The 72,089-nt window shown below is 29.0% G+C and overlaps 7 protein-coding genes, 1 long non-coding RNA gene and 1 other non-coding gene across 10 annotated transcripts in view; 4 read left to right on the plus strand and 5 right to left on the minus strand.

Moving 5' to 3' along the window:
- The first annotated feature begins 3,599 nt into the window (after positions 1-3,599).
- Positions 3,600-7,473, plus strand: LOC123299323 (metallophosphoesterase 1). The gene is made up of 5 exons (XM_044881687.1): positions 3,600-3,702; positions 3,777-3,980; positions 5,344-5,506; positions 5,807-6,293; positions 7,169-7,473. Exons 1-5 carry the CDS (start codon positions 3,647-3,649, stop codon positions 7,381-7,383), a joined length of 1,125 nt encoding a protein of 374 aa, XP_044737622.1. The 5' UTR covers positions 3,600-3,646; the 3' UTR covers positions 7,384-7,473.
- Positions 7,474-10,058: 2,585 nt separating this feature from the next.
- Trnaa-agc lies at positions 10,059-10,131 on the plus strand. Its single transcript has one exon. It is a non-coding gene; the product is annotated as a tRNA-Ala (tRNA).
- Positions 10,132-13,298: 3,167 nt separating this feature from the next.
- On the minus strand, positions 13,299-16,777 carry LOC123299304 (putative phospholipase B-like lamina ancestor). The gene is made up of 6 exons (XM_044881661.1): positions 16,500-16,777; positions 16,089-16,241; positions 15,390-15,902; positions 14,751-15,264; positions 14,032-14,275; positions 13,299-13,645 (listed from the first exon to the last, which is right to left on the minus strand). Exons 1-6 carry the CDS (start codon positions 16,709-16,711, stop codon positions 13,371-13,373), a joined length of 1,911 nt encoding a protein of 636 aa, XP_044737596.1. The 5' UTR covers positions 16,712-16,777; the 3' UTR covers positions 13,299-13,370.
- A 103-nt stretch (positions 16,778-16,880) lies between these two features.
- Positions 16,881-33,568, minus strand: LOC123299354. Its single transcript, XR_006535312.1, has 3 exons — positions 33,359-33,568; positions 23,075-23,190; positions 16,881-17,178 (listed from the first exon to the last, which is right to left on the minus strand). It is a non-coding gene; the product is annotated as an uncharacterized LOC123299354 (long non-coding RNA).
- A 4,809-nt stretch (positions 33,569-38,377) lies between these two features.
- LOC123299337 (phosphoserine phosphatase) lies at positions 38,378-43,251 on the minus strand. Of its 2 annotated transcripts, none has more exons than XM_044881711.1 (6): positions 43,076-43,251; positions 40,046-40,212; positions 39,482-39,616; positions 39,267-39,412; positions 38,819-38,980; positions 38,378-38,489 (listed from the first exon to the last, which is right to left on the minus strand). In XM_044881711.1, exons 1-6 carry the CDS (start codon positions 43,220-43,222, stop codon positions 38,392-38,394), a joined length of 855 nt encoding a protein of 284 aa, XP_044737646.1. In that variant the 5' UTR covers positions 43,223-43,251; the 3' UTR covers positions 38,378-38,391. The 2 variants fall into 2 exon arrangements, with proteins under 2 accessions (XP_044737646.1, XP_044737647.1); XM_044881712.1 differs by lacking the exon at positions 43,076-43,251 and adding an exon at positions 42,003-42,028.
- A 512-nt stretch (positions 43,252-43,763) lies between these two features.
- On the minus strand, positions 43,764-47,615 carry LOC123298901 (zinc finger protein 665-like). Its single transcript, XM_044880999.1, has 4 exons — positions 47,588-47,615; positions 47,063-47,527; positions 44,650-46,361; positions 43,764-43,805 (listed from the first exon to the last, which is right to left on the minus strand). The coding sequence occupies exons 1-4, from the start codon at positions 47,613-47,615 to the stop codon at positions 43,764-43,766; spliced, it is 2,247 nt and encodes a 748-aa protein (XP_044736934.1).
- A 1,866-nt stretch (positions 47,616-49,481) lies between these two features.
- Positions 49,482-54,130, plus strand: LOC123299294 (DNA ligase 1). The gene is made up of 13 exons (XM_044881649.1): positions 49,482-49,590; positions 49,674-49,733; positions 49,928-50,005; positions 50,070-50,242; positions 50,876-51,163; positions 51,223-51,409; positions 51,468-51,640; positions 51,706-51,929; positions 52,251-52,519; positions 52,582-52,783; positions 52,915-53,574; positions 53,685-53,882; positions 53,953-54,130. Exons 1-13 carry the CDS (start codon positions 49,571-49,573, stop codon positions 54,127-54,129), a joined length of 2,709 nt encoding a protein of 902 aa, XP_044737584.1. The 5' UTR covers positions 49,482-49,570; the 3' UTR covers position 54,130.
- A 1,198-nt stretch (positions 54,131-55,328) lies between these two features.
- Positions 55,329-58,310, minus strand: LOC123299330 (AH receptor-interacting protein). The gene is made up of 6 exons (XM_044881696.1): positions 58,162-58,310; positions 57,284-57,466; positions 56,781-56,946; positions 56,131-56,317; positions 55,929-56,071; positions 55,329-55,631 (listed from the first exon to the last, which is right to left on the minus strand). The coding sequence occupies exons 1-6, from the start codon at positions 58,246-58,248 to the stop codon at positions 55,432-55,434; spliced, it is 966 nt and encodes a 321-aa protein (XP_044737631.1). The 5' UTR covers positions 58,249-58,310; the 3' UTR covers positions 55,329-55,431.
- Positions 58,311-66,001: 7,691 nt separating this feature from the next.
- Positions 66,002-72,089, plus strand: part of LOC123299307 (43 kDa receptor-associated protein of the synapse homolog) — a 9,740-nt gene continuing 3,652 nt past the window's right edge. The window contains exons 1-4 of the mRNA XM_044881667.1: positions 66,002-66,134; positions 70,485-70,770; positions 71,493-71,644; positions 71,706-71,828. Coding sequence (XP_044737602.1) covers positions 66,097-66,134; positions 70,485-70,770; positions 71,493-71,644; positions 71,706-71,828 — 599 coding nt within the window. The 5' untranslated portion in view covers positions 66,002-66,096. The remainder of the gene's footprint in view (positions 66,135-70,484; positions 70,771-71,492; positions 71,645-71,705; positions 71,829-72,089) is intronic.

Genomic DNA, 72,089 nt, shown 5'->3' on the forward strand with positions numbered 1-72,089 from the left:
AGTGCCTGACTCGGTAGAGGCGCTGAAACTCGTATACTACTATTTTTCATTAGCTCTTATGGCCTGCTTCTCCTCTATCCTATACTCTTTGGTTTTGACCACACGGCAAAAAAAAAAAAATCAAACTGAGAAAATTCGAATGGTCATCAAGTTCACACCATACAGTTTATGCATAGCTTTTTTCCAGCACAAGCTCAGTGTGCTGTTTGGTTATAATGAATCGTAAACAAATTATTGCATTCTGGTTATAAAATCGTCAACAAATGAGACGACAACACAAACGACATGTGAAGTGCATCCAATCTGGGAGTAGTTCTACGCAAACTTTATGCTAGATCTTTTGTAGAATTTCTATCTTTGTAATTGTCAAGAAATTTGTCTCACAGTATATAGGTCTGTCTTCCACAAGTGTAAGCAAAACTTCTGCATCAATTGTGACGGTATTTTGCCATCACCGTGTAATGCATACTCTTCTTCACTCCACTAAAAGATTGTCACCGTTCGATTTTTTGCCGTGCGTTTAAAACCATATAATCTGACACATGTCTTAGGGTTGGAACTAGGTTAAATATATTGTATTTAAGCTACAACAGTAAATTTTCGATTGTATCGCATAGACTATTATCTCGAGTTTAAGGAAATTAAATACATTATGTAATAAGATCCTATTAGTAATATATAATATGGAGTAAATTCTTTATACATTATTGTGTAGAGTTACCTATTAGCGGTTAGGCGTGGTTCACAAGGTCATTTATTTATTACGTCAATTCAATCAAAAAGACCCATAAATGTTGCGATATATATACACGGAAATTGCAATTGGCTAAATTAATTTATTCATATTTATTAATTCCTCATTTAATTTTATTATACCTTTCTTCTCGAGCTCTCATACAAACGAATTTCCTAATCTTATGAAAAATAGCTGAACTTTTTTTATTTCTAAGTTGAAAATTTTAAGTAGATGTATCCGTATGCTTTTTTATAGAAAGAAAATAAATGAACTACAAATATTGGCAGATCAAATAAGAATCCGGGAAACGAGTTCCAAGTTTAATTTAAGGATATGACGGTAACTTATGATAAAAAAATTTTGATCGATTCCCTAATAGGGGATAAATGAATGCATCGTATCAAACAATTTCTATTACCAATCGATAACACAAAAATGGTAAAACGGTAAGGAACCTGTAAATGATAAACTGTACGACCGCCACTAGTTGTTAAAAATTCATTTCCATAGCTACCAAAATGAATTTTCTTAGCAACCATAGGTAAGAAAATTATTATAACTAAACTCAATAGCCAGCTCTAATGTTTAAAGAATAAAACCAAAATGCGATATAAAATGACTAACATTAAAAGAGTGAAAAATATTACGAAGCGGAGACTCGACAATGTTTATAGTTTTCTATCTAAGCGGAAACTGTTCAAAAAATTGCCACAGGTAGAAGAATGTAACGCACAATTCTTATTAAAGAGGTTCGAATTTTATCAAAGTACATTAATTTTTTAGTCAAAAAGGTTGTACTATATTTTACGTAAAACTTTGGTTAATTTATTAATACTTAAGAAATGAATTGATCTTTTATTCTAAGGAAAAATTCAATATTAAGATTTCAACGGAAATATCTATTTTGAACCTATATATCGACGATCTTCTAACTTTTAATTTCAACAGCAATTTAAACAATTCGTAATTTGCGCCGATAATCTTTATCGTGTATAGCAGGCTGATAATTAACAAAGTTTTACATAATTAAATAATTATCACCAAGTCAGACTAATAATACATAGTTGTAAACTTAAACCGATGAATGGTTCGCGTTCGCGGTCGATGTCCCATGAATATGAGTTAGCACTAGTTCACTAGGTTACGCTGCTATGCTAATTTTACATCTACGGAAGCCTGAATGGCTCATTGTCAATTTATGAGAAAGTGGCGCTACAGGTTGGCTGATAAGTCCCCGGTCTGACACATATATGGCGTCGCTAGTATTAAATGTATATTATTTTTATATAGTACCAACCTTCAAATGATTCGTGTCAAAATTTGACGTCTGTAAGTCAATTAGTTTGTGAGATAGAGCGTCTTTTGTGAAGCAACTTGTGTTATTGTGAAAAAAATGGAAAAAAAGGAATTTCGTGTTTTGATAAAATACTGTTTTCTGAAGGGAAAAAATACAGAGTCCGGAAACTCATTATCAAGCCAAGTTTTTGCTTCCACTGTATTTTTTCCCTTCAGAAAACAGTATTTTATCAAAACACGAAATTCCTTTTTTTCCATTTTTTTCACAATAACACAAGTTGCTTCACAAAAGACGCTCTATCTCACAAATTAATTGACTTACAGACGTCAAATTTTGACACGAATCATTTGAAGGTTGGTACTATATAAAAATAATATGCATTTAATACTAGCGACGCCATATATGTGTCAGACCGGGGACTTATCAGCCAACCTATTAGCTTATTTTTTTAAATCTGTACTACCCACAAGTATAAAATCAACTTTTAAAACAAGTGAAAACAAACAATTGACTGAGTGAATTGTTGAATTACCATATATAGATAGTGTTGATGACCCAATCGTTTGTTTTTTTACGTCACGTAAATAACAAAAGATATCCACTTTTAAATACACATAACTGATATTCCTATATTAATACATACTATAAAATTTGCACCTAATTAACACCCTCGTGGGTAAACAGTGATATTTACAAAAAAATGTTTCAAACAAAAGTTCTTTATTTTTTTATAAGGAACATTTTATACATTTATACTTTTGTTCTATCTCTAATGGTTTACAAGTTGGATCCATAGGACCCAAGACCCAATTGACCTATATTGTTCATTTACGAACTCGACATCAGTTTTTACTCCCTGAGTACGCTATATAAATTTCTTCAGCTTGATATCTCTTTTCGTTTTTGAGTTATCGTGTTGGCAGACAGACGGACAGACGGACGGACGGACAGACAACCGGAAATGGACTAATTAGGTGATTGTATGAACTCCTATACCAAAATTTTTTTCGTAGCATCAATATTTTTAAGCGTTACAAACTTGGGACTAAACTTAATATACTATGTATATTTCATATACATGGTATAAAAACACTAGTTCACTTTCAACAAGTGCACTTGTGGCTTGTGGCATTCATTATGTAAACGAACCTTTTTGAGATCTCGGTATTTTCTCATTTGCAGATTACTAATTATAACGTCATAATAATACTTTTCCATCCGGACATATATTTATTAATAATTCTAGACAGTTTCGGTAGTGTCTAATTAAAGGATTGTCATCACCGATTGACATCTTCAAAAATGTTCGTTTCCATAATGCCACAAGTCACAAGTGCACTTGTTGAAAGTGAACTTGTGACTTTTTTAAAAGTTGGTTTATACTTGTGGGTAGTACACATTTAAAATATAAGCTAGATTAGCGCCACTTTCTCATAAATTGACAATGAGCCATTCAGGCTTCCGTATACATCAGCATGACATTTTGACATTTGACATTTCAAATAAAAAAAATATAATATGACTCACAAATACAATATTTTAAGAATACCGAAATTAATTGTAGTATTTTAAGAAGTTATACAATAATTCTGAGTTTATTTAATTAAATCTAGATGAATTCACCAAAATGGTTATTACTATCATTCAAAAAACGAGTCACTTTAAAGAGGTTATATTTTTATCGCAAAAATAAAAATATTGTTATCTGAGATCTGATAAAAGTGTTTTTTTTTTTTTCGACAGAATTTTCCTTTTTGTTATTGTGGTGCTTTTATATGGTGAATGTGTATGTTTTTTTATTGATCGATATTTTTGGATTGATTTACCATGTGAACCGGCTCCGAATAATCCTTGTACACGAATATTATTTGTAGCTGATCCACAGATAATTGGTGTAAATGATGGTGATTCGTATACGAATTTTATTCGAATTTGGGATAGCGATCGGTATGTTTATTCTTAATTTAATTCAAATAATAACGAATTTTTGCATATGTTCTTAAATTCATTCCAGTATACTGGCCAGAAAGGTGGCTGCAATTTGGATAACAAGGCATATCCATTAATGCTAAAGTGAATTTAGAGAAAATAACTTTTTTTTAAAATCCAGAACTTGCTTTAATTTTTGGCAACATTTTGAATTTGTATTCCAATCACAAAAGTTCCTTATATTATCCAATCAAATTACACTTTGAAGGTTACAAAAATTCCCATAGAGCTAAAAAATTGGTATGAATGTTTAGAATACTATTATAAATGATTTGTGAAGAGTCCCCACCAATCCCCCTTGTGCACAAAATTTTATTGAGGGGGAAGTTTGCAAAAATAGGTTTTTCGCGTTTTTCAGCAAATCGGTGAGTTTAACAGCAAAAATAGCTCAGACAAAAACTGTAGATCATTCAATTTGCTACAAAATGTGAATTTGCACTTTTTTCATAAGTGCTGCCATTTTCGTGATATAGAGGTTCAAAGAATTGAAAAAATTATTTTATTCGTTGAACCGTTATACGAGCAAAAATATGAGTCCCTATATCTTATACAAACAAATTTTTAAATTTTTAGAATATAAATCAATGTCAAGAACTCCGTCCCTATTTTTATTTAGTAGCATGGCCTGAGTAACATCTGTCTTCCAGTCAATTGTCAGCGTCGTGATGCTCGTATACCTGCCTCGTTTCAAAGGTCTCATACTCCACAAAATACTTTTAGTCGTAAGTATTGAAAGAGGTGGTGAATTTTCAGAATACCTGAAAGACCAGACATCTGTAAAAATTCATGTGCAGTGTCGAAAAAATTATACTCGAAAGAGTAGCATTGATGCTGTGAAAAGACAGCGCCAAGAAGAAGAAGCTGGTTCATCAAAAATAAGTCCTCATATTTTTACTCGTATAACGGTTCGAAAATGTATTACGAAAAAAAGTATTTGTTCAATTCCTTGAACCGCTATATCACGAAAATGGCAATACTTATGAAAAAAGGTGTAGAGATACTTTTGGTAGAGAATCGGATTATCTATTATGTTTGTTTAAACTATTTTGCTGTGAAACTCATTGTTTTGCTGAAAAACGCGAAAAGCCTATTTTTGCAAACTTTTCTCCTCAATAAAATTTTTTGCACAAGGGGGATTGATGGGGACTTTTTACAATTCATTTATAATATTATTCTGAACATTCAAACCAATTTTTAGCTCTATGGGAATTTTTGTAACCTTACTTATATTTTAAGGACTAATTTGACTGGATAAATAATCATTAAAATGTTAACGTCCGATCTTACGTTTTAAAAAAAGCTAACAAAATGTTTATTTTAGGTACTTATATTATTCTTATCAACACGCTGTATCGCATTTGAAACCTAATGTAATCGTATTTCTTGGTGATCTAATGGACGAAGGATCTACATCTACGATTAAAGAATATTTAAAATACTTAAAAAGATTTCATGAAATTTTTGATGTCAGCTATGACGTTCAGGTTCGATTTTAATTTTTATTATATATTCGATTTTTGAATTTAATAATTATTTTGGGTAATTAACATCCAAAAAAAAAAACATAAGATTTTGGGAAACATCTGAAAAACTATGAAACCAAACATTTATTACGTTCATGTGTCAACGATATTAGTAGAAAAGACACTTGAACGTCCTAAAACTAAGCCATTTCGCATAAAAGCATATTCAAAGTTCATATTATCTTCTCCAAAAATTTTTCTAGATTCGCGCTTACTTTTGTTACATAGAATAAATTTTAATTAAACATTTTTCCTTTATAGTATATTTACATACCTGGTGATAACGACATCGGTGGAGAATTCGGTGATTGGATAACACCAGAGAAAATCTTCCGTTTTGAACATATTCTAAGTGGCAATCAATCGAAACGTATCGAATACAATGAATATTTAACATTCTATAAAATAAATCGTTTAGTACAAGACTATCATCATGGTGGCATGGATGACGAAGAAATACCATCACAAATTCGTATAATATTAAGTCATATGCCATTAACAAATATTGGTTTTGTGGATAGTTCGATAAAACGTATTAAACCAAATGTGATATTTTCTGCTCATAATCATGTACCATATTCCATTGTTTATGATACAATTAGTGAGGAACGTGAATTTAAAAAAATTGATTTTAGTAATGAAATATATATCGCACATTTAAAAACGCCAAAAATATTTGAATATGTTGTACCGACTTGTTCGTATCGTATGGGTGTACCAAATATGGGCTATGGTGCTGCTGTTTTAGGTAAAGTATATATAGATTGTCATTTTATTAAATTCTTTTAAATAAGCATAGATTCAAAGAGGATCAATATGGCCATATACGTTATTGAGTAGGTTAGGTTAGGTTAGGTTAGAGTGGCTGTCCTGGGGTGGGACACACTTAGACCATAGAGTCCGTTGTGATACCGTAAATGGGTTGGCCGATCCCCGGCCACTACTCCATGAACTATTTGGAGCTGTTTAAGAACAGCAGGAGGGCTTTGACGTCGACTGACTTTAGGTCGGAGAGGTCGTCAAAGAGAGGCTGGCTCAAGTAAGTCTATCTCTTCATGACAAGAGCTGGGCAGTGACAGAAAATATGAGACATTGCCTCCTCCTGGTCACCACTGTGACAGCTCTTGCAGTAGTCGTGATACACTGCCAGGCTTAAGCGTTCAGCATGCTTGCCACCCAGCCAGTGTCCTGTGATAGCCGCAACAACTTTGCGAACAGAGGCCCTTAGAAGTGATATGAGAAATTCGGAACGCCTGCGATTTTACTCAGACCATATTTGTCTTGTAGTACGACAAGTACGTTCTTCCCTCCATCTAAGATTGGCTTTTTTCAGAATATCCCCTTTCAGGAGTTCGCAAATGAAACTCCCGGGTATTTATTGATGTTATTGTGTGCTCGGCAGCATCGTGCCATTTCTGGCAAGCTCATCGGCTATTTAACGTTAAATACTCCGAATTTCAATCCCAATGACTAAGAAAGTATTGACTTTTCGAAATATACTTAAATGACACTTTTTACTTGGCTTTTTAATTGAGTTTTCTTGCGCAAATTGATTGTACTTTTTTAAATTAAAATTTTTCTATTTCTAGTAATTTTAAACTGTTTTAATTATTTATTTTGCAGATAATGAACATGGTGATTTAAAATATACCATATATTGGATACATTCACGTTTTCTAATATTACATTTGTATTTGATTTCATTGTTTAGTATATTTATTATGATTTTGTTGTTAACTATAATCAAATATCTGAGAGCAATGTGTAGACGTTATGGTAAAACTAAAAATGGTAAAAACATCACCGATTATGTACCTGTATCTCAAAATGTATGTTGATGTTGACTCAACTCAGACAATAACATATCTATGGCCAAAACAAATTCGTAGTGAAAATAAATAACAACATAAAGTTCAGATATATTTTCGTTTCAAAATATATTAATATCTCTATTATTCAGTAATAGGGAATATTCATGAAATTTAAATTTGGTTCAAATATTTTTCTTCCGTAACTTTAATGATTGAACATTTCAACTAAACCATTATTTTAGTAATTAATATCTTTTTAATTACTTAAAATTAATTAATAAAAGTACAAATTCAGTGAGGGCATTTAAAAATTACTAAAACGGAAATTCAAATTTTTATACGGACGTGACATCAAAGTACGGGCTTGTCAAATTTGTTGACATACTGTATAATATTAATTACTTACATTTTATATGGTATTTCATTAAATTATATTATTCTACGGCTTTTATTAGAAAACTTAATAATAACGAGTGTAAATTCAGTTTTTTAATGTGTAAATTATACATTGAACTGTCACCAATTGACAGATCACGTACTTATATGTCATCAACAGAGAGCGCCAAAAAACTGCGTTTAAATATCTCAAAATTATAATGTATTTTAAATATTTTTTTACACTTAATGTATTTTTAAGCAGTATTTATATTTTTTACTTTATTATAACGGTGTAAACAATGAATTAAAAATATAAAAAAAATACATGAATATTCCCTATTACACAAAATGGCAGTTTTAATATGAAAAAACAATTTTGGGTAAAACTGTTCACTCCGTTTTTTGTCTAAACTGCATATTTAAACTTTAAAAAGGCACAGATGGCAAGACTAATAGTTCGCAATATACCTTAAATAAATCGGGACATAAATTTTAAAAATATGTGTTTTTCCAAATATTTTTATCTTTCTACTCAAGTAATTTCAGAGCCACATAGGGCGTTTCTAAAATTAAAAATAAAGTGTGAAAATCCTTGTTGACCTTAAATCATAATCATACAAAAGCATATCTACACTTATTTTTAGTAAAATCCATAGAGGTAATACCAAAGAGCTGTATAGACATGGGAAACGCAATAAGTGAATATCGCAGTGCGAGAGAGGTATCTGTCTTTCTACAGCTAGACGCGCCCTACTTTGTTCTATCTCACTCTACCACGATCAACTGTTCTGGCGCCGACTTTGCAGTTCTATGGTTAAACCTAATCGTAGTTAAATAAAATAGAAACTACAAATTTAGTAATGTGTTCGTTTCAAGACTGTTCTTAATCCCTCTAGAAGACTAACGGCAAAAGTAGTTTATTTTTAAATGTGATTATAAAAAGGGGCTTCCCTTAGAAAATTTTTAAATGTAGACTAGTACCTAGTCCGTTTAAACGGTAATCTGACACATTGGTTGGATTTTTAATGAAAGTATTAAAATTTTCAGTAGGATTTTAGAGTAAAAACTCTCTGGTCATATCATAGATCGTTGCAGAATCTAACCTCTGAAGTACAAATAGTGTTTAAAAAAAAAAAGTATTTTTTGATTAAGATATATTAAAAAGTTGTTTGTATTATTTTTTTTGTTTATTTTGAAGTAGATAGGTGATAATTTTTTTATAAATACCCTGGTGGAAAAAATATTTGAAGAAAGAATAAGAAATTCTGAAAAGTCTTAGGAACTTTGAATTTCTCAACGTTTTCGGACTAGTCTAATTCAGAGTTTCCTAAGACTTATTCTTTTTTCAAATATTTTTTCCACCAGCGTAGGCACAGTACTTTTTCTATTATTCTAGAAATAATAATTTTCAATTTGATCTGATGAATCTCTAGTTGTTGTGAATTGTTATTTACAAATAATGTTTTTATAAAATGGATTGATTTTTTTTATATTGTACAATTTTTAATAAATATAACCAAGAATTATTTATGCATATATTTATTGTTTAACTTATCCTTCTATGTTTAACCAATCTTATTCTAGCGTACAGTAAAATTTCGTTTATCCAAGGTCATGTGGGGAGGAAATACCCCGGATAATATGGAAGAAATTTTTTCCTCATAGATAAGTAAGTTGCCTCCGTTGGTTGCCTCGGATAATTCGGACGCTTTATTGATCGAAAGTCGGATAATCAAAGTTTTACTGTAACTCCAAAACCATTTCTACAATTATCAAATAATTATAAAAATTTAACGACGAATAAGAAATAAAATTCCATTGAGCGTGGTTTGACAGTTTTATTTTGTACGAAAACGTTCAGCTCAAACACTAAGCGATTTTTCTATTGAACGATAATGAAGAACGAAAAACGACAAAATGATCATAAAAAAAACTTAATATCTATTTTTCATTTTAAAAAGTGATTATAGCATTTGTTTCGGACAGTTTGCTAAACAACAAATGTGATAATATGAATGACAAACATCTTGTATCTTTGTCCAAACTGTTTGCCCGAAACAATAATGAATCGTAATTGAAATGGAAAGGTCTATTGAATTCATTCAAGGTAATAATTATCCTATTCCTTAAAATCTCATCAAAAGTCATAGACTAGACAAATTCAATTATAATAAAGTAGCTAACAATAGTAATATTTATTTTTATTTCATAGTAAAATTAGAAAACATTTTAAAAATATCGAGAAAAATCACTAGACTAATTTTACTGTAATATATTATTTTAATTTTAGAGCCTATTCATATTTTTTGAATCATGTATAACAAGGGGGTGTAGCTCAGATGGTAGAGCGCTCGCTTAGCATGCGAGAGGTACCGGGATCGATACCCGGCACCTCCAAAAAATTTTTTTAGTATCTTATCTTATTTTCTTACAGAAACATATCGCACTATTTAAAATACAATTTTCACGTATATTATTCGAAATGAGTTTCCCGTAAATGAAAAACAGGTAAGTATAAGAATCTTTAAAATATTAATTAGAAGCCTCAAGAGAATAAGATATAAAAAGGTTTAAAAATTGGGTAAGTATTAAATTATGTTATATATATCTATTAACAAGAATTTACCATTAGTATTAAATGAATAGAATAATACAAGAAACAGAGCAGTGACTAGCACACAAGACTTCTGTATTACGGTACTACAGTTCGTATACAGATCTAGGGGATATTTTTTTATTAGTAAAATTAATTTTAAAAATTTGCTTATTCATCATGTTCACCTAATACAAATATTCAAAAATGGATCTTTTTTTCTTAAAAAAAAATTGATTTTACAAATTCCAAAATGTGTACATGTTCTCCTATTAGAAATATTCAAAAATGTCTTTATTTAAGTAATTTTTTATTTTTCGATTTTTTTAATCATTACAAAAACATATAATTTTGAACATTTTTACTAGGAGAACATGATAAACAAATATTTAAAATTATTAAAAATTTTATCAAAAAAAAACCACTGGATACGAACCGTAGACATCATTAATCGAAGTCAGAGTCGCTATCCACTACTCTATTCGTGTAATATTAGACTTATCATTAATTTATTATTAATGCAAAATTGTTATAATTATTTTAATTTTTTAAAATAAAACATAACAGTTGGAATATCACAGAACTATTTTTAATTTAAAAGTTAATTCGTTAACTCATCTGAGTAAGAACTTGTATTTGTTTTTGACTTTTTTTTTTGGGTAAATTTTACGTATTTTAATTTTACTTACTTGTAGATGTTGATACTTACTTCTTGAATTTTTCAAGCTTTTGAGGATCATTCAGCTATTACCAAAAATTTAGCATTAGTATTAAATTAATGATTGGTATAATACACCAAGAAACAGAGCAGTGGCTAGCACGCAAGACTTCTGTATTACGGTACTTCAGTTCGTATACAGATCTAGGGGATATTTTTTTATTAGTAAAATTAATTTTAAAAATTTGCTTATTCATCATGTTCACCTAATACAAATATTCAAAAATGGATCTTTTTTTCTTAAAAAAAAATTGATTTTACAAATTCCAAAATGTGTACATGTTCTCCTATTAGAAATATTCAAAAATGTCTTTATTTAAGTAATTTTTTATTTTTCGATTTTTTTAATCATTACAAAAACATATAATTTTGAACATTTTTACTAGGAGAACATGATAAACAAATATTTAAAATTATTAAAAATTTTATCAAAAAAAAACCACTGGATACGAACCGTAGACATCATTAATCGAAGTCAGAGTCGCTATCCACTACTCTATTCGTGTAATATTAGACTTATCATTAATTTATTATTAATGCAAAATTGTTATAATTATTTTAATTTTTTAAAATAAAACATAACAGTTGGAATATCACAGAACTATTTTTAATTTAAAAGTTAATTCGTTAACTCATCTGAGTAAGAACTTGTATTTGTTTTTGACTTTTTTTTTTGGGTAAATTTTACGTATTTTAATTTTACTTACTTGTAGATGTTGATACTTACCTCTTGAATTTTTCAAGCTTTTGAGGATCATTCAGCTATTACCAAAAATTTAGCATTAGTATTAAATTAATGATTGGTATAATACACCAAGAAACAGAGCAGTGGCTAGCACGCAAGACTTCTGTATTACGGTACTTCAGTTCGTATACAGATCTAGGGGATATTTTTTTATTAGTAAAATTAATTTTAAAAATTTGCTTATTCATCATGTTCACCTAATACAAATATTCAAAAATGGATCTTTTTTTCTTAAAAAAAAATTGATTTTACAAATTCCAAAATGTGTACATGTTCTCCTATTAGAAATATTCAAAAATGTCTTTATTTAAGTAATTTTTTATTTTTCCGATTTTTTTAATCATTACAAAAACATAAAATTTTGATCATTTTTATTAGGAGAACATGATAAACAAATTTTTAAAATTATAAAAAAATTTATCAAAAAAAAACCCACTGGATACGAACCGTAGACTATATTAATCGAAGTCAGAATCGCTATCCACTACTCTATTCTTGTCATATTAGACTTACCATTAATTTATTAGTAATGCAAAATTTTTATAATTATTTAAATATTTTTAAATAAAACATAACAATTGGAATATCACAGAAGTGTTTTTAAATTAAAAGTTAATTCGTTAACTCATCTGAGTAAGAACTTGTATTTGTTTTTGACTTTTTTTTTTTGGGTAAATTTTACGTATTTTAATTTTACTTACTTGTAGATGTTGATACTTACCTCTTGAATTTTTCAAGCTTTTGGGGATCATTCAACTATTACCAAAAATTTAGCATTAGTATTGAATTAATGATTGGTATAATACACCAAGAAACAGAGCAGTGACTAGCACGCAAGATTTCTGTATTACGGTACTTCAGTTCGTATACAGATTGGGAATTGTTTTTTTATTATTAGTAAAATTAATTTTAAAAATTTGCTTATTTATCATGTTTACTTAATAGAAAAATTCAAAAATGGACCTTTTTTCTTTTAAAAAAAAATTGATTTTACAAATTTAAAAATATGATCATGTTCTCCTATTACAAATATTCAAAATTGTCTTTATTTATGTAATTTTTTATTTTTCGATTTTCTTAATTACAAAAACATAAAAATTTTGAACATTTGTAATAGGAGAACATGATGAATAGATTTTTAAAATTATAAAAAATTTATCAAAATAAAATAAAACTCACTGGATACGAACCGTAGTAAGTATAATTCGAAGTCAGGGTCGCTAACCACTACTCTGTTTTTGTCATATTAGACTTATCATTAATTTGTTATTAATGCAAAATTTGTAGTATACCCAATTTTTTAAACTGTTAATTTTCTTACTTTTGCTTATATGGAAGGTAATGAGTGAAAAATCACTGAAAGTTTGCTTACGTATTTTGAATGATCTCGGCGGGAATTTATAGGAGATAAATAAAACAATTTTTTTTTTATAAAAAAAAAGTACACTGTAAAAATTTATTGTCAATGGACGGAAAAATACATTTCAAATTTAATTTTTTAAATGTATAAAAAGAAAATTAATGAATACAATAATTTATTGTCGAGAATAAAATGGGAGGTAAAAAAATTTTTTATTTTTCTATTCCCACACCCATAGTGGGCGTATTGGATGAAATTTCCATATATCAGGATGTCCATGATGTTGACGATGATGAAATGCACTGTTTGACCATTGAAATGGTAATACTACTGACGAAATATCATGTGAATTTGTTGAAATACTGTTATTGTTGTTACTATTATTATTATTATTATTATTATTCATAAGTGTTGGTTGTTTTAAGGCTATCTCATCGATTTGAGTGTGTGGTGGACCAGAAATTACTAGCATATCATGCGATTTTAATGTATTTACTGTAACAAAACAAAAAAATAAGCATTAAACATGTGAAAACAAACAATTGACTGAGTCAATTGTTGAAATATCCTGTATTATAGAATCCTACGGACCCCAAGTCAAAATTGATCCCTATATTGATCAATTACGAACTTAGTCTCACTTTTTACGTCCTGAGTACGCTGTATAAATTTCCGTTTGATATCTCTTCGTTTTTGAGTTATCGTGTTCACAGACGGACAGACAGACAGACAACCGGAAATGGACTCTTTAGGCGATTTTTATAAACACCTATACTAAAATTTTGTTAGTAGCTTCAATATTTTTAAAAAAGACGGTGCCAATGCTTCCACACCACACGATACAAGTTTCAAAATAGATACAAGTACAAAACTTTACAAACCTGTTAATGCTTTTGTGTCAATAATTCCGTATGATTGTTGATCGGGAAGTAAATCACCACGAAGAGCAACATCAGTTACAGATGGTTGTCGTGATATATTTCTCATGAAACTGAGCACATCATGGAACGAATTACATACACTATGATTCTCATAAAAATATTTTGCTTTTGTTGAATTACCATATGAAAATTCTTTTCCATGCAATTTTTCCATATTTTTTGTACCAGAACTCTCTTGTATATACTGGAAACAAAATTGAATAAAATTTTTAATTAAATTTATTAAACCAGAATTAAAATTTCTTTCTTCGTTAATAAAAAGATCTTTTTACCTCAAGTTAGCCCGAATTTAAGAGCTAATTTTTATCCAATGGAAAGACCTGTTTTTGCAATAAAAAAAAATATGATTTCGAGTTTAAGTTTAAGAAAATGCAAGATTCGAATGACCTACGAATGGCGGCCCTCATCCTGGGTCTTTAAAAGGATTCCAAGCGCTCATGATATCGGTAACAGAAGAAAACTTGAAGTGAAATTTTTTTGGATATTTAAAAATAGATATTTTAGGTATAGATATAATTAGATATTTAAAGATGAAGCCCAACATTCGTGAGTAAGAAATCTTACAATAAAAACTAAAAAAAAACCGCCAAATAATGTCTGTCTTTTTAGGGCAAATGTATCGAATTTAAAAAAAAATATATTTTTTAAATGAAACTTACATCGTGATATGGTAAACCATACGTTGCCCAGTATCCTTGTTGCACAAACTTCTGTGAAATATCCGAACTATTCGTTTTCCCTGGCATCTGTTCCACTAACCATACAAAACCGTTTGGTTCCAATAATTGTTCTTTTGTAAATTTTGTCAAATCAATAATCATCCATTGTTTATTCCCAGTACCAACATCACCTTGTCGTATATACTCTGACCATTTTTTACCATTATCGGCTAAACGATTAGCGGCCATGACACGTGGTCCAAGTAATATTAAATCTTCCGAATCAATATGATTGAATTGTTTTTTATTAAAGATATTAATAGTTGTGCCCGTTACAACTAGATCATGCGGTACATTGTTTGATTTGATTTCGTAAAAGTCGTCGTGGCTACTGATTGCACCAGGGTAGCCAGTAAATATGATACGTGTGCCAGGTATTAACGGTGATTTTGGATCAGATAGCGTATGGTAATTGAAATCGTAACGTTTTAGAATACGAAGCATGGAATTGTAACTGGAAAATACGAAAAAAATTAAACCGTTAAATTAAACCCTATTACATCCTATTTAGGCTCAAATGCAGCCATTTTAAATTAAAATTGAGTGAAAGTTGTAAGAAAAAAAGTATGATGAACTTACTTTTCAGCAGTATTTTCAGCAATGTACAATTCTTTTTCATTGGGTACTTGTGGCGAGTTACTAATTTTGATGAAAGCCGATGATAAACCAGGTTTATCTTGAAAGAATTTTGGTGTTGCATTAAATTTACGCTTTAATTCATTCAAATCAGACATAACATTCAACCATAAGAAGTCTAATGGTGGTATATCAATATCTTGACGTGATCGTTTTACACCATATCGCCAACCAGCCTCCAAGCCATCCAATTGTGCATAAAATAAGCGTATTTGATGCCAAAATGGATCATTTTCATTTTGTATTGAAAGTGTACGCATAATTTCATCGTTCTCTTTCAAAAATTCACGAATTTGATCACATTCTGTTTCAATATCAACGCATGCTGATTCCACGGTGTTCTTCCATTGCCAATAAATTGACTGCCACGTTAAGCTACCTTCAAGTAAACCAGCAGCGTATGCTTGTACCCAATCTGGATAAGTTGCAGCTGTTTCTATCTCCAAAACGGACCAACTATAAACAAGAGAAAAGCGTATAAGTAAACATTTTCGAAATTTTTATTAAAATTTAAATAATTAGCGATTTTTCTATGAAAATTTATTTAACTTTTTCAAATCAAAATATAATTTTCTTATTTTAAACTGTTGTCCTAAATTTTATAAATCCTTTTTTCGATTTGATTACGATTTCGACACTTACCCATTTTCTACAACATCTGTTCTGAAATAAGCTCGTGCAGCACCTTGTGGGATTTCTTTTAAATTATTGCCTTGTCCCCAAAATTCCATTTTAAAATTGGTTTTTTTCCTCCAAAACACGGTTGCCGAATAATTGCCATCTTCCACGTATTTACTGTAATTTATAAATTATTACTGTTAATAAGGTAAAGGCTAACGGTTAATCGTCTTTAACCGTTTTATTAATTAAACTGGGAGGTTGCGGGTTCGAATCCAGGCGGCGGCAGACTGATCAATTATAATTAATGGGGTAGTAAATTGACTGCCGTCGCATGGATAAGCTCGAAGTAGCCGACTCCATCCACATAATAAATTTTCATCTGAACAACAACTTTTAGTTATTTTAGGAAAATAACAATTAAATGTAACTAACCTTCCTAGCTCTCCCACAATAATTGTAATAATTCCCAACAATGACATTGCAGCAATAATGTATGATGATAGACGAGTTTGAAACCATGATGCACCAACAACCTTTAAAATTTTCTTATCACGTTTCGGTGTTCGATGATGAACAATTATTCTCGTTAATTGCACTTTTTCCCCGGTAGGTGTTAAAATAACATGTCCATTTTTCGCACTCATGATTGATTAATAATAATATACAATTATTTAAATTAAAATCAAAAAAACAATAATGAAGAAATTAAAATGAAAAAAGAAAAATTAATGATGCGTTTTGTAACGATTAAAAGAAAATTGTTTTAAGTTAGTTTAAAGTGGAAATATTTATGTTTTACAAAAAATAATTGCGATAAATTTTTACAGTATTAAATTTTTTAATTGAAAAACAATAATTAAGGGACTTCCATCGAATAATTGATTTTGAGAAGAAACAGTTGTCTTCTCAAAGATTTTATGTTGTTCAATTTTGTGGCTGTTTTGAAGCCACAAATTTTTGTTTGAAAAAATTTTATTTTTTGTATTCAGTCCGTTCTTATTCGATGATTCTTGATAATTTTATTATCACCAGAAAATCAAAAAACACCATTAAATAAATTTTCTTTAGTGATGATAGTTGATAGCTGTTTATTTTCAATTTTTTATTTATCCTAGAAATAAAAAAATAATAATATTTTTATTATCTAATTTTTGCGAAAATTTCTTAATTTTAAGAAAATCTACTATTAAGGTTATCCGACCACTACCGTCATATATATGTATATCAAAATGGTAGTTTTAATTACCTCTATGACATCGTCATTGAGGCTTGACCATCGATTTCATGATAAAGATAATTCGTGTAATTTTTTTTGCAAAAAATTTGTTTGAATAATCAATTTGCTCAAGTGGGAAAATTTGGGATAGTTCACTTTTTATGACCAAAGAATTTTATTTATTAATTTGACGGTAGTTTCGAATACCCCAGAAATAATTGTTTGAATTTTTCATAGAAAAATTTATTTTTTTGACTGAAATATTTTAAAAATTATAGATCAGACGACTTGAACAGAAAAAAAAGGAATGGCAGAATATAAACTACCCTTTTCGATTATTCAAAACATAGTTTGCGAAATTTTATGTGGTTGTGTTCTATAATGCAGAGGGCTAGAAAAAAGGTTAGATTTAAAACCAATAAGATTTAAAGGAAAATTTTTATTACAATATTTTAAAAATAACAAAAAAACTTTTCTCCGAAACATTTTCCCGCTAATTTTAATAAATTCGACAGAAATCAAAGTTGAATTTCGAACAAAAGTTAACTCGAACAAACTTAAAAACAAAAATTAACTCAAAAATAACTCGACTACGAACATGAGCTATTTTTAAGCCCTCTGCAACAGCTAAAACCGCATAGAATTTCGCATTGCGCACTAGGAACTATTCTCTATTTAGAATAATTCTGAAGTGAATATCAATCGCCCGATTTAATACAGGTTTAAAAAAAAATTAATTTATAAAACATACAATTTATTTATTTATTTTAAAAAATAACAAATTTTATTATCATAAAACAATCTTCGACGCAGCAATCATATGAGGAATTTTTTTCGTAGAATACAACATTTTTCAATTGTTACAAAACAAACTGTTTGAGAGTAGAAAAAAAAATGCTCTAGTAATTACTAGAAGCTCGCGACAAACAAAAAAACCCGCTATATAAATTTTTTTATCGTTTAATATTGTGATGATAAAATAATTAAAAAGATATCGATAACTAAATTAGTAGTATGTTCAGATAAAATGTAATAATAAACAGTAGTTTTTTAAAGGTATGGTAACAAAAATAATTCAGTATTATCGATATATTTTTCTAGGATATTGTACCCAATCCCTTTCTTTTTATCCGACTGAGCAACGCAAAAGAGTGGTAATGTGTGTATCAGACTATGCCTGTTCCTATGTGGTATACTAGAGGCCCAATGCGTGAGCCAATTTTGGCGTCATATTGTGAAAAAGAATGTATATGTGTTTCTATGTGGCACACTAGAGACCAAACACGTGGACCGATTTTGATGATTCTTACGTAAATCGATTTTTCTTAACTTTGTGAGTTAAGAAATTAAGTAACTACCTACTGAAGATATGGCAGTAATACAAATTTAATATGGCGACTACCAGATGACATATTGTGAAAATATGTCTTCCTATGTGGCACACTAGAGATCAAACGCGTCGGCCAATTTTGATGATTCTGACGTCAATCGATTAGTCTTGACCTAACGAGTGCTACTGAGGATATAGCAGTAATGAAAATTCAATATGACGACCAGCAGACGCCATATTGTGAACAATAATGTATGTGTGTTCCAACGTCGGTCGATTTTAATGATTCTCACGTCAATGGATTTGTCACAACCTTGCAAGTGCTACTGAAGATATGACCGTAATGAAAATTCAATACAGCGACCACAAGACGCCACTAGCAATTATGTATTTTACGAAATCCTTGCTGTGGCAATTAAATTTCCACTTAATCGAAGTTTGTATATGGAAAATTTTTAATTTTATCAATTGTGTATACCTCTAAAAGGTATCTCATTTTTGCACACTTAATTGATATCGATTTTATTAGTAATTAATAATACTCGCAAAAAATTATTTTTAATCTGTCTACTGAAATTCAGATAGTAACAAGATTCTGGGTTATTTCAATATATATCGTCATTATTTTGTTATTTTTCTGCCGTCAACCGAATAAGGGGTGTGGCGTGACATTAAGCAATTCCATTTTTTCTAAGTAGTTTTACAAAAAAACGACACAAGTAAAGTTTTTGCTTTAAAAAAGGAATGAATTTTGTAGTTTTCTTAAATTCTTATCAATATGAGTACTTTTTTGCTTAAAACTGATTGATTTGACTTTTTGACATCTATTAGGTAAGATCGATGAACGATCATCGGTACAAAAGCAATAGCTTCATTTCCTTCGGAAATTCGCTAAAATTCTAAAGATACAACCATATCAAACAAAATAAAGTAAAAAAACTAGTAACTTTAATGCCGGAAATGCCGTAGGACACAACAACAGGTATAGAAATAAAAATTTTAAAGCCAAAGTTTCAACTTACATTATTAATTACCATCCAATAGTATTTTTAATTAATAAAATAAAATTATTCATTAACGAATATTAAGTTTAAGAAACTAAACGGTTTTTTAATGTTCGAGAAACCAAAATTCAATTCAAACTAAAATAATGTTCTTGTTTGCAAAATATGTAACGAAATTTTCATTAATTAAACTGTTGTTGATTTTTTTTTTCAATACTCATCAAACTATTAATAGGAAATTTAGTGTGGAACACTCACTCGACCTCTATATATAGATACAAGTATTACGAGACATGAAAACAGAAGATTCTGGTCTCCAGCCTTTTCAAAAAAAACTGAAATTTAGAATGAAGGGTCTAGACGATAGAACAATCTCAAAACAGCGGAATTTGATATTAACAATTTGAAAAGGATTTGCCAGAATTATTTTAGGAAGTTTTTAAAGCTTTAAGTATCTCGCTACAGCCACTCTAAATGGACCTAGAGAGTTGAAGATTTAAGAACTGAACAAATCATTCAGACACAAATCTACCTAATATAAATATTATCGAAGATAATAAATGAGAACTCTAGGATATGTCGAAATAAATTTCGATTTTTGCCCCAATTTCCTAGATCAGTTTTTTGTATTTTTAAAATACGTATTTTCGACTACCAAGTAGCCATCATCAGTAAGAATTAGCTAGTGAATGTTACTCTTTGCTAATTCTTACTGATGATGACTACTTGGTAGTCGAAAATACATATTTTAAAAATACAAAAAACTGATGTAGGAAATTGGGGCAAAAATCGAAATTTATTACAAATCTACCTACAAGTCACAATAAGTATGTATGTATACGGAGGTCATTTTTCAATTGAAGAGAAGAAAATTTACACTTTATATTGCGCAAAAAATATAATTACTTTTTGTACTTATCTGTTATGTAGATTCTATTTGGCATTTGTACAAATTAAATTGAAAATTTTTATTTCAATTGTGTACAGCATGTACCATATGCAGCGATTAGTATTTTAAAAGGTGCATAGATAACCTTGCTAACAGCAAGAACAGAAATTAATTATTCAATCACTTTCTTTCAAAATTTAAGCATACAAAATTGATAATAGTATAATGTATGTAAAGATATGTATTTTTATAAGGATTTTTTATTTACGCACATTCTGCTACACCCTGTAGACATCAATTAATTTTAAGTATTCTGTTTTTTCAACGAAAATAAATAAATCTAAAATTTATATTTTTTATATTTTGCAAACAAGAACATTATTTTAGTTTGAATTGAATTTTGGTTTCTCGAACATTAAAAAACCGTTTAGTTTCTTAAACTTAATATTCGTTAATGAATAATTTTATTTTATTAATTAAAAATACGCACATTCTGCTACACCCTGTAGACATCAATTAATTTTAAGTATTCTGTTTTTTCAACGAAAATAAATAAATCTAAAATTTATATTTTTTTATATTTTGCAAACAAGAACATTATTTTAGTTTGAATTGAATTTTGGTTTCTCGAACATTAAAAAACCGTTTAGTTTCTTAAACTTAATATTCGTTAATGAATAATTTTATTTTATTAATTAAAAATACTATTGGATGGTAATTAATAATGTAAGTTGAAACTTTGGCTTTAAAATTTTTATTTCTATACCTGTTGTTGTGTCCTACGGCATTTAATCTAAAATTTATGTTTAAATTAAATATACTTAATGTTTGGAATTAAATTTTTCTCAATGAAAAATTTTCAGAATTCAAAATTTAGAGGACCTTGAAAAGATGCAAAGGCAATTTTATCTAACAACTTTGGTTTTTTAATTTTTCATCAAAAGAGCATTACAATAAAATGTTTCAAACAAAAAAAAACGATTGCCTATTTATAAAGAACAACTTTCTAATTGAATCTGAAAACTCGAATTGGATGCCGGTATAAGAAGTGTCCCTTTGAAACTAATATTTTTCGTTTGAAACATTTTCCTTGATTAAATTTATTTATCGAGTTTCAAGCATATGTCAACTTAAAAAAGTCATCCTGTCTATGGTATGAGAATAAAGGGCTGGCAAATATTATTTTTTCCCGGATCGGCCAAATAGCTAGACCGAGCTCTGCTAAGAGCAATATTTTTAGCTTGCTTATGGAAGCAAGCTTATCAGTTTCAGACCTTCTGAAAGAAAAAACCCCTTCTATAAACATTATCATAAGGAAAATGTTTTTAGTCATTATCTTAATAACAACCTTTTAAATTTCCAACCGTTATGCAATATTTTTTCTACGGAACCCTTAAAAATATTAAATAATACTCTATGGTTTACAAAACCTTTTAAAATAGTGTCGATGTTCATACTTTTTTGAAATTTAATCTTATTTTGTCTAGCAGACGAATAAATAAAAGTAGACGAATATTTTATTACAAGAATAATGACTTTTTTTCTTTTTATTTAACGACATGTAAAAAGATTCTATTACAATTTTTATCAGAGTATGCAAAAATTGGCACAGATGCGGCGATTATTACAAACAAAACTGATTTGATAAGATTTTTTTAACCACGTGTCTATGTCTGATAAGATTAGATTATCATTTAAAAAAAACTTGATCAAGTTAATCTTGTTTCTAGGTGTAACTAAAATACTACTTTTATTCTAGGATGTTGTATCAAAAAAACTAACACTTCCTTAAAGGTGATTGTAAACCTACAGTATTGTAAAAAAGTTTTGGTTTATTGCACGGTACATACATATAAACCAAATACATACTTTGTAGTGAAGTAATGAGTTACTTTTGACTTTAAAATATCAAGCAACTACAAAAATATATAATATATTGTGTACAAGTGATACTTATAAATTTGATAATATAGATATCGCTCTTCAATCATCAATATTATAGTCGTCTCTGTTCATCAAATGATGGATCTTCGATTAACTCATAATTAAATTAAAATTTTGTTCTTATATCACCGACTACTACGAGTTTGTCTAAATATTTTAGATAGTTTTTTATCACACTCTCTAGATTTTTTGATATAGAAATATCCAATTGAACAGGATAACCTATATGATTTTTTTCAGCCAACTTTGAAGGATGAAATAATAATAAAAAGCCCGGTGACCTAGGAATTTTCTGTGATTTTTGGAAACTTTGTTAATCAAAAAATGTATTTATAAATAATTAAGCAAAAATTTAAAAGATCAAAGATTCTCTAAAAACGTCATTTTATTTATTAAATTGCACTTGAAACACAATAAACGATTGTCTATATAAAATGTTATCAGTCATTGTGATAAACCCAAAAAAGTACACATTCCCCAAAATTATCTCTAAATTAATCTTTACAATTTCAAATATTTAAAGAATAATAAATAGATAAATTTTTAAAAACATAAAAAAATTCATCATATGATTGACTGTGTGTTTAAAAATAAAACTTTTATGTGAAATTTGTAAATATTTACCTGGATGACTGCGGTCTTCGCCTGCAGCGCTTATCAATTCAGCTTTTCTCAACCCATCTGGATTCAGCAATAGTTTCTCGTTTAATAATTGTAATTAGAAAATTTGTCGTAAAAACCTGTGGGAAGAAAGAAAAAAATAACGTTAAGAAAAATCATGACATATTTTTGAATTTTAGGGATCCGTACCTAAAAAGGATATAAAAATGTATTTTTAACACTTAGTTATTGAAATAGATACCACGATACTCGAAATAAAATTGCCTATACATCTATCTATTAGGTAGGATCGATGAATATTTTAAGAAATCAGTACAAAAGCAATAGCTCCATTTCCTTCGGCAATTCGCTAATAATACATCATATTAGGTTTTAATTATTATCAATATTTTAATTATCAAATTACAGTATTTAATTTAATATTACTGTAACATTAATCATTATAAAATTCTAAGTAATTTCAGTATAGGTATATTATATTGTTATTATCAATAATTAATAAATTATTAATTATAAACATATAATTTTTATAAATGATTTATTATTATAAACTATGCTTATAAATCTAATTAATTGTAGTCATTAACGATTCAGTAATTAAAACAATAGATATTAGGTACAGTAGAACCTCGACAACTATAAAAAAATTTCGTAATAAACGTTCATAATTTCAATAATTCTAGTTCAGTTAAAAGCTCCCTACACTGAAGTCCAACTTATAAGCGTTACTCTTTAATTTTAGCTTACCGAAAGAACTATAATTTGACTTTTCGTAGGGAAAATTCGGCCGTATAAACATATGTTCTATGCTAAAGTTTTGTATGCCATCAATAGATAAATTGCATGTTTTTAAATTTTATTTTGTTCTCGAAAGTTTACTAAAAATTACTAAGCAAAATTAAATTTTTTTTTAAATTGATTTTTCATGTAATTTTACAATTGAAAATGGTTTTACTAAACTATAAATTCAAAACACCAGTGACGTTCTACACATCGCTTTACTACCGCCACCTCACGGAGAAATGGCAAAAATATACGCAGAATGATAAATTGTTTGTATCTCAACTTGCGTTCACTATATTATAACGTAACTTTCCATAGAAACAAGCCGAAAAATGTGAATGTAGCGTAATTCCGATTGGTTAACAGCCTTAACGAGTGTAAATACGTCACAACCAATAACAAGTCGTTTTAAAAAAATTCAATATATTTTAGATGAATCATTTATATATTAATTTGAGGCAAAATTAATGCAAATTTCTTTTTTCTAGTTAAAATGAATAATGTATTAATTATTTATAAATTATATCTATTACGTTTGTATTTAAACGTGATTTTTCATAATTTTCCTAAATAAGTAAAACAATTTACTAGTTTATTACGACATATTAATATTTGTAATTATTGAATAGTAACAATTATTAAAATATGAATAAAGATAGAGATAATTTTCATAAGCAATTATTTGTATTATTTAACTTAAAAAATTACCATAATTAATTTTGTGTTATAATTAAATAAAAGATGTAAAATTAATTATTTATTTTCAAGGGTACTATAATTGATGCATTCAAAAAGAAAATTTTGTTTAAAAATGTCACAATTTTAAATACATCTATTGTTCTGAACAAAATACAGTCTGTGTTTTAAATCATACCCTACAGACTTTCGAAAATGATTAGCTTTCGGAAAAAATACGACTTAGAAATATGAAAACACGCTAGCTATAGAAAAAATAGTACTAATCACATAGTTAGCCTAAGTGACTAGTACTAAATCATTCTAAATCCAATATGGCGGAGAATTTACTTCTTATGAACTCCCATGATATAGGTATCAAATGAAAGGGTTTCCTAAGGAGAAGAATGCGAAATACATTGGTTGACAATACATTTTTATGGTAAGTATGATCTGATTTTCCCAACGCTTCCACTATATTTGATTTACCTACATAGCTTTTTCTAGAAAAAATATAGAAAATGAAAGATAGGAATTCGAAATAGAAGAAAGGTAGGCAAAAATGGCTTGAGCTTTGGACAATTTACATAAAAAACTTATGGCCAGCCAGATATTATTTAGTTTTTAAGGTTTTTGAAAAAATGCTGTCAAATTAGGTCATAAAATTGAATCGTACTTTAAATAAATAATTGTTTGACATCATAAATTATTTGTTATAAATAATAACATGCATGTAACTACTGACCCCCCTATCAGACCCCCGTTCATTTTACACCTGATATATTATATTATACCACGGACGTATATATAGATGGACAAGTAATATAAGTAGGCGTTTTATACAAAAATGCAAACTGTATGTAAGTCGCCACGATGTACCTTTCAAGGTCAAATTTAGATATGTTTGGATTTTATTAGGTGGTAACATAAGAATTTTAAGTTGGTATTATGAATTTATTATTATCTGATTGGTTCATAGTTTGTACTGGTTTGTACAGTTTATCTAATACCTTGTTTGTTTACGGATATCCTAACCAAATAGCTGTTGACGCTTTTAATATTTTTTTAAATATACGTCAAATAATTAGTTTTTTAATTTTGTGTTTCGCCCAAATTCATTATTTTTCCATTTAAATTAATAAAAATGTTCCAATTTTATAATTAATAAAAAGTTAGATCAATTAAATTTGTTTCTTAGTATCATTTTTTTTGTTTCCTTTATTTCACTTTTTAGTGTATAGTACATACAATTTCAAATGTAAATAATTTATATTTAAAACTTCCCACATTAAAATCATACAATATGATTGGATTTCAAGACAGCCAATGAAATTTAGTCACAACATGTCAGCTTACATACGGTATGCATTTTTTATAATGGTATTACTTGTCCATCTATATATACGTCCGTGTATTATACTTATCAAACAATAATGCACATGTCTTGAACACGCATAATTATCTCTAATTTATATAAATATTAATTAGATAACAAAATGCATTATCAAATAGCAACAATTCTTTTTTATTTTTTCAATTATAATGAATATTTTTAGAAATTTTTATTTGCAATATTTTTGAAATGAAAAGATTTTTTTTGGGAGGATCTAATTTTTATATTTTCTAAATATGAAATTTTTTTTGTACCATGAAAATACAAATAACAGTTTAATTAAATTTCGATTTTTCCCCTATTTCTCGGATCAATTTTTTCATGAGACACAATTAATGTCATCTAAATCGTAGCATCAATATTTGTAAGCGTTACAAACTTGGGACTAAACTTAGTATACCTTGCATATTACATATATGCATGGTATATATATGTCATTATTACATTTAATCGAAAGAAAATATGCTGAATACGGAAAAATGCTTTAACCAAAAGTTGTCAAAAGCAATAGAGAAAATTCGCCTGTGTCCATGACTTTGACCTACAATTATCGATAAACTTTAAGCGTATTTTCCTTCGATTAAATGCAATAACGACATATTTTTAAGTCGCAATGTTTTGAACAAAAATTGATAGTTTTTTATGAGAATCAACTTTTTTTTAGGTTCTAAGTTGTCTATTTTTAGTATCTAAATTGGCTATTAAAGAAATCCGAAGAACTATTTCAAATCAGATGTCAGAAATTCGATGTCCCCCATCAAACTTTTGTTTCAGTTATTTTTTAATTGGTTAACTACAAATTGAGATATTTAAGTGTATAAATTAAAATGACGCACCCTGTAGATAATCGGCATTACATTTATATAATAAAAATAACACATAAAAATTCGATAACATACCATTTTTAATAAATAGATAAAATAGGTAGTAATATCACAGATAAAAAAGAACACTTAAATAAGATACACTAAAAATTAAATACTGAACTAAAAAAAAATCACAAAAATTTAATGAAGCTTTTAATAAGAAGTTCTTTTTTTTTATTTAATATAAAATTTAAAAACAATTTTAAATTAATTTTCACGGCACATTATCATAAAAATTATGAAATAATATTTGTAAACGAATAAAATGCATTTCTTTTTAAAAATTATAACTAACATTTAAAATTATTCTTAATTCATACATAATTATCACAATAATTATAATTTTTGTAAAATTGTCAAATAAAAATTATATAAATTTAATATCTAAACTAATTTTGAATTCATCTCTCAAAATTTGTATGTGATATTTATATAGAAAATCAGGAGATAAATATTATTGTGACGTTATTTAGGATCCTGTATTTTAAAATTTTAATAAAGACATTTATTTATTAATAATATAACAAAGCTGTGATTTATAAATGCAAGTAATGAGTAATTTTTGGCTTTACAGTAGCACGCAACTACAAAAATATATAATATATTGTGTGCAAGTGATACTTATAAATTTGATAATATAGATAGCTCTCTTCAATCATCAATACTCTTACTATAATCGTCTCTGTTCATCAAATGATGGATCTTCGATTAACACATGATTCAATTAAAATTTTGTTTTTACATCATCGACAACCTTATATTTTTCTGATATTATAAACTACAAGATTGTCTAAATGTTTTAAATAGTTTTTTATCATACTCTCTATATTTTTTGATATAGAAATATCCAATTGAAAAGGATAATCTATATGATTCATCATTTTTTTTCAGCCAACTTTGAACGATAAAATAATAATAAAAAGCCCGATGACCTAGGAACTTTTTGTGATTTTTGGAAACTTTGTTAATCAAAAAATCAACTTCTATCTCTTACCGTTTAGAATCTAAATTGGCTATTAAAGCAACCCGAAGAATATGGTGTTTCCCCCCATCAAACTCCCCCGCCCATCAAAATTTTTGTATTACAATACGAAACCCTTCACTGCATATTTTGTAGCGCTATTTTATTAAATATTTACTTCGGCAATCTATTATTTTATTTATTAAGTTAAATCCGGAAAATTTATTTACTTTACCAAAAATAAAACAAATTGCGTATTTATCACCAAAAAAATTCAGGTTATCACGTGATATAGTCAGACATTCATCGAGATAAAAAAAAATATTATTTGGTAGGGAAAATCCGGATTTTTCTATCTTATGATTGAACTAGATTTTGATTAAAAGTTAGCACAGATATAAAATATACAGGTGTTGAATTAACAAGGTGCATTAAAATAATTCGCATATACCGCGTAAACTCGTAGCCAGAAATATCTGGTCGAAAGTGCTTTAGCATTTTAAACAATAGAATTATGTAGAACTGTTTTTTTTTTTTTTTTTTTTTTTTAAAGATCCTGTTGCGGATTTTAATCAATTTATATAAAACTTTGGAAAAATATACTTCACAAACAAAGTGAAAGTCTTATCGTTTCTTAAGGACGTTACCAAAAAATCACCTTTTCTAAGGACCATCTTTAAAATCGTGTATATGCATTTTCATTAATGCCCTCCTTTATAAGGTAACGAGGCTAATTTTCTTAAGGAGATATGCAAGGATTGAATAATACTATGGATTTCAATAAAACTTTATATACATATTTTTTGATTAAAAAAGTTTCCAAATATCACAAATAATTCCTAGGTCATTGGACTTTTTATTATTATTTTATCGTTCAAAGTTGGCTAAAAAAATGATGAATCATATAGGTTATCCTTTTCAATTGGATATTTCTATATCAAAAAAATCTAGAGAGTGTGATAAAAAACTATCAAAAATATTTAGACAATCTTGTAGTTTATAATAATACCATAAAAATATAACGTTGTCGATGGTATAACAACAAAATTTTAATTTAATTATGAATTCATCGAAGATCCATCATTTGATGAACTGGGACGACTATAGTTAGAATTTTGATGCTTGATGAGCGATATCTGTATTATAAAATTTATAAGCATCGCTTGCACACAATATATTATATATCTTTGAATATTATACCTGGGAGTTCCCAGAATTAAACGAAAAAATTTATTAAACTCTCATAAATTTTCCCATAACAATTCATTAAAAATTTGTATGCACAATTTATCCGGATATAATAATAAATTTATTTTATCAATGTCAAATATGGTAAAATAATAATAATTATTATTGTTATAATATATTTAAAATTAAAATATATAACATTGAAAATTAGAATATCAATGTTATTTTTTTTATTATAATTTGTTTAAAGATTTGTCGATTTAATATCAATGAAAAATTATGGAAAAAATAGCATTGGAGTATGCGCAAGAGTCTATTGCATTGATGTGTACACTACGTCATCAAACAGCGGGCTATTTAAATTTAATGTTAAGATTTTTCAAAACTATTTATTTTTATAATTTGTTATCGAAAAATTTTATTCTTATTTGTCGTCTACATTCATGAAGTTATAATAAAATTCCTCATCAAAGTTGAAAATAAGATACAAATAATTTCAATCCTAAATCTAAAATTGTCTTAGTGATCGTACTACCTTAACTAGTAGCCTCTCTTTTAAGATTATTAGAGTCTAGATCGAAGTCATGACCCATTTTCCGGGCTAGATATCGAACTGATTTTACATCATGTATGTGATCACAAGTCATCACAAGTAAAATTCGTGTACAACAGAATTAAATCGCATTAAATTATTTAAAAAATTTGGAATATTCCTAATTAAGAATTTATTATGCCTTATCACTTTTTTTTTTGAAATAAATGATCCATACTTTTAGTGAAAATGATTCATGTTAATCATTTTCTATCAATTTTATTCTTTTAAATTTAAATTTTTTTAAATTTCTTTATCGATTGTCTATCGAGTATTTTATTGAATTGCATAAGTCGTTTAGATTAAATTATTAATCTTTGAAAAATGTACCGGGATTTTGAAAATTTCTTATCAGCGGAAAATACGTTGACATAAATTTTAACGCATATGCAATGTCAGATTTTCATATGCAAATCATAAAAAAAATTACAGTCTAAATTAAATACATAATTTTGAAACTTAAGGTAGTACTATCGGTAATCGACTTTGCATTCAGAATTTAATGAAACTTGGCATAGTTGTCCATTATTATATCATAATTAACCAGTTAAATTTTGAGAAATGAAAATCTGAACGTCCAGTTTTGTGAAATAAAATAAAATCTGTGATTTCCCATAAGGATCAATGTTAAAATATCTTTTTTTCAATTCTCTGAAGGCCCCTAAAAATTTAACTGGTTAAGTATGACATAATAATGGACAACTATGCCAAGTTTCATTAAATTCTGAATGAAAAGTCTATTCCGATAGTACTACCTTAAGTATTATTTTTCTTTGACATTGAATTTTTCATTAATACCAATAAATATCAAATTTTTCTTATCTCGCTTTTATCACCTTGATAATGACAGTACAAGTTCTATGTACAGTTATATTTAGTACAGTCAAACTCCCATTTACTTTATCGCCTCGCATTTCCTTACCACAACTTCCTTAAATGAGATTAATATTTCAAATATTATGTTTTTTCCCAAAAAAACAACAATATTTTCGCAAAATTATTTAAATCAACTTTGACCTAATATTTCCCGGAGTGAAATTGCTTTTAAGAATAATTTTTAGTAGCTAGATGAGTTGACCTTATATATTTAAAAAAAAAAACCGCATTTACATTAAAAATGATTCATAATTTTTTATTTAACTCTTGAAACAACTGTTTGATTAATTAAGACGCCTTATTTTAATTAATATTTAATTTTTTTTTTAAATATATCACCAAATGTAGATTGTTAACGGGTGATTTTAAACTATTAACTAACTATATTCATTTTATTATGATGTAGCTAACGTGTGAATATACACGACATACAGTAAATTATTTTATTGTTTTTTATTAATTCTTAATTTATGGCAATTAAAATGTTGTTGCTTAATGTTTTTATTATTTCAAGCGACATTTAAAGCATAGAATGACAATCAATTTAAAATTATTAAATAGAACTTCAAAAAACAAATGTATCTTAATAATTTTTGAATGGAAAAAAACATATTTATTGGCAACGCGTACATTTATTAAACTCCTTGATTAATGCTAATCAGCCATTTTGAATCCAAATATCTATGTCTTGTATATATCCTTATCTTATTCGGACTTATTCTTACAATTTTCATATTCGCAAACATTTACGTAATTTAAAGCCGCCATATTTAGCCTTATTATAAAAATTAATTGAAGACCTTTCTCAAAAGCTCTATTATCAATCCAATCGCAAATTTTATATTTTGATTAACAAACCATAGGTAAATTTTTCGATTACTAAGTCAAGCAAACTCGAAGAAAAGGCAAATTTTAAGAGGGAAGATGTTTAATCGAAATTATAGGAAATAAATTTAACTACAATCTGTAGCTATAATTCTATAATCCCTTTCTGTGTTATTAATTTAAAAGCAAAGATGGTTATTTAACAAAAGTAGGCAAGTTTTGCAAGAACTCATAAATGCACTTTTTTTGCATGAAATAATTTACATTTCAAGTTTTAATTTACAAAGAAAAAGTTATTACGACTCATAATTATAAATATTCCATACATTAATTTTTTTTATGACGTAAAGTTGTGCAATCTTTAAAAAAACCCGATTGATTGTCTACATTTGTTTTTAAAAAATCCGTAAACAAATCTTTTCTATCAAAACAAGGATTAAACATAAAATATTTACAAGAAACATATTAAGCTAAGCATTGAACACGAAATAAAATACTTTAAGGCAAGCCTATCCTTTAAAGAACAGCTTAAAAAGGTTTCGAATCCCCTGAATTTGCTTTCACATATATGGAAGTGATCTTTTTCAAGCAGAAAAATAACAAAAAAAAAGTTAACGCTTTACATTACATTCCGATGGTCAAACATTAACCTATTGTAATGTATTGTATAAAACTATAAAAGAAGCCTTTATAAAAGACCTTAACTGTCTGATATAATACACAACAGGTATTTGACCCTTCTTCTTTGTGATCAACAACAAAACACTGATTGCATCCCCATATAATTCATTTTGACATTTTATCCCACTTTTTATTTTTTTTTCATTTCTACTATTTTCGAAAGATGTCACTTAAAATATTTAACTTAAGATGTTTTATCAAACTCAAGTTAAAGTGTTAATCTTATCAATACTATCCAATATTAATTTTTCTTTCAATTTTTATTAGTACAGCAATATATCATGCCGCGTTTTTCATTCAACACTACTGTTGTTGCTCAATTAAGTTGTTTCTATATTTAACAGAATTTCTGTCTCAAATTTAACCAGATATCACGTAATATTCGAGATTTGAAATAATGGGGCTGTCAATTAACCTCACTCTTTGACTTTATATTGATAACTTTAACTACGACTTTAACCCTAACCGAGGTTTGTACAAATCGGCCTTAACAATAATAACCCAAACTTACATAAAAAACTTTGAATAATAAGTCTGAATTTTAAATAGGTCGGAATTGCTGTCTCAAATTTAACCAGAGATATGAGAACTCCTTCATCTGACATCACGTAAAATTCGAGAGTTGAAATAATAGGGCCTGACAATTAATCTAACTCTTTGACTTTATATTGTAAGTAATTTCTTTTCTTTTTCGTAATTAAAAAGCAAGAAATTAAATTACTTTCTAGTAATTGCAATAAACGTTAAGTATTATGTCAAAAATATTTATGTTGGCAAAACAATAAAAATTTAACTATGACTTTAACCCTAACCGAGGTTTGTACAAATCGGCCTTAATAATAATAACCCAACCTTACATAAAAAAAAAACTTTGTAACATAAGTCCGAATTTTAAATAGGTCGCAGACTTATTGTAACTGACGCACATACAAATTGTATTTTTAAAATGTAGTTTAAAAATACGCTTTTCTTTTTGCACACACATTTTCTATTTTTGCAAGAGACCCTCCTACTTTTTCTGTTTTATTTGTAAATCAAGGCTGATTTTAAAATAAATAAAAAAATTTGCAATTTTTTTTCTTTTAAGTTAAATAGAAAGTGAATTTGCATGATTTGCATTCATAAGTGGGAGACATATGGTAATGAAATATTTAAATACAGGATAATTTTCAAATTACCCACTTTTTATAGTCTGAAAAAGTTTTATGAAATAAATTTTTTTGTACAAAAGTCAAGTACCTAATATACTGATAAAATAATTCTCTAATCAAAGAAAAAATCAAGGTCTTTTAATAAATTCATTATCAATTCATATATTCAAGTATTTCAACGTGTTACACCTTGAGCCTTGTTGTAGCTATAAACAAGCTTTTCCTTTAAGATTCCAAGCTAAAGTAGACTTAAAAATTAGTTTAAAAATATTTAAAATTAAATAAAAAATACAAACCTTTTCATGGGTATATGTATTTATTTTAAATAATTCCAATTGATTTTTTTTTTGTAATGGAAACGCGCGACTACATTCCAGGAAGCAATTGGATTTGGGCCAAGTTCGCTCCGACAACAAGCCCGAAAATAAATCACACAGCAACACTACACACTTCACAAACACACAACGTTTGAATTACAAGTGAACGAATTGTAATATTTTGCCGTTTGCCTCAGTGGCATTTTACAGAATTATTAATGATATGTTAAGTCTCCCCACCATACTAGTTACATCTATATACAGATTACATTGCCGTGTGTAATGTGGAAATTCTGTTTTTTTTTTTTTTTAATGTGGAAAAACTATTGATATCAATCTGTTTTTTTGAATGTTGATTTATGTACTTGACACTTAGTCTAGTTAACAAGTTCAGATTGATGAAATATAGAAATACTAATCATAAAAATATGTGTGATAGAAGCGTTTTCAACCAGTGGCGTAGCTAGCTTATCTCGCGCCCGGGTCACAATACATCTTTAGCGCCCCCTCCTCCATTCGAAAACCATATATTATAAGTAAAATATACTCGCAAATTAATAAATAAATCAATTCATAGGCTCAAGCTAGGTTATAAATTTGAGACAAAAAATGTAGTTGAGAAAACAAGACTAGATTTTGAAATGTATATGATCATCTAAAATTAGTTCAAAAGGTATCTATTATATATCTATAGCCAATTCGCCGGGCATTTTGCGGTGTCTTCTTACACGTATTATTGTATCAATAACCCATTTTTCACAAAGAGGTTTCGCTTTTTCTATTGCCTCATGTTAAGCCTCTATTGCCTCAAGGTTTATCATAATAAACCTTGTCTCGAATTTCGGCTAGTTATGCTGCTAATAATTCAAGATTATATCTAACATATTATTTTATCAGGCAAGTCAAGAAAGGAGATAATTTATGTAAAGCGGAGATGCCATAAAGTAGTGCTGACAGATACAGGTCGAGTTAGCTCCGCCAGTAGAGGAGACGTGCCATTTCTATTAAGAATATATTATTACAGTTTGATTTAAACTATTAGTGTTCCTTTTTTTTCTTTTTATTTACGAATTAACATTTATTATATGTTACTAAATTTAAAATATATTTTCCAGAAACAAACAAATCATTCTAGCCATTTATACTCTGTATATGGAAGTTATATGACGTTCATACGAAAGTTTTTTTATTAATTGTTCATAAAGTGAAATTATAAGAAATATATAGATTACATAAAATTATTTAATTTATTAAGTGATAATTTATTGTCATTTAGAAAAATCGAAAAAAATAATTTTTTTTTAGTATTATAACTTAGAATATATATTTCTAAGTATTATAACTAGAATATTCAATATTGCATAATATTATGTATAAACTTCTAAGAAAAAAAAAAACTAGCCGGATTTGAGCATGCTAAAATCGAATAACAGATTTTCGTTCCTTTAAAACGTTTATCTTCTTGCCAAATACTGTTGAATTTAAAGAAATTTTAGTTTTACCCATCTATGCTCAAACGAAGTTCGCTCTAGTCGACGTTCGTTATCTGGAGTAATTTCAAAGTATTGAAAATTGAAAATTTTGTTTAATTATTTAGCTTTAGATGTTTCGAAAACCGAGGCAGAAAGCGAAAAATTGTATTATTATCTGTCGTCTACATTCATGAAGTTATAACAAAATTCATGGTACAAATAATGTAAATCCTAAATCAAAAATTGCCTTGGTGGTCGTACTATCTTAAAAGACATGAAATACCATATTTTCAGATAAACTTTTTTCAATGAATACCCTCAATTCCAAAGGTTTATTATGGCACATATACTTATAAAAGATTTATTATCAAAATTTATCTAAATAATAATTTATTAGAATATTCTGGAATTTACCAATATAATCTATAACTTGATATAAATCTACAAGTTTCTCTAAAATTGCTTATGTAATACAAATTTTAAACATAATAAATTATGTTAATATATACGTTTAATAATTGCAATTTATTAATTTTATGCAAAACTAAATATTTAATTTCAGGGCCGGATTAAAACCTAGACAGAGTGATCAACTGGCACAAAAGAAATTGAAAATATTTTATAGAAAGAAAATTTAATAATATTATTTTAGATTTTTACGTAAATTTAGCAAATTTTGTATTTTGGAAAAACCTTTTACCAATTTTACATTCAATAATGGGTTCTTGACATTTCATACAGTGGTGGATTTACACTAGGGGCAGTCGGGGCTAGTGCCCAGGGCGGCAAATTTTCTAGGGCGGCAAAATTTGGAATGTGAGAAAATATTTTCTATACAATATATAATTAACTAATTCTTTTAAATAAACATTTTATTTTTCAAGAAATATAATTTATGCATTATGTATCAAATCAAAATTTTGTATATTATAATATGGGAAATTTAAGTGAAAACTATTAAAATAGTTTAATTTATTTATTTCCATAAAGGTTTGCAAAAATACAATTTGATATTTTTATTTTCTGGAATTGATAAATTAATATAGTTTTTTTGAAGAATTAAAAATATTTTCAAATTATGTATGTCTTTTTGATAACAGAAACTTTAATTGATCAATGAATTTTCCTAAAATTGGAGAATTATCAAATAATATTAATTAATTTTAATTTAAAAGAACAGTAATAATAATATGTAATACATAATAAATTTTCTGCAATTAATTAGTTATTCTAATTTTTTAAAAATAAGGTATCAAAACTATTAAAATAAAATTTCAGTCATAGGGCGGCATTTTCTAAAGTGCCCCAGGGCGGCAGAAATTTAAATCCGGCCCTGATTTCATATGATCGGATTACTGTTAAGTCGGGAAAAACTTTTAATATATCTAGAAACTAGACTTTTAATAATTTTTTAACAGCAGTAGCTATAGAATGCCAAAAAATAAAAAAATTAGTTTGCAAATGGTAATATTGACCTGAAAATTTTAAATTGATAAGCACTTAATTGCATCTCAATTGTTACTAGACAAAATAAAATACTATACAGGAGATTCTGTAAAAATTGATGGGAATAATGACTTCAAAAATAAAACCTCAATAAACTTTCAAGAAAATTCGATTAACTGATTTATTTAAACCCCCTCTTTCTTCAAAAGTTCCACAAAATTCAAAGGAACTTTTTTCCTTATGTTTTAAAAAGCAATGAGTTGAAAACAAGAAAATGATCTTAAAAATTTACCTACTTTTCATTTATTAAAACATTAATCCTTTTCATAAAAAATATATTAAAGTATTTCGATTTACAGTCGAAAGAAAATTGTAAGTAGGTATTAAATCTAAATAATTATAATATTTTCTTTTTCATTGTAAAAATGTAAAAATACACTTACTTGAAGTTGGCCGCAAAAACTTCTTCCAAAGGCAAAGTTCCGGGGTCTGCTTCCCAAAAGTTGTGTAAATTTTCCATTTATGTCCTCTCATTTTTGCCGGTCAATTTGCGTTTCGTAGTTTATTTTCGAATTATGAACTGATAAACAGTATTTTTTTGTTGTCAGACTTTCACGATTGCAAGTGAATGAAAATCAACTTTCGAGTTTTGAAACTGCTTGTATTCATAATAAAGATTTAAAATAGTCCTTGATATATTTGGAAAAACTCTGTATTAATAATGTATCTGTACTTAAGAACAAACATGTCACGCTTCTGGGTGGCCTGCTTTATTCTATTTATTATTTTATTAATTTAAGAACATAATTTAAAAACAAAATAAATTGTTTACAATAATAGTATTCTTTAAAGGTACATAATATCATTTATTTTAATTATAATCATTTTATTTATCACAAGTTTAGAAATTAATTCTAGATAATTCGTCTAAACTAGCTAAGCAATTCAGAGCTGTCCTTATGTAATTTATTTTATATGTCAAGATTACATATAGACTTATATTTAATATATAGACCACCAAAAATATTTTGGTGAGGGAGCAATATCAACTTCATGGGCATTTTTTAACCGACTTCAAACAAAAAGGAGGAGGTTATCAATTCGACTGTATTTTTTTTCTTTATGTTTGTTACCTCAGAACTTTCGAGTGAGTGAACCAATTTTGATGATTCTTTATCTATTTGAAAGCTTCTCGTGTGGTCCCATTTCATTTTGATTGAGTTATGATAACGACATCCATGATAAAATCATAAAAGTCTTAAATTTGCATTAAGTATGCACGACAAGAGGACGAATAGCTCAAAATCACGCAAACCGATTTCGATGATTCTTTTTTTAGTGATAAATTAGTTAGTGCACTTCAAGTTCACTAAAAATCACAACATAAAAAAAAACTTTTAAGAAAAAGAAAACCGACTTGAAAAGAAAAACAAAGATAACTACTCGTGCTTTAAATCGTCAAAAATATATGATTTTTGGAATTTTTTGGGGTCAACATTATTACTACACAGTTCCTAACACAATTTTTTTAAAAATCCATACATTTGCATAAAATTTATTTTCAATTTATATTACATAACATTTGATAATAATTATAAATATTTGATGAGTTCTGATGAAACAGCAACAATAATAAAAAAATTGTTTTGAACACTTTAATTTTTACGAATATTTCTCAGTATAGTAAATTATTATAAAAAATATATATTTAATATTTGGTAACTGTTTAAAAAAAACAAAATTAATATACATAGGAGGAAGGGGGAAAGTGAACCAAAAAAATTTGTATACCAGGCAGGACCCCGAAGGTGCAAGGAATGGGCAATTTAATTCGTATAGCGGAAATGTTTAGATCAATCATGAACCCAAGAGAGATTGACGAATTTTGCTATAATATTGGGTGGGCTGAATTAGACAGTCCAAAAACGTTGAAAAATTCAGAGTTCCTAAGACTTTTTCAGAGGGTTGTAAGACTTATTAAGACTTTCTTCAAATATTTTTTCCATCAGGGCAGGAACAGTAAAATCATATCGTATACTTTTTATGGCTCCTCTTTTTTTTTTTTATTAAAGAAAAAATGTATATTGGAATGCTTTATTCATGTTTAAGCACTTGATTTAATTCCTGAAAATCTGTTACAAACCATTTTGCATTTGATTTTACCTTTTCACGGATGACATTTCCACCGTAACCTTCAAAAAAATATAAAAAGTAAATATTTAAAGAAAAATAAATGTTAAAAGTGGAGTAATAAAAGTTCTGTGAAGTAAGAGTAAGAATAAATAAAATGTACTCCTCTTAATAGAGGCTCTCTCAATCGTTGAGAAAGGGACCACATTTGTTCCTGCAATAATTCAATTAAAACGCGATTAAAGGAATCGATTCTTCTTGGTCAATATGCGAGGGTTTTTCAACAAATATGTCTTCGCCATGCTGAGCATGAGTATCTTCTCAGATAGCCAGGTCGCAATTCGGACCCTTGAGACGTCAGGATTGTTAATAAGGCCATAGAATAAATTACCAATAAATGCATCAGCTGGTGGACACGCTTCTAAATCTGTTGCACCATCTCCAATCATTACCAAATTTTTATATCCAAATTTTTCTTTTAAATATTGTATTACTTGAGATTTTCCACCACTTTTCGATGTTGGCTCATTTTCATCAAATCCAGCATATTCTCCTACAAAAAAAAATCATTTCAAGATTGAATAAACATTACCAGAAAAATAAAATACAATTGAGGCAATAAAAAAGCAAAAATTTAACGCAATAGGCAAACATGGTTCAGAAATCGTTGGACCTATAAAAGTCAGATAAACAAGCCAATTTCTTGTGGAGGAAATACCCCTGGTGTAAATATTTTCTGCCAATTGGCTAATTCATAAATTTTACTTAGATTTTAGACTTACTCATTCTTCTAGAATTGTTTTTAAATATGTTTTCTATGTTTAAAATTTAATATTTACCATTATAATAGAATTTTAATCGATTCGCAAATATATTTTCCAAAGGTATATTTAATTGACTAGCAATTGGAACAATTATCGAACGAAATCCACCAGAAATTAAATAAATTGGTATTTGTCGACTTTGTAGAGTTTGAATAAGTTGCCTAAAAAATACATCAAACATTCGTTATTATAAAAAAAATCATTAACTTAAATATCCTAAACTTACTTACTTAACACCAGGTGTTAATTTTGGTGGTTGCATTCGAATAAAATCTCTAATTTGTCCCAAATTTGGTTTGATTATATTTAAACGTAAGCGTAATGATTCCTCAAACGTCATTGAACCGCCCATTGCCTTTTTAGTCCTAAAAAATTGGATTAAAATCGTTTAAACAATAAAAAAAGCTAGATTTTTGTTATCAATTTCTGTCTCAACTATTCGGTTTACAAAAAAATGTTTCAAACATAAAATATTCACGTATTTATAAAGAAGAACTTTCTAATTTAAAACTTTCATATTATTTTTGTCAGTTATGAATCAGAATGAGTTTTTAATTGAACCTGAAAACTTGAGATTGAATTCGCTGCCGGTATAAGATGTGTGCCTTTGAAATTAACATTTTTCGTTTGAAACATTTGCCTCGATCAAATTTATTTATCGAATTTTAAGCATATATCAACTTAAAAAAGAAAACACCCTGTATCTCTCTTTGTTTGCATGCATATTTTTTTAACATCGCACCGCTACTCGTCATTAATAAATCGAACTTAAAATTGCATGTTAAGTTACTTACAAATTAGCAACTTCTTCGCCTTTCATACAAAATTTGGCAAGTTCATCAATACCTTCTTCTTGGATCAAGGTTGAATCCACGTCAAAGCATACAGCATCTGCATTCTTCCAAGTAGTTTGTGTTTCCGTATAATACATGTTATCGATTATAGAATGATTTGAAGTATTCTTGATTTGAAACAAATAAATATAACACTTTAATTAAATCAATCGATTAAATTGTTTTGAAAATTAAATATTTTAGATATGATTTTTATTTTTTAAATACAAAACAAATTCATTTAGAAAAAAATAAATAAAAGGTTACAGAGGTTGTTTTACAAAATTATAAGCCAGTCAAACAATACCTACTTAAAAATTTAATTTAACGAAACGAAAAATATGCTTAACATTTTAAAAGTTTGGGATTTATTCATATTAGGAGCAGTCAGACCTTTAAGTACATAGACTGAGCATCGCCTATTTTTCTGCAGTGAGAGGTGTTCCAAAATTTGAAGAATTTGAGAAAGGAATACGGAAGATAAGGTATGGACAGAAAAAAAATATCCTGGAGAAATAATATATAAGGATCGGATTATCTTGATTTTTAAGAAAGCAGCCAATTGCCTGGATAAATTGAGGAGTATTATGATCCGCCATTTTATGTCTTTATAATATACCTATTTGGTATAAATCTTCCAATATATTTTTTCCCCAATTTTTAACAAATAATCGCCTTTTTTCGATTCTAACATTGTAATCTCTTCAATATTTTCGCATATTTGTTCACTTTGCCTGGACACAAAAAGGCGAACGAAAAAATCTACTAAGTGTTAATTAGCAAATGTTGATTTTATATTTGAAAAACAGCAACGAATTATACCAATTTACAAATCAAGAAAAATTAAGTAAAAGTTTCAAAATGAATAGTAATTTTTGACTGGACTATTGCCTGTGATAAGATAAGTGTTATGTAATATGTGTGTTGTTCATTTGCATATATCAGAAATATTCGTCACGCTAATAAAACTATAATAATTAACTGATTATCTTTAAATCGGTAATAAACAACTACTATTTTTTATATATCATTTATTGAAATGTCTATATAAATTCATGTTTGTAATAAAATGACTATAAATTTTTCAAGTACACATAACCTAACTATATAATTTATATAGGTTAGTTTTCATATCTGAGTTATAAAAATATTTTTATTATCTAATAATTTGGAAACTATAATAGATAAAATAAGTTTTTTAAAGGCTTAAGAAAGGCAATTAAATATATAAAATAATATTGTTTCAAAAGCGCTATATAAAAAATTTGAAAAATACCCAATGCGCAAACTCTTCAAATTGAAAATGTCCTTAATATGAAGACGTAAGCGAACGTTTCAATTCAACTCGTGTCTGAGACTTATAAAACTAGGCCTTATGTGTCGTAAATATTATTTAAGACCTTTTCAGCAACTTTTTAAACCTAAGCCTTAAGACATTATTTCAGAACTATAATTCCTCAAAAATTCAGAATTCGAATAATAATATCACTAACTCTCACAGTAACTATTCATAACTAACATAAGAATACCTTTTCAGGAACTTTTAAGGCCGTTAATCGTAAGATATCCCAAAACTACTCATACGCAATTCCCTCGAAGTCAAATTCAATTCTATTACTAACATAAGAACTATTTCATTATTTTGTCATTTTATTATATATGTATAATATGTACAGAGTCATTCAGAATGTCCATAAAAGTGAATAAATTACTGATAAATACATCACGACTTTTCAATAAAACTATGGAGAATAGAAGTAAGGAGGACAATCTTAAATAGTGGTTAAAGTAAAAATGTCCAGGTGTAAACAGAAAATAACAGTTCTAAAATTGACCAGAATGGCGCTTGTGTAGCAAAAGTTGTTTGATGTGAACTTCTCTATCCTTCTCTAACAACTTAATTAGATATTTATCTTACTCTTATTATATTATGTTTGATGTTAACTTCTCTATTCTTCTTTAACAACTTGTTTAGATCTTTATCTAACTCTTATTACTTTATTTTAAACATTACACTTTTGCTACAGCAGCGCCACCAATTTTCTGCTTTTCGGTGGACACTATAAATGCAGCGATTATTCTCCTTGTCTCTACCCTCCATAAATAAAACATAAATAGCAAGTTCAAGGATGCAAAATTAAAACAAATGTTAATCGCAATAACTATTAATAAGAGGCGGTTCCTTTTGTGGGTCGCCATTTTTTATCGAAATGCATTTAAATACATTATAGTTTCTACAATTTAAAAAATCTAAAACCTTAAACCAAATAACATTTTGGCCTACCTAAAGATGGATACATAGTGAGGCACAATGTAAGAGCAATGTCCCTGGCCATCTTGTAAAGCATTAGAGATAGAACAAAAGTTTAAATGTTCCTTATAAAAAAATAAACAACTTTTGTTTGAAACCTTTTTTCGTAAAGATCACCGTTTACCCGTGAGGGTGCAAATTATAACAAAATTATGGTGTCTATTTTCTCCAAAACTGTAAAAGATAGGGAGGGAGTTGAAAATTTGTAGGTAGCTTCAACTAGTGGTTTTGTGAAACATTCTCGAAAACGGAAAAAAAAAATCAAGAAAATACCAAAAGCAAAAGCGACCGAATGGCCTCCATAATTGTGTTGGTTGCGAGTGCCGTTGCTTATTTAAACTTTTCTAATTTATTAAAAATAATGCAAGCACTGGTATTCAACACTTTCCATACAGGGTGTTTTAACAACCAACTCAGTCAATTGTTTGTTTTCACTTATTTTATTAATGAATCGGGCTTTTTTATTAGGGTAAATCGCAGTGGGAGACCAAATAAGACTAAATAGTATTATTAATTACTTAAAATATGCTGTCTAAAGTTAATATTTCTCGCTCAAATCAAATCAAGAAATGCGTTTGTGTGGCCATTTGAGTCTTAAAAATTTTCTTTTTATTTTTGATACAAAGCGTTAAAACTAAGACAACTTAAAATAATTAAAATTTAAAAGAATCAATACTAACTTGAATTAATAAACTATGTCCAGATAGTCCATTGAATATAATTTGATATATTCTATTAATTATTCTAAAGAACAGATCCATCCAGTTTTGAAAATGATCTGACTCTTTTTTAAAACGAAGATTATACAAAATCGTTTTAATACTCATTGATTGATTACCTTCGACATTATGTTAATTTTTTTTCTTCAACATTTCGATATATTAAGTTATATTTTCAAATCGTTTTTGTTTACACACAAAATTTCTAAAATTTATTTTTGTAACCTAATTTTCGGAATACATATCGAATTTCTTTGTTGTAAGTACTTAAAATATATTTTATATACTTATTTAAAATAAATTATAGCTTAATTAAATAGTTAAGTTAATTATTTTATCTGTCACACTGACAATGCAAATTGAATTTCAAGGTAATCAACTACAAAATTTTTTTTAGGTAAAATTTGTATCAATTTATTATTTTATTATTACTCGTAATAATTTTTTAACGCATGTCTACTAGATTTAAATTTTATTATTAATGGCCGCATTCATAAAATAAAAACTGTTACATATGCGATAAAATAGTGGCCATTTTGAAACTTCAGCTAATGACAACAGGCTTATATGTAATGAAATATAAATGCCGAGCTAATGATCGGATGACTTGTCGTAAAATTTATTTTTATTTTTTGGCCTTCTCGCTTGTCTAAATACTGATTTTACTAGCTAATGCTGATAGATAATCGCACTAAATTTTTTCGCACAGGAAAGCCTTTAGTAAACATTAAGACTTGGCAGATCAAGTCCGGTCTTTTTGTTTATTTTTAATAAAGCAAGCAACCTATAAGAGACACTTTAATGACCATTTAAGAGGGTATAAACAGTTATTTTGACATCGTGAGCACAAAATTATTTGCTGTCGGTACAGTAGATTAAATTTCAATTTAGCGCCCCTAACGTTTGCTCGATCAATTACTTCAATTGGGATCTGACATATGGGCGGGGCTAAAAAAACATGGCTGACATAAAGTGACAAATTTTAAAAATAACATAGCAATACATACTCTTTGTACTATTTTTCAAGAAGAGAATGATTAATATTAATGAAATTTGTTGTTGAGGACAAACAAAACCGAGTAATCGTAATATTACTGAAGGTGAAAGACTTTTGAAAGCAGGTCATGTGCTTAAATGTGGAAAAAATCAAGTCGAAAGTGAGGAGGATGTGCTCAGTTTAACTTCATACTGTTTACAAACAACTAATTTAAAAGAAAAGTCTCATCAAATCGATATAGATAAATAAATATCTCTTCAAGTATTCTTGATGCCAAAACAGTAATTTTTTTAGCTCAATAATACATTATAAACATCATTCTGTAAAATATGAGGATGTCTTCATCTTAAATGCGACACATTGAATAAAAAACATGACTTTGCCAATCTTATTAATATAATGAATTTTTTCGCGAGGCAGCTCTAATTTTAGTTCTGCGCGGAACGATTAGAAAAATAACAAATATACAGAAAATAAAAATTTAATATTTATTTAGGAAAGGTAAATTTACATATTTCTTTTTAATAACTTTTATTACTGGTTTTTCGCTATGTGTTTTCTTATGATTAACCAAATGATTAGCTCTGCGAAACTGTTTGAAACAAACATCACATCCATAAACTTGGGGTTCTCGTGTATGCATTCTTTTTTTATGCTCAACCAAATTAAATTTATACCCAAATTTCTTATTACAAACATCACAGGTATGACGTTTTTCTCCATTATGAATAACTCGTTCATGTTCCAATACACTGGATTTCTGGCCAAATTTCTTATCACAAACAGTACACGCGAAATTCTTTTCTCCATTATGAACAATTCTTTCATGTTCAACCAAACTGGATTTATAGCCAAAATTTTTCGCACAAAGACTACATGTAAAACGTTTCTCTTTCGTATGCGTTACTTGATGTCGATATAAGTTCATACGTTGCGTGAATGATTTCGCACATATTTCACATGTAAATGGTTTTTCACCCGAATGAATTCGTCGATGTTCGACTAGATTACATCGATTTATAAATGTTTTACCACAAACATCGCAAGTAAACGGTCGTTCTCCAGTATGGATACGTTGATGCCTTTGTAAGTCGAGATTTTTCGCGAATGCTTTACCACAAAGTGCACATAAATGCGGCTTTCTACCAGTATGGGTTCCGTGATGGGCGGTTAAAGCTCTGTTACTGGTAAATGATTTATCACAAAGTTTACATGCGAACGGCTTTTCTCCCGTGTGCATTCGTTTATGTTCGGTAAACAGACTTTTCCGACTAAATTTCTTATCACACATATCGCATGCAAATGGTTTATCGCCGGTCGAATGAATTTTTTTATGTTCTGCTAAATCCTTATGGAATGTAAAAACTTGATCGCAAACATCACAGGCAAAATTGAATCTATTATGTAGTTTTTGATGTCTGCGTAGATTTTTCGTATTTGTAAAGGTCATATCGCATTCGTTACACGGATAACCGGCTTCTCCACTATGATCTAGTTCGTGTATTACTAAATCCCGTTTATGCTTAAAAACTTTATCGCACTCATCACAAGGAAATGTTTTTCCCTTGTTATGGATAAGTCGTTTATGTCGACGTAAATTTCGATTTTTTAGAAAACCTTTTCCACATACATCACATGAAAATGGTTTTTCTTCCTCTTTAATTTCTGTTTCAGGTAGATCATCTTTCACTAAACCTTCGTCGGTAGTTTCTTCAGTCTTAATAGTTTCATCTTTAACGACTAAATCGATTTCTAATTTTTGTTCAGTTTTTATGGGTTCCGTTAATGGACTTGGTGGATCTGCATCGTCCATACCCCCTCCACAACTATTACTATCGTCAACATCATATGAAAATGAATTTTCTTGTTGTTCAACTTTAATATTTTCATTCTTGATCAAGGATTCTGGATCAATTTGATTATCATTTCGTATACTTTCGACATTTTCACTTCGTACACTTTCGACAGAATGAATAGTGGTCGTGATTGAGGGACGGGAATTTTCAGGCGGTGAAATTATTTCAGGTATGGCTGGATGCGACGTATCGGTTCGTTCTGTACTAGTGCTAACACCACTAAAATATGAAAATGGGTTTATTCCAGTCGCAATTTGTCTATTTTCAACTAAATGATGATTTTGGGGAAAGGTTTTATCATAATTGTATGGGAAATTTTGAATTAGTTGATTTCCAAGTAAATTGGCTAAGGTTGAATGTTCTCTCTGGTTGGACACTGTTTTATCACGAACACCTGAAACAGGAATAATTCATTTATTATAACCTTCAATCTTGATTACTGGGACTTTGCACAAGGTATGCGACAGGCCAAACTGTGTATAAGCACAGTTATGCAAGTTACTCCTGAACGAGGATATTCTGAAAAAGGCCAATCTTAGATGGAGGGGAGAACGTACTTGTGGTACTACAAGACAGATATGATCTGAGTACAATCGTAGGCGTTCCGAAGTTCTCATATCACTTCCAAGGGCCTCTGTTCGCAAACTTGTTGCGGCTATCACAGGACACTGGCTGGGCGGCAAGCATGCTGAACGCTTAGGACTGGCAGTGTATCACGACTACTGCAGGAGCTGTCACAGTGATGACGAGGAGGAGACAATGTCTCATTTTCTCTGTCACTGCCCAGTTCTTGTCATGAGGAGATGGACTTACTTGAGCCAGCCTCTCTTTGACGACCTCTCCGACCTAAAGTCAGTCGACGTCAAAGCCCTCCTGCTGTTCTTAAACAGCTCCAAATGGTTCATGGAGTAGTGGCCGGGGATGGGCTAACCCATTTACGGTATCACAACGGACCCTATGGTCTAAGTGTGTACCACCCCAGGACAGCCACTCTAACCTAACCTAAGCACAGCTAGACCTTTCGACTGTGCTCGCCTGAAACTTTAATAAATTTTCTTCTCTAATAAATTACAAAAAAAAAAAAAGATTACTTACCCGGAACAGGTTGTTCGCCAGTATGCAATTTTTGATGTTTCGCTAAAATATATTGAGTTGTAAACGATTTCTCACATATGTTACAATAATAAGGTCTTTCACCCGTATGAACAATCCGTTGATGTTTCGCTAAACTAGCTTTTTGCGTATACGATTTTCCACAAACATCACAAGTAAACGGTTTCTCTCCGGTATGTTTTCGTTTATGTTTAACTAAATCACTGTTGGTCGTAAATGCTTTTGTACACACATCACACGCATACGGTTTTTCTCCAGTATGAATTCGTTTATGTTCAACTAAATTGTTTTTATATCGAAATGCTTTACCACAAAAATCACATAGAAAACTCTTTTCACCCGTATGAATACGTTTATGAGAAACTAAATGAACAAATTGTGTAAAAGTTCTATCACAAACATCACATGAAAATGGTTTTGGTTTTACAGGTTTTTCTTCTGATATTTCTTTTTTAATCGTAAATTCTGTATCATTTTTAATGTTTTCATCTTTGAATAATAAATTACTTATACCATGAAATGTATAACTTGACATTTTAATATTTTATGTTTAATTCACACAGATTTATTAATTAATCACGCTATTAAATTAATAATTTAATAATTTTTTTATTATGACTTTTCGTAAAAATTACAGCTACGTTCGAATATATAGGTCATAGACCTGTAAACACGGACGTATATATAGATGGACAAGTAATATAAGTAGGCGTTTTATACAAAAATGCAAACTGTATGTAAGTCGCCACGATGTACCTTTCAAGGTCAAATTTAGATATGTTTGGATTTTATTAGGTGGTAACATAAGAATTTTAAGTTGGTATTATGAATTTATTATTATCTGATTGGTTCATAGTTTGTACTGGTTTGTACAGTTTATCTAATACCTTGTTTGTTTACGGATATCCTAACCAAATAGCTGTTGACGCTTTTAATATTTTTTTAAATATACGTCAAATAATTAGTTTTTTAATTTTGTGTTTCGCCCAAATTCATTATTTTTCCATTTAAATTAATAAAAATGTTCCAATTTTATAATTAATAAAAAGTTAGATCAATTAAATTTGTTTCTTAGTATCATTTTTTTTGTTTCCTTTATTTCACTTTTTAGTGTATAGTACATACAATTTCAAATGTAAATAATTTATATTTAAAACTTCCCACATTAAAATCATACAATATGATTGGATTTCAAGACAGCCAATGAAATTTAGTCACAACATGTCAGCTTACATACGGTATGCATTTTTTATAATGGTATTACTTGTCCATCTATATATACGTCCGTGCCTGTAAATTACTTCTGTCTACATTTGACATTGCAAACTACAAAGCTGCCAACTGTTAGAAATAAAACCTTGTAAAGTTCGGAAATAAATAAGACTAGCTGTACCCTGCCACGCTTCGCTGTGGTACATTATGATTGCATGGAAATCTTTGAAAATACACTACTGGAATTGTCAACAGATTGAGAACCACGTCTCAAAGTAGATTGATCTACTAGATTAAAATGCAACTTTTTGGTGGTAAACTTTATAAAAAATACAAAAGATTTAGACATGAAATGAAATGTTGTAGTTCCATATTTATGTCTAGATGTGTTATTAATCATTATTTTTAGAAAAAATTATACAAATAAGAAAAAACAACAATATTTTTTATTTATTACATGTATGTTTATATCTATATATATGCAGAGACAGTGGCACCATCTGTGAGCTACATCTAATACTAATATATATTTGGCTACATTTAATATTAATATTAATTGAGTGGACATCTGTAGATTCTTTCAAGTATTAAAACAGTCATAATGAAAAATACAAGAAACGTGATAACAAAATATAAACAATTAATTTTTGTAGTTCTACAGTAGAATAACTAAAAAAATTAAGTGATATTAATACAAGTAATGAAAAAATTTTAATTATAGTTATTATAATTTTAAAGTTATTTATGAATTAATTGTTATTTTAGCAATAAAATGCCACGACGCGACGTCGTACGTTGACTGGTCGTAAAGAACGTGATCGTAATCTATCATTAATGGGTGATCATCCTTTTGAGATTGCTCAAAAGAATTTGAATTTTGAAGTATGTAATGTATGTCATCGTCGTTGGTTTGATTTAAAAATTAATAAAGATGGGTTTTGTTGTATTTGTCATAAATTTAAAATAAAAAATGAATTGAATATTTTCACAGCGCATAATAACATGGATCTATTTTATATGATACCATTCGCGAGCCATTACAAAGTTATACGTTTAGCTAGTTCAATAAAATAGACAGATATATGCTTTTTGGTCTATATTTAAAATACGTCTGTGAGACAAAGACTCCTTCTGTTAAAGATGTAAATAAAAAATAAACCTTAAGATTACAAAAATTTATTATTTACATCTGGAGTTTAAATAAAAAAAACACTTTTAATTTGTTTTTTAAGTTTTTGTTTGATATCCATTTTAAATTTTGTTTTTTCAAAGATAATTATGGCTCAGAAAAGTATTACGTAGGTTTTTAAAAAATAATCATGCATATTTCTTGAAATATTTTGGAGGGAAAATTATAAAAATTTATGTTTTTCCATTCTAGATCGTTTTTTACAAGTCTTTCGTCGAAAAAATCTACTGAAAATAGTAATAACGAAAATGGGTATGAAAATAAAAATTAATAATTATGCTTAAAATAATAAATTTATCTAAATTTAACAATATATCGGGTATTGTAAGATTAGTATGTAGTCGTAATCGTTTGTTTAATAATAATTTTCATAATAAATTAAATAATATTAATAAATTAAATAATAATAATTTTAAGTATTTTCATTTGCATTCATCATTTTTAAGTGTGAAAAAGACCGAAGAAAATGTATCAAAGAAACGGAAGAAAAAAAGTGAATCAGATGAAGATAATTCGAATAAAAAGTAAGTATTCGAAATTTCCAATTTATTTAGAGGTATTAAATATTAAAGTGATATTAATTTTTAGAAGTGTAAAACCGAGTAAAAAACAGCAAAGATTATCCGAAGATAATAAAAAATCACCTCTGAAGCAGCAAAAACTATTCGAAGATAACAAAAAATCGCCTGAAAAACAACATAAAATATCCGAAGATAGTAAAAATTCGCCTGAAAAGCGTACTAAAAATGAAGATGTTACAGGTTAGCTTTATATATCTTACTAACAAATTTTTAACGTTCTGAATCTAAGGCCGAGCATACACGATACGGTATATCTGTGTAGGCTAGAGCACATACACGCTAGGGTAAAACGGAAAATTTCTACTCAATCGAGAAAAAACGAAAAAGGACGAAAAATACAGCGTGCTTTCTGCCTAAATCTCAATAAGGGGCGGGAAAAGGGGTGAAAGTTTCTTATCCTATTAAAAAATTATTTCACCATTTGAAAGCTGAGAGTTACAACCTCGCCAACTGGTGATCATAATTCGTACTAATTAAAACAGGGAGTAGGCCCGTTTCAGTAGTTCAAATTTAGTCCACCAGATTACTTACCAATTATCAATAGAATGTTACATTGTCAGCAAATAACATGGGTTTTAATTTATGTTCTAAAAAATTAGAGTTTCGTACCAAAAACCCATGAAATTGTTAACAAAAGGGGAGAAAAGTGAAAGCTATATTGCGATAGTCTTTGTTTTTAAGGTTGAAATTGCCCAGCGAACACGACATTCATTGACTGTTAGCCAGTACGAAGTTCTCGGGTCAGCTAGTCATTTAATAACAAAATAAGTTTTATAAATAATCTTGTTGATAAAATGTTTTGTTTATAAATAGAAGATATTAAACCATCGAAGATAAAAAGAAGAAATCGGTTAATTTCATCTAGTTCGGAGAGTGAAAATGATGCCCAAAATAATTCCAAAGAAAATGCAAACACCAGTGATAATGAAATTGATGAAAGACTACTCAAAACACCCGAAAAGAAAACTAATGGTACGGTTAAAATAGAGGAAAATGATTCACCGAAACAAGAAAAGAAAGCTAATGGTGTTGTAAAAACCGAAGAAGAAAATAGTGATTCACCGAAAAAAACACCAGAGAAAAAATTTAATAGCTTCTTTGGTAATTTATTAAAAGTGAAATTTGCTATAGAACGTTTTCAGAATTTACTTCGTTTTCAGCACCAAAAAAATCAAAGTCTCCAAAAGTTGAAGCCAATAAAAGTGATGAAACAAAACCAACAGATAATTCTAAAACTGGAGTTAAGAACTTATCACTGAATCCAGTTTCGAAAAATGAAATCGAGTATAATCCAACATTAGTTAAATATCATCCAATCGAAAGTGCTATTTGGAAACGTGGCGAAAGGTACCTTTTAATAAATTTATCAATTTTTCCAGAATTCTCTAGCATTTACTTTTTTTAGAGTCCCATACATTGCATTAGCTCGAACCTGGGAAGAAATTGAAAATATATCAGCCCGTTTAAAAATGATTCAATATTTAAGTAATTATTTTCGATCAGTTCTCGTATTAACTCCAGATGATTTATTACCATCAGTATATTTATGTCTAAATAAATTAGCTCCTGCCTACGAAGGTAAATTATTTGAATAAAAAGTTGCTGAAAAATGGCTTTATAAAATCAATGATTGTTTTAAATAGGTTTGGAATTAGGAATTGCTGAAACGACATTAATGAAAGCAATTGCACAAACAACTGGCAGAACTGTTGCACAAATTAAATCCGATGCTCAATCAACTGGTGATCTTGGAATTGTTGCCGAACAATCACGAAGTAATCAACGAATGATGTTTCAACCAGCTAAACTTACCGTTAAAGTTGTTTTTGATAAACTAAAAGATATTGCACAAATGACTGGCCATGCTGTAAGTAGTTTCACATTTTTTCCCAACTCAGGTTACACCGGCGTTTAATTTTTAGCCATAAATTTAAGTTATTTGGAGGATCAACAGCGCCTTCGAAAATTCTATGTATATTGAGTTATTGTCAAGCAAGTGCTTTTTGGAAGTTTAAACATCCAGCTTGCATTCTCCTTTTTTTATCGAAACATCGTGTCTTCTTGCACCTTTACATTCGCTTAAAATTGACCTAGATAAAGTGTCTTTTGGAGGGTGTCCACTTTTCAAATATAAACAAATGGAAACGAGAGGATTTGTAAGAGTTCATAATTCTTTTTCTGTTTCAAGTCTATGGGAAAGAAAGTCGATAAAATTCAATCGATGTTTGTTGCATGTCGACATTCTGAAGCCAGATTTTTGATACGTTCGTTAGGTGGAAAATTACGTATTGGTCTTGCCGAACAATCATTGTTACAAGCGTTAGCTTTAGCATTTTCAACAACACCACCCTGCCAAGATTATCCACCAGAAGAGATTAATGTAGCAAAGAAAATGTCTGAGGATGCATTTAAGCAACATTACGATAAGATTGCTTCCATTCTTAAAACGACTTATTGGTAAGTAGAGGTTAAGGAGGTTAAGACGTAGCAAAAAATATCAATTTGAATAATTTTTCCAGTGAATGTCCAAATTATGATATGATTATACCAGTGATTCTCAAACATGGCGTACTTGATTTACCAAATCATTGTAAATTAACTCCAGGTGTACCGCTCAAACCTATGTTAGCCAATCCTACAAAAGGTGTTCAAGAAGTTTTGACCCGTTTTGATAATATTAAATTTACATGCGAATGGAAATACGATGGCGAAAGAGCTCAAGTAAGTTACAAATTTAATATTGCGTTCTCCAATCACGAGAAAATAACCGTCCTTGTCAGATGCAGAATTAAAGTAGACGATGATTAATTTTTAACACACAATATTCGAAAATTTTAAAATCTTTTTTTTAGATCCATATTTCAGAAGATGGTAAAGTATCGATATTCAGTCGAAATCAAGAGAACAACACCACAAAATATCCAGATATTATCTCTCGAATACCATTATGTAAAAAAGATACCGTAAAATCATGTATCCTTGATTGTGAGGCGGTTGCTTGGGATGATGAGAAAAAACAAATTTTACCCTTCCAAGTGTTAAGTACACGTAAACGTAAAGATGCAAACGAAGCTGATATTAAAGTAAAAGTTTGCGTGTTTATGTTCGATTTGTTGTACTTAAATGGCGCACCATTAGTACGTGAACCATTTTTAGAGCGTAGAAATTTATTACGTGAACATTTTATGGAGAAAGAAGGCGATTGGCATTTTGCTACGTCAATGGATACAACGACCATGGAAGAAGTACAAGATTTCTTAGAGGAGAGTGTTAAAGGCAATTGTGAAGGGCTTATGGTGAAAACTTTAACAACGGATGCTACGTATGAAATAGCAAAACGTTCACGAAATTGGTTAAAATTGAAGAAGGATTATTTAGAAGGTGTTGGAGATACAATCGATGTAGTAGTGATTGGTGGTTATTTGGGTAAAGGAAAACGTACTGGAACTTATGGTGGTTTCTTGATGGCATGTTACGATCGAGATAACGAAGAATTTCAAAGTATATGCAAGGTAGGTAAATTTTCTTTGAGGTTACAGATCGTGTCTGTCAGGAGATCTGTAAAATTTCCCAATTCTTTCAAAGATTTTTTAATGGCGTAAAACTTCATTCCGAATTTCAGCTGGGTACAGGTTTCAGTGATGAAGATTTACAAAAACACACCGAATTCCTTAAAGAACATATTATACCAAAACCAAAATCGTACTATCGATACGACACATCACATGAACCAGATCATTGGTTTGATGCCGTCCAAGTATGGGAAATAAAATGTGCTGATTTATCGTTATCGCCTGTACACAGAGCAGCACTGGGAATTGTAAGCAAAAATAATTTTTAATTTTTGTGAGAAAAAGTTTATAATGATAATTTTTATTTTTTGAATCTAGGTTGATCCAGAAAAAGGTATTTCTTTACGATTCCCACGATTTATGCATATTCGTGATGATAAATCACCAGAAGATGCAACTAGTTCACGACAAATTGCAGATATGTACTCAAATCAAGATCAAATTAAAAATCAACAGGGCAATCAAATTACAAATATTGAGGACGAATTTTATTAAATTTTCGAAAATTATTGTTTTTTAAGTCGTTAATAAAAATTGTACGATAATAAAATTATGTATTTCTTTCATCCTTTGAAATTCTCAGCATGTGAATGCCGCAAAATCGGTTCCTACCACCCTAGACTAAAGGATCCATTGTACCTTCTTTGAGAAAATCGGCCACCCGAAGGTGTGACACGTAACTTTCTATTAGTCCAAACATTAAATTAACCTGATTTTTATACTTTTTGGGTCAAAATTACCCCTTCCACTGAGTTTCACTCAATTCCAAAGCAAAATGTTTTTTTGCGATTTTCTCGATTTTTTCACAGGGGTGTACCTTAAAAAAATTGCAAAAAATCGAAAAATTTTGTTTATCTCCGATTTCGATAAAACTCAGTATATAAGGTAATTTTGACCCAAAAAATGCAAAAATCGGGTGCATTTGATGACTGGTCGAATAGTTTTTGTGATACGAACTAAAATCGATCCAAATATTGCGATATCTCTGAAACTCTGCATCCAATCGTTAAATTAACCGGATTTTTGTACTTTTTGGGTCAAAATTATCCCTTCCACCGAGTTTCATCAAATTCCCAAACAAAAATTTTTTTTCTGATTTTCTCGATTTTTTCAAAGGGTACCCCTTAAAAAATTGCAAAAAATCGAAAAATTTTTTTCTATCTCCGATTTCGACAAAACTCAGTAGATAAGGTAATTTTGACCCAAAAAGTACAAAAATCGGGTGCATTTGATAGCTGGTCGACTAGTTTTTGAGATACGGACCAAAATCGATCCAAATATTGCGATATCTCTTAAACTCTGCATCCAATCGTTGAATTAACCGGATTTTTGTACTTTCTGGGTCAAAATTACTCCTTCCATCGAGTTTCACCAAATTCCCAAACAAAAATTTTTTTTCCGATTTTCTCGATTTTTTCAAAAGGGTACCTTAAAAAAATTGCAAAAAATCGAGAAATTTTTTTATCTCCAATTTCGATAAAACTCAGTAGATAAGGTAATTTTGACCTAAAAAGAACAAAAATCGGGTGCATTTGATGACTGGTCGAATAGTTTTTGAGATACGGGCTAAAATCGATCCAAAAAATTTTATTCAAAAGGATACCTCAGTATAAAAGGTAATTTTGACCCAAAAAGTACAACAATCGGGTGCATTTGAGGACTGGTCGAACAGGAAATTGTAGTTACAGACAAAATTAACAGTATAAACATTTAATTTTAGAACATTCATAAATTATTCGAATTTCGGTGATGATTACTTTTTACAAGAATTGCTAAAAAAATTTTTCAAACAAACCCTTAAAATAATTTTCTCAAATTTTTCTTATCCTGTTCATCACGTAATTTCATCGTATCAGTTAAAACTTTCATTTCTTTTTGTACAGCAGGTATAAGTGTTGGATCTAATCCAATTACTTTACGAAAATCTTCTTTTGCTTTTTCTGGATTCCATGCACCAACATGAGCTCGTCCTCTTCGAAACAATGCTTTAATATTATCTATAAAATCGAATAAAATACTTTCATGAGTCGATTATTTCTAATCAATTGTATTTTCTATAATACTGGAGCTATGTTTGGAGAAAAGTGTTTTATAAATTTTACAATTACACTGGGAGGAAACAGATACCAATATTTTACCAAAATTTCCCCATTCATAGAATGCTTTAAGTGTCCTGCCTTTTGAAAAAAAATCGAATAGAGTTATAGATAACGTATATAAAGTCCACTAAGAAACTTGCATGACCATTTCTTCTAACACAGCTCCGCTACTCAAAAGCCAGAACTTTCGTTTACCTGGTTCACTTTGTAAAACTGTTGTACAATGTTCAATAACCGGATAAAAATCAGATAAATTTAATTTACATTGTGAATAATTTAACAATAATGGAATTTTCATTTTATTTAATTCATTCCATTCATCATCGTGTGGTTTTTCTCTATAAAAAAAAAAGAGAATAGGAAATTGTAAAGAAAATTTTCAGTAACGTTTCCTTACTTTAACATTAATTGTTCTAATAAACCAATTGCTTCACCGTACGTTTCAGCTGCAGCCGCATAATTTTTTTCATGAAATTCAATATTTCCACGTTCCCGAATAACCGGTATCATTTTTAATTTTTCATCGTCTGATAATTGCCATAATTCTTTTTTATAATCATTGGGTGATTCAACTTTTAGTAATTCTAAAAAGAGAAAAATTAATATAGACAAGTGAAAACAAACAATTGACTGAATTAATTGTTGAAATACCATGCATAGACATTGTTGATTACTCTATCACATTATACATAGATACATGTCACACATACGTAACTGATATCCCCATACATACTATACAACTTACGCCTTATTTGCGCTCTCACGGGTAAACAGTGATGTTTACGAAAAATGTTTCAAACAAAATTTGTTTATTTTTTGATAAGGAAGATTTTTTACATTTAAACTTTTGCGAACTTGACCTCACTTTTTACGTCCTGAGTACGCTGTAAAAATTTCAGCTTGATATCTTTTTTCGTTTTTGAGTTATCGTGTTGGCTGACAGACGGACAGACAACCGAAAATGGACTAATTAGGTATAGTATCTGTTGGCGGACGCATGCTCAATATAAAAAATAAATAAACATTTTGAGCTATGAGATTACCTACCAATAGTAAATTCTAAATCACATGGTTTTTTAAGTAAATTATTTAAATCATCGTATCCAACGCCTTCATTTTGTAGTGTGGCAACACAACAATGGGCCCGATGTTTTTCATTTGGTTTTACAGCATTTCGTAACACTTTCGATACAAACGGATATTGACTAACTAACTAAAAGCATATATAATTTTTAAGCATATAAAATTACTAGGTATAAAAGGCCAGGCAAGTATGTGAAAAGTCGTTTCAGTGTGGTTGGAAATTTTGAAAGCTATTATCAAGAACATATTTAACCATTTTTTTTTCTTTTTGAAAATTTTCATAGGCGAAGACTTCTCTTCAATGGAATCTAATTGAACAAAAATTGAAAACATACTGGTCTTAAATTTTTAGCCTGTTGTGCATTTAAAAATTTTCCAGGCCATCTGAAAAAGAAGTCTACGGCTATGCAAATTTCGAGCCTGGCCTTTCGAGAATCTAGACCTGTGAATAAGATAAAATTTCTTACACTTTTATCAACAGTAAATTGTGCAACTTCATTTAAAGCCATTTTTTGTACAATCGCTTCCCATACTTCTAATTTAAATTTTTTACCGATAACAAGTTCCATTGGTTTGTCCCCAAGTGCACGAGAATCATCTATTAATGTACGATCATCATTACAGAGTCTCGTTTGAAAATGAAATGTGACCTGAAGTTTTAATAATTTTTATTTAATTCAGTTATTAAAACTATTTTATTGATCAAAGTACAGTCGAAATCATTTATAACGACGAAGTGGCAAAGCCCTGATTGAATCCAAATATAAATACTGTCTAAAATAGCAACGAATTGAATAAATTGTGATACCATAACTACACAACTGATAGGGGTAAAGTGTCGGCGTGCCAGCCTGTTTAGAAAGAAAGTTTTTACGAAAAGGCTACTCGAACACTATCGTGTGTTTAGCCTAAGTCTCGCGTAAAAATAATTTGGAGTAGAAATTTAGCAACTTTTCTTTAAAAAGTTTCTAGAACGTCTGGTAAAAAACTGATGAAAAATTATAATTTTCTGATACACGGGTTGACCATGCCGTTAATAGGGTTGGGTTAGCACGGGTCTTCGGGTTTTTCGTTAACCTTGTGATTGAGTTGATTCACTGATCCTTAGAAAATCTTCACGCTAATAGAAAAGTTGCATGTTTTAATCTAGCTTTTTTTTGGAAGATAACTACGATTCAAGAGAGATAAATGGTATCGATCGGATTTAACGACCAATATTAATCAGTCCTTACATTGACGTTATAACTGATTTTGACCGTATGTTTAGTTTGTGGAAATTATATCGTTCCATATTTCCCCAGATAATATAGAAATAGGCAATTTTCTATCAAATTTATATACGTACTTTCGTGCCAAATTCAAAATCCACATTTTTTGTACCTAAGTGAATAATTTTTTTAACAATTAAATCATTTTTACTTTTAGAACTCATGATTATAATTTACAAGCCGAATGACTTCCACTTTTATTTTTATTGAGCAAATTTTTTATGATAGATATAGGGTTATTTTTAAGATTAAATGCATTTTATTGATTTGATTGATACAAATAATATTTAGATTTGTATTCGCAACATTATAAAAATAGTAAATTTTCTAAATGAAAAATTAATTTTCCAAATTTATTTTTAATATGTCAAATTTTCAGTTTTACCAACAATGTTAAATGTCACACGAAATAGTAAAGCCGCGAGCATATGGGAATAAAGGTGTGTTTATATTATCAAAGAAGTTAAACAAAGTTCTTGTTCAATTTCTTTGATGGAATTACTCTTGATCTTGAATTAATACAACTTGAATACCCAAATGCTGAAAAAACACACGATGAAAAGATCATCTCATAAGACATAACTTTGAGCGTCAAATTAGGGTTCCACCTAGCTGAAAAATATAGAATCATGCCCAGCGCCAAATTGTAAAAATGAGTGGCAAAAAATTTTATTAATATAGTCGATATCTCGAGAAAGTCGATATCTCGAGATATACATACATAATAAAACAAATGGTAATGATAAATTAACAGCTATATCCAGTGCCAAAACGTTTAGGCCTGGCAGTGTATCACGACTACTGCAGGAGCTGTCACAGTGATGACGAAGAGGAGACAATGTCTCACCTTCTCTGTCACTGCCCAACTCTTGTCATGAGGAGATGGACTTACTTGAGCCAGCCTCTCTTTGACGACCTCTCCGACCTAAAGTCAGTCGATGTCAAAGCCCTCCTGCTGTTCTTAAACAGCCCCAAATAGTTCATGGAGTAGTGGCCGGGGATGGGCCAACCCATTAACGGTATCACAACGGACCTTATGGTCTAAGTGTGTCCTACCCCAGGACAGCCACTCTAACCTAACCTAACCTACTGTACTATATGTATATATGATTATGACAAGGACACAGATGAACTCAATGACAGTTTTCTCTCTCGCTTCGAATATCGCATCGACTTACAGGCTAGCAGACCCCTGGTGTTCTCTAACTGTATTATCTCAATGCTTGGTACACGTTTGGCATATCTAATAATAAATGATCTAAGATCTATCTTCACGCCATTACAGTGCTATCCAGTATCAAGATATTTTGGAATCGCGAACATATTTTATGTAATCAAATAAAAACAGTTTTACACAGCGTCGCAATAAAATATAGTTTAAAGAGTGAATTTCTGGAAAAAAGTGTTACAATGGAACGTGTACGAATTAAATATGAAATACCAGAGAATAGCAATGACATGAAAACTGAACACATTCATAAAAATTCAACTGCAATCAACTATGAAAATATTAAACTTGAAAAACAATTACATACAGAACTTATTATTAAAGATGAAAGTGATTTGGAACCACAAGAAAGCGTTTTAGTTAGCCCTCAATGGATTCATAGTGAACAAAAATCATTTTCATGTGATATGTGTAATAAAAGATTTACAACGAAAAATCACTTGGTTCGTCATAAACGAATTCATAGCGGAGAAAAACCATTTTCCTGTGATATTTGTGATAAAACATTTAGTGATCAAGGTAATTTAGTGAAACATAAACGGATCCATCGTGGAGAAAAACCATTTTCATGTGACATTTGTAATAAAACATTTACTACACAATCTAGTTTAGTTCTACATAAACAAATACATAGTGGTGAAAAATCATTTTCATGTGATATTTGTAATAAAACATTTAATCGGCAAAGTAATTTAGTTCAACATAAAAGGATCCATAGTGGAGAAAAACCATTTTCATGTGATATGTGTAATAAAACATATACTAGAAAATCTAGATTAGTTCTACATAAACAAATCCATAGTGGAAAAAAATCATTTTCATGTGATATGTGTAATAAAAGATTTACAAAGAAAAATCACTTGGTTCGTCATAAACGAATTCATGGCGGAGAAAAACCATTTTCATGTGATATTTGTAATAAAACATTTACCACATCATCTAATGTAGTTATACATAAACGGATTCATAGCGGAGAAAAGCCATTTTCATGTGATATTTGTAATAAAGCATTTACTTCATCATCTAATTTAGTTCAACATAAAAGGATCCATAGTGGAGAAAAACCATTTTCATGTGATATGTGTAATAAAACATATACTAGAAAATCTAGATTAGTTCTACATAAACAAATTCATAGTGGAAAAAAATCATTTTCATGTGATATGTGTAATAAAAGATTTACAAAGAAAAATCACTTGGTTCGTCATAAACGAATTCATAGCGGAGAAAAACCATTTTCCTGTGATATTTGTGATAAAACATTTAGTGATCAAGGTAATTTAGTTAAACATAAACGGATCCATCGTGGAGAAAAACCATTTTCATGTGACATTTGTAATAAAACATTTACTACACAATCTAGTTTAGTTCTACATAAACAAATACATAGTGGTGAAAAATCATTTTCATGTGATATTTGTAATAAAACATTTAATCGGCAAAGTAATTTAGTTCAACATAAAAGGATCCATAGTGGAGAAAAACCATTTTCATGTGATATTTGTAAGAAAACATATACTAGAAAATCTAGATTAGTTCTACATAAACAAATTCATAGTGATTCTACAAAACATATTTAATTAATCATAAATGGATCCATGATGGAGAAAAACCATTTTCATGTGATATTTGTAATAAGACATTTACCACATCATCTACTGTAGTTATACATAAACGGATTCATAGCGGAGAAAAGCCATTTTCATGTGATATTTGTAATAAAGCATTTACTACATCATCTAATTTAGTTTTACATAAACGAATTCATAGCGGAGAAAAACCATTTGCATGTGATACTTGTAATAAAAAATTTAATCAGCAAAGTCATTTAGTTAGACATAGACGGACTCATATTTAATAAAAACAATTATCATGTTGATTTTGAGTCTCATTTATGAAACCTTTTTTATATTTCAGAAATTTGCTGCTGATTTCAGTAACCCATTCCGTATTTTCGTTATCAAAAATTAAGGGTTATCAATTTAATTATTTTTAACTGACTTCAAACAAAAAAGGAGGAGGTTATCAATTCGACTGTATTTTTTTTTTAATGTTTGTTACCTCAGAACTTTTGACTGAGTGAACCAATTTTGATGATTCTTTATCTATTTGAAAGCTGATGCTTCCCGTGTGACCATTTCATTTTGGCCCAGTTCTGACAACGACATCCATGAACAAACCATAAAAGTCTTAAATTTGCATTAAGTATGCACGACAAGAGGACGAATAACTCAATATCACGCCAACCGATTTCGATGATTCTTTTTTTAGTGTCAAATTAGTTAGTGTACTTCAGATTCACTAAAAATCACTCAATAAAAAAACTTTTAACAAAAAGAAAACCTACTTCAACTTTTCCAAAACAAATTTATATGCACTAAAAAGTAATAAAATAATTTATAATATAATGCAGTAAAAATTATTGTTATTTTTGGAGATGAACTGTAACAGGCAGTAAATTTTTTAAAATTTGATAAATTCACGGTCAGTTATAATGTCAGCGCTGACACAATACATTTATAAACATATATACCTGTAATCCATAAAAACTCTTATGATTTCATATATTTTATATGGCTAACGAGATAGCTTACAATCGGTATATATATATATATATATATATATATATATATATATATATATATATATATATATATATATATATATATAATATCAGTACCGGAGCTATACTAGGAGGAAAGGGCGAGAGTTTTGAGATATAACGAGACCAGGTCTCCAGTATCTTAAAACCGTCTAAAGGTAGGTTAAATTTAGTCACAAATTTCAAAATTATGACCCAAATTTAATGGGGTTCCAAACTTGGTTTATCAAAATTGGATATAATTTGGATGTGAGTGAACAAAATTCAACTTTTTGGATTTTGATGACGTCATTAAATTTCAAAAATCAATTTTTGTCATAATACATCCAAATTTTATCCGATTTTAATGGAATTTTTTTTGAAACCCACTAATTTTGGGTCAAGCTTTCCATCTATCATGCTATTTCTTCGCTATCATTCACATTTGTACGAAATATTGATACTACGGTCCTACTAACTTGAAACCTACTATAGCCAGTTTAAATTTAACCACAAATTTGAAAAGTATGACCTAAATTTAGTAGGATTCCATATTTGGTTGATCGAAATTGTATTAAATTTGGATGTGATAGACCAAAATTCAATTTTTTGGATTTTGATGACGTCATTAAGTTTCAAAAATCAATTTTTGTCATAATATACCAAAATTTTATCCGATTTGAATGGAAATTTTTTTGAAACCCACTAATTTTGGGTCAAGCTTTTCATCTATGATGCTATTTTTTCGCTACCATTCAAGTTTGTACGAAATATTGGTACCAGGGTCCCACTTGATTGGAAAAATCGGTGAGTTGAATTGTTAACTATGCATAATTTAGCGTCTGTCATGTCAAGTCCATCATGAAACACTAAGTGCCTCTTCTTCCAATACACATCCGGTAGGTACTATAGACGTAAATGTTAATAGTGTGAATTAGCTTGAAATAATTTATAATGATATTATTGAATAAAACGAAAGCAGAAAATTCTATTTTTATATATTTAAATAAATATATTATAAATAATAATCATAAAAAAGTAAAATGCTAAAAGAATTAATTTGATACGAATCATTAGAGCAAACACAAAGTTTAATTAGTGGAAATAATTAATAAACATTTATTTATGTTTAGTATACAGAGTGTCAAAAGTTCATCACTGGCACAAAATAATAGAAACAAATGAAAACAAACAATTGACTGAGTAAATTGTTGAAATATCATGCATGTATAGACAGTGTTGATTACACTATCACATTCTACATTCATACAAGTCACACATAAATAACTGATATTCCCACATATAATACATACTATACAATTTGCGACCAACTTGCTTGCCTTCGGGGTAAACGGTACGTTTACGAAAAAATGTTTCAAACAATAGTTGTTATAAATTTCGATTTTTGCCCCAATTCCTAGATCAGTTTTTTGTATTTTTAAAATACGTATTTTCGACTACCAAGTAGTCATCATCAGTAAGAATTAGCTAGTGCAGTCCGCCACCAAATTAGCAAAGAGTAACATTCACTAGCTAATTCTTACTGATGATGACTACTTGGTAGTCGAAAATACGTATTTTAAAAATACAAAAAACTGATCTAGGAATTGGGGCAAAAATCGAAATTTATTTCGACATATCCTAGAGTTCTCATTTATTATCTTCGATAATATTTATAATAGTTGTTACTTTATTTATAAGGAACATTTTTTACATTTAATTTTTTGTTCTATCTCTAACGGTTTACAAGATGGGTCCTACGAACCCAAGACCCAATTGACCTATGTTGCTTGTTCTCACTTTTTAATTCCTGAGTTTTTATGTTATCGTGTACACAGACAATTTTGCTAATTATAATAATTTCAATTTTACTAATATTAATCGAAAAATTTGTAAAATTTGATCTTGAATTCTTAATTATAAAAATGAGCTTCATCTCGGGGCGTAGGATTGAAAAAAGGGCAGAGAACTTTTAGTTTTATCCATCAATTAATTATCTGTTTTTCATAACTTTTTGGACACTCTATATAAAAAATATGTCTATTAAGTCTGAATTCATCTTAACATGTTTATGCCTTTTATGGTTCGAAATATAAAAAAAATTGTTAAAAATGATTGTGCTATCTTAACTATCTCAGCGGTTTAGATCTGTTGAGATCCTATCTTCTTGGATAACAGAGAGCCGTAAGGTACCTATAAATATCTTAAAATTTGGGATTTCACGAAAATTCATTGAATCTTTATAAAAACTGTGCGACTGCATTTTTTAAAGCTTACAAAAATTTGTGCGATCTTGCCCAGGGAGTGGGAGCCACTTCTTCTTGGGAGTGGAGAAATTTATGCTAGAAATGACAACGGGACTCGATATAGGGATGAATTCGAAAAGCCAATACTTTATAATGAAAACAAAGTTTATCGGAAATTTAAAAATATGTTTAAATAGTTGGCGTAAAATTTTTTCGCTTCGTGGAGCCGTTCTTATATACAGAGTGTCTACTTAAGTTGGCTAAATATGGAAAACTTTTTTATTACAAGGTTTACGAAAAAAAGTTGGGTATAGGTATAGAGGTTAGCGGGCCATGCTCGAGCATCGCGCCTCGAAGCAATGGTTCAGAGCACCTAGCCAAATAGACCCTTGTACTCTATCCCCGCTACGCTTTTCAGTGGCTATTATAACCAACTGATGTACTGAAACCCAGGATTTGCCTAGCACTGAGTTTCCTAATTTCTTCTGGTTCGACTATGGCCGGACCAAACCATTTCCTTCGCTGCTGTATGACCGCCGGGCAGTAACAGAGAAAGTGGATCGATGTTTCTTCTGAATTTTCTCCGCATCTGTCACACGCGGGAGATTGTCTTTTTCCAATCTGATGTTGGAACTTGTTCAGGTTATCATGCTCTGTGAGTAACTCTACGATGACTCATATATCAGCTCTGTTTAGTTTCAAGATCTCCTCGGCTCTGTTACCGAGCGAGTTTTCTTCACCCAACAGGCTTTTGGCGATTCGCCCTCCCTCGTAGCTGGTCCATGCCTTTAATTGTTGGTTTTTCAGATTATCTCCTAATCTGTTAAGACCTTCTTGGTATGGCATCCTCGCAAGCTTTTCTTGAGTGGGAGCCATGGTGGTTCCCAGTTTGGCTAGCTTCGAAAAAAAGTTATTCTTTATAAAAATCTCTGCTTTCGAAAATATTAACATTCAGTTATTCAATTTTGACATCCAGTGTACAGCATGTCACCCATATATTGCCAACTTAAGTAAACACCCTGTATATAATTAACAAGACTACACCAAAAGAGTTAAAAAAATTTTAACACTTTGTTTAAAATAATTTTTTAAAATTAACAAAAAAATGCATAAAAATGATAAATCATGCATTTTTGGTTAACTTTAAAAGCGATTTTTTCGGGATTCTAACAATTTACAATAATTCCCGACCCATTTTTCGAGGTAGGAATTGATGTATTTACATAAATCTGGGTCAAGTTTAAAGCACAACATTGATGATATTCGAATTAAAAAAAAAAACGGAATCCTAGAAAAAGGATTGTTATAATAAAATATTATTTGACATAAATAAATAATAGCTGTAAAAAACATAATTAAAATTATTATTTAAAAAAAAAGGAGTTATTTTCCCATAGAGGTATACAAATACGACACAAGCTCTGACAAATAGTAATTACGTGGAAAGACGCCTTTGGGTTTTCTTTCTCATTTCGGTTTACATTGATCAAACCGATGCAATATATACTCGAAACCCGAACCACAACGATGTTATTCGACGTATTCGATTCGCGAGTTATATTATCGAGATTAGAGGGTATATGTGTTATGTGTGTATGTATGTATGTTTGTGTATGGTCCAGAGAGTACCACAGCCTCTTTACAAAAATATGGATGTTAGAATTTTTATAATAATTTATTAATAATCATGTAAACAAAATTTTTAATTTTTCATTATTTTTCTAATTTTTAATTTCATACAAAAATATATAAAAATGTAAGCAAAATATTAAAAAAAATTAATAAAAATTCAAGAAATTAATAAATTATTGTGTACTAATATAAAAAAAATGTGTGATTTTGAAAATATTGTTGTTCATAGGATAAAAAAATTTATAAAAACTCGAAAAATAGTTTAAGGAATATAACGGGCGATTTTAGTATTTCGTTATTTCTTTTTAATTTCGGTTTCTGAATCATGTCGTGGGAATCTGTTGCTTCTAAAGAATTTTTACGGTAAGATATAAAATAAATTTTAATTAACCACTTATTTATCGGTATACACCCATTAGAAAATATGAGTTAGAAAATATATGTTTATTTACATGGTAGCGAATTAGAAATTAAGTTTTAGAAAACGTAAATTAAAAAGAAATTTTTTAATAAGAAGTAAAATTGTAAAATTATTTTGAGGAATAATTTACTAATAGGGAATATTCATGAAACTTAAATTTGGTTCAAATATTTTTCTTCCGTAACTTTAATGACTGGACATTTCGACTAAACCAATTTTTTTAGTAATTAATATCTTTTTAATTACTTAAAATTAATTAATAAAAGTACAAAATCAGTGAGGACATTAAAAAATTTCTAAAACGGAAATTCAAATTTTTATACGGACGTGACATCATAGTACGGGCTTGTCAAATTTGTTGACATACTGTATGATATTAATTACTTATATTTTATATCGTATTTCATTAAATTATATTATTCTACGGCTTTTAATTAGAAAACTTAATAATAACGAGTGTAAATTCTATGTTGTAAATTCATTTTTTTAAAGTGTAAATTATACGTTGAATTGTCACCAATTGACAGATCACGTACTTATACGTCATCAACAGAGATCGCCAAAAAACTGTGTTTAAATATCTCAAAATTATAATGTATTTTAAATATTTTTTTACACTTAAATACAGCACTGTCTAAATTATGATTTTAAAATATTAGCCAATAGGTCAGTCGCTCTATATTGGGATCAATTTTTTTGAGGCTATACACTTTGCGACCATGGGAGATGGGTTCTTAATGTTATCAAAAATAAAAATTCAAAAAATTTGCACAAAAATTTGCTCCGGCACAATTTTTATGGCTGGTTTTTTGAAACATTTTGAAAAAAATGGCGACTTTTTTGGCTTTCTTGGGAAAACTCTTGACTATCCTCCCAAAACTAGTGAAAACTACTATCTACTACTACGAAAGTTTATATGAAACTCTGTAATTTTGGGTAAAAAAAGGGATGATAGTTTGTATGAAAATTCGTCATTTTGGAATTAATTACACTTAACTGGTTTTAAAAATTATTTCACCTATAATGATTTTTGTACTTTTTGGGTCAAAATTACTTTATATACGGAGTTTTATCAAAATTGGAGATTGAAGAAATTTCTCGATTTTTTGCACTTTTTTTAAGTAGGCCCTTTGAAAAAATCGAGAAAATCGCAAAAAAAATTTTTGTTTGAGAATTTGATGAAACTCGGTGGAAGGGGTAATTTTGACCCAAAAGTACAAAAATCCGGTTAATTTAACGATTGGATGCAGAGTATCAGAGATATCGCAATATTTGGATCGATTTTAGCCCGTATCTCAAAAACTATTCGACCAGTCATCAAATGCACCCGATTTTTGTACTTTTTGGGTCAAAATTACCTTATATACTAAGTTTTATCCAAACTGGAGATTAAAAAAATTTCTCGATTTTTTTGCAATTTTTTTAAGTGGTAAAATTTAAAGATGAGGTAAGAACTAAGCATTAATATTTGGCATCGAAACAAAGATAAGTTATACAGAGGTATAAATTCGATTAAGGTAGAAGAAATCCATATCTGCAGTATGAAGACAAATGTATAGGTATTTGTCCGTTTTTTCATAGAAGGATTTACTACGTGTCATTTACCTAAGCCCTTGATTAATTTGTTATCAATAAGATACAGCAGTACTCTATACTTTTTCTTTTCAATTCAATTTTTGTTTGCCAAATTTTTCTGAAACCATTTTCTTATTTATGATACTATATAATTTTTTTTATACTCACTATTTTTTCGTATTTTATACAGTGTGTTTCGTGATGGTATGGGCAAATTTAAGCAGGTTATTCTTGAAGTCGAAAAATTCCTTGTACCTACATTTTTTAAATAGCCTGAAAAAGTAGTCGTTATTACTATTTTACCTAACTTAAATTTATTGGTTAATAATAAATAAAACAAGCGGCAGAGTGGGCCATGGTGCGACCCTTGAGGTCCACATGAATTACTCTCCAGCATAATCAAGAGTTACAAAAAAATAAAAACTCAACCAACTCGAAACGACTCGACCAAATGTTATGAAATTATTATTATATTGCCGTTAATATGCTTCGATCGACACTTCAACGAAGTCAATATCATTTTTCGTTCGCGTGCTATCGATTAGGAAAAAAATGACCACGAACGTACACACACACATACTTCTTATCCAAATTGGTGTTCCTACGTTTTAGGTAAAGATATGTTGAAAATTTCGATTTCGAAAATATGACCCCTTAACAGAACTTACTATACTGGGAAGTTAATCGGGAACATTTATTCGTCTCCAGTTTTGAGAAAAATCATTTTCTAGAATAATTTCTATCAAGTTTCGAAAGAAAATATTTAAATTTTTTCATTTCCACTCAGACTTTTTTAAATACTTTAAGTAAACCGTGAAAATTACGATAATGCATTTTGTAATTGAGTTCTTGTTGAGACATAGTTATTGAAATAAATACCACGATACTCGAAATAAAATTGTATATTAAGAAACTTAATTTAAAGAAGTGAAAAGAAACAATTGACTGAGTTAATTGTTGAAATACCATGCATAGTCAGTGTTGATTTCTTTATCACATAAAACATACAAAAATGTATAGACAGTGTTGATGCGCAATCGTTTGTTTTTTTGACGTCACGTAAATAACAAAAGATATTCACTTTTAAATAGACACACACACAACTGATATTCCTATATTAATACATTCTATAAAATTTGCACCTAATTAACGCCCTCGTGGGTAAACAGTAATGTTTACAAAAAAAATGTTTCAAACAAAAGTTGTTTAATTTTTGATAAGGAATATTTTTTATATTTAAACTTCTGTTCTACCTCTAACGGTTTACAAGATGGGTCCTACGGACCCAAGACCCAATTGACCTATGATGCTCATTTACGAACTTGACCTCACTTTTTACGTCCTGAGTACGCTGTAAAAATTTCAGCTCGATATCTTTTTTCGTTTTTGAGTTATCGTGCCACAGACGGACAACCGGAAATGGACTAATTAGGTGATTTTATGAATAGCTATGACAAAATTTTTTTCCTAGCATCATTATTTTTAAGCGTTACAAACTTGGTACTAAACTTAATATACTATGTATATTTCATATATACATGGTATAAAAATATAATTGAAAATCATACAACAGATTTACAATTCGCTAAATATTTTGATAGCAACATAATCATCGTCAGTAGCTAAATTTATTCATATAACACATTACAAACATTCTTTACAAAGTTAAAAATAAATATGTAAAACTTACCAACTATTACAATAACACTTACAAAAATAAAAATACATAATTATCATACTTTTCAATTTTGAGATATCTAATTTTTATTTTCGACTTTGTAAAGAATGTTTGTAATGTGTTATAGAATAAATTTAGCTACTGATGATGGTTGCGTTGCAAACGAAATATCGATATTTAAAGAAATGTAAATCTGTTGTATGTTTTTTAATTATATTAAAAAAAAAAAATTCCTTAATATAAAATTTTATTGCGAATATCGTGGTATTTATTTCAATATTTTGAAACCCCTCACGTGATACACCCGGTTTATATTTTCCCAACAGCAAAATAAAACCAAATAACCATAAAATACACCTACACTACATCTAACATAAAAAAAGTAGCATATTTGAAAATTTATCTAATAAAATTTTTTTAATTTATAATATTTATGAGAATTTAAAATATGTTCGACATGCTGTTCGAGGAGCGATACGCCGAACATAAAGTTTTAACAAAAGTCATATTAAACATGTTATGATTTATAACAACAGAAAAAAAAAGTGTCTTTATTGCTGAAAAGGCAATGTACTATTTATAACTGTAAAAGAAATTCTAACTCGAATTTTTAATGAAAATCGATTCAACTTCATTCATATGCTTCAAAAAAAAAAAAAAATTACATAAATAATAAAACATGTCTGTGTACACGTATACAAGGTGTTCCAGTTAAAATTGTAGTGCATTTTTTTTATGGAATATTTTTTGAAAAAATTTGGGCTGATAAAGAGCATAATATGCAGTTTTTATACTCGTAAAATAAATTAACTTTAATTTTTTTGTATCGCGTTACCGCTTTCTAATTTAAAGCATACATCTAATGTTTGCCAGTTATGAATCAGAGTGAAGTTTTAATTGAACCTGAAAACTTAAATCGAATTCGATGCCGGTATAAGATGCGTGTCTTTGAAACTAACATTTTTCGTAACAGAAGCATTTTCCTGGATTAAATTTGTTAATGGAATTTCTGTATAATAAAAAAAATTATTGATTATAGAAATGGAGTATCGCATCAATTATCCGCATCACGATTGCTGCCATCACCCGACTGCTCAAAACCATCATTAGTAGATGATCGTGCATCGATATCGTGTTCCCGTTACATTGAAGCATTAGATTCACCAAATGGCTCCGAACTTAGATATGATCATTATATTGGTACAAGTAATTCGTTGTTAGGTGCTTGTGCCATTAGCATGAATCATGGATATGTGGAACGAAACAACTGGGGCTGTTTTTCATCATGTCGAAGTCGATTTCAACAAGTGTTAGCTAAACGAAAAGTAATTTTTTACTTAAAATATGTCTAGTTTTTCAGCGAAGTTTTTCATATTAATCCTCATTTAGGTTCATTACCTGGATGACCGAACTTTGCTCGTTATTATTTTTTTAAATGAAATCTAGCTAGATTGATTTTCGCCCCCGAAATCCCATGCATTATAAATTTCATGAAAATCGTTGGTTTCCGAGAGACAACGACGTTATCTTAAAATGAAACCTAGCTCGATCAATTTTTTGTCCCAAAAACTCCCTGCATACTAATCGTGTAACAACACCATCTATTGAAACCTATCTTTAATGTTTCAGTGTCGGTAATGCAGTTAGTTGCTCCCAATTAAAATAATAATAATAGTATTATTACTCGCCAATAGATGGCAGTAAGAGTCACATTATTCAGTTTGTTTCAGTTTTTCCTGAAAACACGGATAAAACGACATATCCTAAAAATAAAACCAAGTTAGATGGATTTTTCGCCTCAAAAAACCTCTGCATATTAATTTTTATTGAAATCGTTGCAGCCGTTTCCGAGATTGCTGATAAATTTCAATAAATTTCAGTGGACATAGTTTTTTTGGAACATTATGAAATCCAGGGAATGAAAAGAAAATTTAACTTTATTGTAATTAGGAAGACAGACAATAAACTGGGATTAATATGATTAACCAGAATTGAAAAGTTAGCAATGTTTTGTGAAAAAAGTTAGTTAAACTCGTTTTTTTCTTAGATAAATCAAGGACTAAAATTATACAACAAACACAAACAACATGCAGCCGTAAGAAAATGGAAATCAGCGTTAAAGACAATCAAAACTCGGGAAGATAAATTTGCCTTGCTTGGTTACCTATATCAAGGCTATATGGATTGGGGAAAGTATAGGTAAATTTTTATCACTTAACATTAATTTTACCAAACACTTTAAAAAAATTTTTGATTTTAGAGAAGCATTAGAATTTGGACATGCTCAATTAGGCATATCTGAAGAATTAGACTCACCGAATATGCGTGCTGAATCGTATTTAAATTTGGCTAAAGCACATGAAAAATTAGGAGCTTTTGAAAGGTATGATTAAAAAATGTTAATAAAATGTCTGCTATCACACAGTATCACCGAACTTATTAACATTAAGCGGCCTTCTTTAAACGCTTGATAAGTTTTTGATACTCGCTAATCATTTTGTTGATACTCGTTTATCATATTTCCCCTAACGGCGGTGAATTCGGTTCTGCGTACAACAATTACGAGAGCATAAAATCCATTTATCTGTACTCACCATAGATACTTCAACTTTTGGACACTGTTTCCAAAATGCTTATCACAAAT

The sequence above is a fragment of the Chrysoperla carnea genome, chromosome 4, assembly GCF_905475395.1.
Source record: "Chrysoperla carnea chromosome 4, inChrCarn1.1, whole genome shotgun sequence".
In the NCBI taxonomy this organism is placed as follows: domain Eukaryota; kingdom Metazoa; phylum Arthropoda; class Insecta; order Neuroptera; family Chrysopidae; genus Chrysoperla; species Chrysoperla carnea.

Excerpts from the sequence above, each read along its gene's own strand:
- LOC123299323 (XM_044881687.1), top strand. The coding sequence starts at position 3,647 with ATGAATTCACCAAAATGGTTATTACTATCATTCAAAAAACGAGTCACT. Across the intron at positions 5,507-5,806 it reads ATGTCAGCTATGACGTTCAG|TATATTTACATACCTGGTGA; the intron begins GTTCGATTTTAA and ends TTTCCTTTATAG. Across the intron at positions 6,294-7,168 it reads CTATGGTGCTGCTGTTTTAG|ATAATGAACATGGTGATTTA; the intron begins GTAAAGTATATA and ends TTTATTTTGCAG.
- LOC123299304 (XM_044881661.1), bottom strand. The coding sequence starts at position 16,711 with ATGAGTGCGAAAAATGGACATGTTATTTTAACACCTACCGGGGAAAAA. Across the intron at positions 15,265-15,389 it reads GCTGAAAATACTGCTGAAAA|TTACAATTCCATGCTTCGTA; the intron begins GTAAGTTCATCA and ends CGTATTTTCCAG. Across the intron at positions 14,276-14,750 it reads ATGGTTTACCATATCACGAT|TATATACAAGAGAGTTCTGG; the intron begins GTAAGTTTCATT and ends TTTTGTTTCCAG.
- LOC123299337 (XM_044881711.1), bottom strand. The coding sequence starts at position 43,222 with ATGAGTATTAAAACGATTTTGTATAATCTTCGTTTTAAAAAAGAGTCA. Across the intron at positions 40,213-43,075 it reads GACATAGTTTATTAATTCAA|AATACTTCAAATCATTCTAT; the intron begins GTTAGTATTGAT and ends TTTCAAATCAAG. Across the intron at positions 38,490-38,818 it reads ACCAGCTGATGCATTTATTG|GTTACGGTGGAAATGTCATC; the intron begins GTAATTTATTCT and ends ATTTTTTTGAAG.
- LOC123298901 (XM_044880999.1), bottom strand. The coding sequence starts at position 47,615 with ATGTCAAGTTATACATTTCATGGTATAA. Across the intron at positions 47,528-47,587 it reads TTATACATTTCATGGTATAA|AAATATCAGAAGAAAAACCT; the intron begins GTAATTTATTAT and ends CGATTAAAAAAG. Across the intron at positions 46,362-47,062 it reads TGGCGAACAACCTGTTCCGG|GTGTTCGTGATAAAACAGTG; the intron begins GTAAGTAATCTT and ends TTCCTGTTTCAG.
- LOC123299294 (XM_044881649.1), top strand. The coding sequence starts at position 49,571 with ATGGCTCAGAAAAGTATTAC. Across the intron at positions 50,006-50,069 it reads GAAGATAATTCGAATAAAAA|AAGTGTAAAACCGAGTAAAA; the intron begins GTAAGTATTCGA and ends ATTAATTTTTAG. Across the intron at positions 51,164-51,222 it reads AAAATTTAATAGCTTCTTTG|CACCAAAAAAATCAAAGTCT; the intron begins GTAATTTATTAA and ends CTTCGTTTTCAG.
- LOC123299330 (XM_044881696.1), bottom strand. The coding sequence starts at position 58,248 with ATGAGTTCTAAAAGTAAAAATGATTTAATTGTTAAAAAAATTATTCAC. Across the intron at positions 56,072-56,130 it reads TTAGAACAATTAATGTTAAA|AGAAAAACCACACGATGATG; the intron begins GTAAGGAAACGT and ends TTTTTTTTATAG. Across the intron at positions 55,632-55,928 it reads AGTTTTACAAAGTGAACCAG|ATAATATTAAAGCATTGTTT; the intron begins GTAAACGAAAGT and ends TCGATTTTATAG.